The following is a 72,089-nucleotide window of genomic DNA, read 5'->3' on the forward strand; positions in this document are numbered from 1 at the left end:
CCATGGCTCTTTTATATGGATCTATTGGTTGATCTTGCTGATCTTCAACGGAGAATCCATCTGGATTTTTATAAGTGAATATATTACCAGGTACTATGAGCTAGGAACTATCGAAAAGGCCCTTGAGTGGACAGGTGGTGAGTGTTCTGGTTACCAATGATGCCATAGGTACACCGATGAAGGAATGATTGGAAATTAGAATTCAACCAAATATTTTGGAGGATTATGATCAGTGATACTATGGTTTCATTAAAAGATTGTTTTAAAGTCCGCTGAATCTGTGAAATAGGCAATTTCATATTGGGTGTGTAAGTGGTGTGACTATCTTGAAGTTTGCATGAAGCGCCGGCTGGGGGGCTTGGGAACTCTTTTTCCTGGTACCCGGGACAAAACCTAACCAAATTCCTAATTGGATCCCATCACTACAGTGGTGGGTAGTCGGCTAACCCATGGTACTGGATGGGGTTAGGCTCTGGACTCTGATGGATCCCTAAAATGAGACTCAATTCTGTTATGGTACGATACATGAAGTAAATCCCGGACAGTCCTTATTCTATGGAAAAGAATCAACGGCTATGCCTCTCGATGAGGAAAAAAGTGTTGGTCTCTATGATCCAAGTGCAAGTCTTTTCCTTGATCTGACCAAATGACTTACGGGTCGGATCAGTTTGGTTAGTGATGACCTTGACTACATTAGAATAAAAATATTCTAGAGGAATCGCCCGTGTTTTCTGGGCGAGGAAAGTTTTTTTTGTTTCGGTTTTGGAAGAACCGAGGGATTAGTCTCTTGTCCAGATTTCCGTGGGCAAGGCCCTGAGTGAGAGGCTCTGCCCTACGCAAGAAGTGCTACTTCCACCACTGCTAACAACCCCGAATTCATTGCGTGAAGGGGGCAGGGATCTTTCATGGGGTGCTTACAATTGCAAGGAAACTTGGTTCCTCCATGCTAGTGCAAGCTCATACACATGTTGGACGATAGCCACCAAACCTTCCTCCTTATTTTTCTTGAACCTAAGTAACTCACCCTTCTAAAATGATGATTGAAAACCCCTCGATCGAACATAATGTGGACAACCACCAAACCTTCTTCCTTCATTTTCTTGAACCCAAGTAACTTATCCTTTTAATGATGATTTAAAACCCCTCGATCAAACACAATGTGGACCATATGCGCTTGATTGCATGAAATCCTAGGCACCCTTACAAAAGCTTGTTCCTACTCATTCCCCATTTCATCCTTTGTGTTGTGTAATAGGAGCTCTTCAATCTCCTCCTTTGGTCTTCTTTAATAAAGCCATAATTTAATGATGAAGAGAGAGCGAGACAAAAAGAGTTTAGGAAGGAAGACAAGATAGAAGAGAGATTAGCTAGGAAAGATTTACAGATGAAATAATGTGTAGAGAAAGAAAGAGAGAGGGGGAGAGAGAGAGATTGGGGAGGAAGTGAGGAAGACGGCTTGGGGAGGAAGAAGATTAGTGGCTATGGAGGAAGAAGATTAGTTTCTATGGAAGTGGAAGATTAGTGGCTATAGAGTGGTAGAGAGAGTAAGAGAGGTTAGGGAGAAAAATGATAAGTGCCTTTGGAGAGGTAGAGAGAGAAAGGGAGGAAGAGAGTTAGAGAGCTTGGGAAGGGAGAATTTAGGGGTTATGAAAGGGGAGATTAGCAAGAGGGTAGTTAGTTAGAGGTTTTAGGAGCTTCAAAAAGAGAAGAAGAGCTTGAATTTGACCATAGAATATTTTTGGGGTGGTTTTGGAGAGAAATGGAACAAAGCCTAACCCCCCACTTTTCAAGTGGATAGAATGTGCACACTCCTCTTTTTTTGTTGGTACATTCCTAATGAGATGTTAATTAAAAGGACCCTTTTAGAGTTCAAATTTCTCCTGATGGGACCATTTTGGGAGTAGTTACATTTTTTATTTTTTAAGGCTTTTTGCACACATGAAAATTGAAAGCCTAACCCCCCCACTTTTCAAGTGGATAGAATGTGCACACTCCTCTTTTCCTATTGGTACATTCCTAATGACATGTTAATTAAAAGGACCCTTTTAGAGTTCAAATACCTCGTAATGTGCCCTAGTATGTGTCAAAAGTTGTTTTTCTCATGTTTAGGTGGTCAATTCACTACGTGATTGTAGTTGTTGAAGCCATCCATGAATTGAGATAGTTTTGGAAGACATTCATGGTCAGAAAGAGGACAAGGTGTTGTAGAGGTGGAATGGGATCATAACATATGTATAGGTACTCTACTACATGATAAAAGGTGTTTTGAGCCTATCTAGATGGTCAATCCCTATACCTTGGAGCCATTGAAGCCATCCATGGATAAGAAGAGCACGCGACTTACGCTACACCCTCCAAGGCTCTCTCTCTCTCGGGAAGCCATACTTGATCATGCATTGATTGAGTGCTGTGAAGTATACACAGATGTAGATGAAGGGAAGCCATCCTTGACCATGCACTTATCGAGTGGTTAGTAGACTACATAATTGCAGATCTTATTGGTCTTCTTCTTAGGGATGACCAATATCGGAGATAGCCATTGTGAATGCTCAATGGGCGCAATGACCCAACTTCTTACATCTTATCCATAATTATTTCTTTGACATAATGAACATCTTTGTTGACATAGTGTAGATCTTAAAAGTGAATATCTCATTGCCATAATGGGTTATATTTCCCTTCATGCAGCTCACTTGCCATTAGATGGGTTCATGAAAGCATCTCATACCCAATCCATTATCATGAGGAAGCCCTAATTAAGTGAATATGTTTTGGGGTACTGGATGCAACTTAATGTGGAGTTTAAGGTCATGGGTGTGAATCCCACCTCGAGCATTAGACATTTATTTCCCCCCACATTAAACTTAGAAAGAGTTCAAGGAGTCCCAATGAGAGAACATGTGCAGAGGTGCAAGAATTTGTGTGCACGAGTGTAAGAATGTGCACTGTGCACACCCAAGAAAGAATATGAACTTGGACAATCAAAACAATACGAGCTCAAGGTACAAACCTTCTATAAGGTTTTCATAGAGATGACACTCAGGAAGAGAGTGCAAGAATGTGTGTAGAAGCGTAAGAATGTGCATTGTGTGCACCCAAAAATAAATGATAAATGTGAGCTGAAGGTACGACCCCTCAAAGGTTGAGAGAGATATATTTTCTTAAAAGTAACACATCAACGTGAAGGCTTGCTTAAAGAAGTGAAGCCTTTTGTGGGAAGTGAAGGCTTGAAGGGCCACAAGCGCGTAGTCTAGTGGTAGAATGGTTAGGTCCCATTATGGGGCCGCCAGTGAGCTATGTGGTTGTTGTGAGCTGATGAAGTAATCCACTCTCCCACTAAATATCTCGTCTTTGTAAGCCAATGGAGTAATCCACTTTCCCATGAAATATCTCATATCGCAAAAGGGCTCTAGGTAGATTTTGGGGTTCTTGTGTACGTGGCACCCCCGTGGAACGTAGGCCCACCACAGTCGGTCAACCATAGCCCGTCACCAAAATTTGCTGTCGGTGCTATTTTTACTTGCATGCAAAGTAAACATTAGGTAGTTTCAGGGTTGACGACTACATGTGTCGGGTCAGATCGTGAGGGTCCTTTCACATACTTTTGCATGCTCACAGATTTCGAATCGTGCTGCTTGATTCGAAATCATCCCTCCCCTCCTCTGGTTCATTTGGCACCCGTCCCCTTCGCTCCCGTTTTTGCCCCTCCCCTTTGCTCCAAGCTTCCCCTTTTCTGCCCGTCCCCTTTGCTCCAAGAAGACGGGAAACTATGTGTGTTCCACCTCAGAGACGCCGGAGAAAAAGTAATGGCCGCATCTAAGCCCATGTCGGCTGTGAATATGCCCATCTCTACCAAGCATGGAAAAGCACCCGTTTCTGCTACACGTGGCAAAGGAAAACACATGCGGCAAACCCCCAAGGGGAAGGGTGCAAGGCCATCCAAAAATCCAAAGAGAGGTGAACGCATAAGGCCATTCCAAACTCCACCGACCGGCAAGTCAACAATTCTAGATGAAAGCGTGATTCCTGATGACATTGGTGGCTACGGGGTCAAAAAGGGATTGTCGGACGATGAAGCATATATCGTTTGGAGGTACTTTGATGAGGTTGGCTTTTAGACTATATGCTCTTGTGTCTTTCATTACTTGTTTCTTGTGTAATTTGGCGATGGGCGTGTTTGTATGGACACTTGTCGGTGTGGAGTCTATTGTTGTGTCAACATGGAGATGTAATTGTGTATGGTGTCCATGCATGTGTCTATGTGCATGGGTTTGTGCTTGTCTATGTGCATGGGTTTGTCCATTCATGTGTGTGGGTGTCCATACATGTGTTTATGTATGTGTACATGTGTGTGTGTCCAGCCATGTGTGCATGTGTGTGTTCCATGCATGGGTCCATGTGTGTGTCCACACATGTGTGTGTGCATGGCTGTCCATACATATGAGTGAATGTGTTTGCATGTGTGTCCATGGCTATCCATGCATGTGTTTGTGTCCTCAGTCGCCACCACCTGCGCTTCCTTTGTATTCCCGGCCTGCTGTTGACGTGTTCCTTCGCGACTTCACTGCCAGCGTTCTGCTAGCTCTCTGTCTTCCCACTGCAGTCGGCGCCACCACCTACGCACACACAGAGGCCGCTCCCTCTTTGCTTGCGTCAACGACTGCAGGCGACCCTCTCTCACTGACGACCCCCAGGGCGGCAACCTATTCTTCGCTGAATCACCAGGACTATCTTCTCTCTCAACGAGGCAGCCTGTCGATTCTTCACACCTCCTCGCCTATCTCTGCAGCCCTCTGCAAGGCGGTCTTCTTCCGCTAGTCAGCTGCGCACCCAGAGGCCCCAACTTCACGTAGGCGGCTCCCCCAGTAGCTCTGCACACTCTAGTCGTCGCCCTTCAGCACCTCTCTATGCTCACACCTGCAGAGCTGCTCCCTTCTGTGATACAGTCGACTTCTCCCCCCTCTATAGCCGGCCACACGGCGGCCCTTCACGTTTCTACCTTTCTTCGCCTGCAGCTACGTATCACCCCCCTTTCCACGCCTTCGCCAACCTTCTACCATGTGGTGGCCGCAGCACTGGCATCAAGGCAAAGTTCCACGTGGTCTCCTCTGTTGGCCACTTCAATAATATTATTTTTTTCTATTTTGCCTAAAAGATGGTCACCATCTATGCTTTCACACCAATGCTCAAAGCTACGTCCTCCAAAACCTTCCTTTCCACACCATCTACAAGGCTACCTTGGCCCTTTAATCATTAATTGCTCCCCACGCTTTCCACACACTTGAATACAGCTTCGAGTGCGCGTTCATTTAAAGGGACATATACACAACCAAGCTGCCGAACGCTGATATCATCTCCAGTGGACCTCAGGCCTGCAACAAACCCACAGCCAAACCGTCCACCCTATACACCTGCCAAGGCATTCCCGAGCAAAACTCTCACATAGGCCATGCATCCATATATAGACAAGCTCAAAATATCTCTCAGAAAAACGCCTAACAATCTTCATGGTGAGAAAGAGGCCAAGGTGTTGTAGAGGTGGAATGGGATCATAACATATGTATAGGTACTCTACTACATGATAAAAGGTGTTTTGAGCCTATCTAGATGGTCAATCGCTATACCTTGGAGCCATTGAAGCCATCCATGGATAAGAAGAGCACGCGACTCCCGCTACACCCTCCAAGGCTCTCTCTCTCGGGAAGCCATACTTGATCATGCATTGATTGAGTGGTGTGAAGTCTACACAGATGTAGATGAAGGGAAGCCATCCTTGATAATGTAATTATTGAGTGGTCAGAAGTAGGCTATACAATTGCAGATCTTATCGATCTTCTTCTTCTTAGGGAGATGACCAGTATCGGAGATAGCCATTGTGAATGCTCAATGGGCCCAACTTCTTACATCTTATCCATAATTATTTCTTTGGCATAATGAAGATCTTTGTTGACATATTGTAGATCTTAAAAGTGAATATCTCATTGCCATAATGGGTTATATTTCCCTTCATATGCAGCTCACTTGCCATCATGAGATGGGTTCACGAAAGCATCTCATACCCAATCCATTATCATGAGGAAGCCCTAATTAAATGAATATGTTTTGGGGTATTGGATGCAACTTAATGTGGAGTTTAAGATCATGGGTGTGAATCCCACCTCGAGCATTAGACATTTATTTCCCCCCACATTAACTTAGAAAGAGTTCAAGGAGTCCCAGTGAGAGAAGATGTGCATAGGTGCAAGAATTCGTGTGCACGAGCGTAAGAATGTGCACTGTGCACACCCAAGAAAAAATATGAACTTGGGCAATCAAAACAATACGAGCTCAAGGTACAAACCTTCTATAAGGTTTTCATAGAGATGAGACTTAGGGAGAGAGTGTGTGCACAAGCGTAAGAATGTGCATTGTGTGCACCCAAAAATAAGTGTGAGCGAGCTCAAGGAACCAGCGCTCAAAGGTTGAGAGAGAGATATGTTTTCTTAAAAGTAACACATCAACCCTTTTGGAAGTGAAGGCTTGCTTAAAGAAGTGAAGCCTTTTGTTGGAAGTGAAGGCTTGAAGGGCCAGGGGCGAGTAGTCTAGTGGTAGAACGGTTAGGTCCCATCACGGGAGCCGGGTGGGTTATGAGCTGATGGAGTAATCTACTCTCCCACTAAATATATGATATCTTTGTAAGCCGATGGAGTAATCCACTTTCCCACTAAATATCTCATGTCGCAAAAGCCACAAGCCTTTTCCATTTGACCGAGTCGCGCTAGCAAGCAAGGGTCGCTTTGCGTGGGAGATGCGTTAGTGTGATGAAGGGCCTGACGACAGAAGTAGAGTGCAAACGATGAAGAAAGACGTTCGAAACGATTAAGAAATTATAGATTCCCTTCTCTCGTGATGGAGTAGTAGAGACCGGAGACTGCCCTCGCTTATAAAATCACAGTTCCTCTCCTCGATCTGCAGCAATAACTCATCACTGTCTACTTTACCTTAGCCAGCCAGTTCCCTATCATTGTATTCCAGAATGGCCGCCGCCGCCGCCGCCGCTCACTCAACTAAGCCGCACGCAGTAGCCATCCCCTTGCCCGCCCAAGGCCATATCAACCCGCTCATGCGCTTTTGCAAGACGCTGGCCTCCCATGGTTTCCTCATCACCTTCGTGAACATCGACCCCATCCACCAGCGCATCGTCCAGCTGGAGGAGGAGCCGCACCCGCCTGCCAAGCACGTAGATGAAAAGCAAGCGCCGCCGCCCAGCAATATACGCCGAGCTAGCATACCTGTCGAGGGGGTGGACCTGGCCAATGATTTCCGGATGAGTATGGCGGACTTCCTCGAGGCGATGCAGGGGTTGAGTGGTCCCATCGCGCAGCTGGTGGAGCACATCAACAAGGAAGGCCCCCCTGTCACGTGTGTTATCTCCGACATCTTCATGTCCGGTCCGGCACAGAGGGTGGTTGACAAGTTCAACCTCCCGAGGATCGTTATGTTCCCGTCCAGCCAAAGCCTGAACCTCCTCCTGCTCCACATCCACAACGGCCTCATCCCCTTGGAAGACGGTAAGCTAAAATTTCCTTTCGTTGCTCCAGTCACAATTAGTTACATCGTCATTGTCTCTGATCACGACATTTGCCGGCTCTATATATTTGGCAGCAATGCACGCCAGCATCCATCGAGAGAGGCCAGCAGATCTCTTCCGCAAGGACCTTCCAGGCCTTCCCGCGCTCCGCAACGCTGACATGCCATCAATGAAGCATGTAGTGGACGACACGGAGCAATCCTACCCTGCCATTCTTCGAGCGTGCCGGATAGCCTACGAGAGCGCCCACACCATCGTCGTCAACTCCTTTGAGGAGCTCGAGGCCCCGGCCTTCCAAGCCCTGCCCCACCACCTGCGACGGCCCTGCGCCATCTACGGAGTGGGCCCGCTCATCGAGGAATTGGAGGGGGAAAGCAGCACCAGCCTGTGGAAGGAAGAGGACCAGTGCTTGCAGTGGCTCGATGAACAGCCGCCACAGTCCGTGCTCTACATCTCCTTCGGCAGCATCACGCTCCTCTCCAAGCAGCAATTTGAGGAGCTGCTTGCCGGCCTGGAAGCCAGTGGGCAGCGCTTCATTTGGGCCTTTCGCCCAGACCTCGTGGCGGACGCCTCCAGCATCCCACAAGAGTTCCGAGAAAATACCAAGGACCGCGGCTACATAGTGTCATGGGCGCCCCAACTCCGCGTGCTCTCCCATCCCTCCGTGGGCGGCTTCCTTACCCACTGTGGATGGAACTCCACCACCGAGGCCATCTCCGCAGGGGTCCCCATGCTCTGCTGGCCCTACTTCGCGGACCAGTGGCTCGACGCCAAGTTTGTGGTGGAGGAATGGAAGGTGGGGCTCAGGTTCCAAGCCGAAGATGGCCTTGTGCGACGAAGCGAAGCGAGGTGGAGAAGATGGTGAGGGCTGCAATGGAAGGCGAGGAGGGTAAGACGCTGCGGAAGAATGCTAGCAAGCTCAGAGAGGCCGCACACCGCAGCTTGCAGCCCGGAGGATCATCACACAGCAACATCCAGGCCGTCGTTAAGGCTTTCTCCTAGGTAGGCATGATTACATAAGATAATCTTGTCAGATAAGACAAACATCCATTCTTTGAAACTCGACGTAGTAGGAAAGATGATTGGTTTCTTTTGAGGGGATGCTCTCGATAGGCCTGTCTTCGAGAGACAAACATCCATACTCGAAGTACTGAGGCTCGACGTAGGAAAGATGATTGGTTTCTTTTGAGGGGATGTTCTCAATAGGCGAAAATGTTCTCTGCAATAATAGGCCTGCCTTCGATTGTTTTCTAGCAATGAACGATGAAACATCAAATATAAAAGTACTAGATAAAACGAGAGTGTGTGTCGTAAATTTGAACCTACAAAAAAGACAAGGAGGCATACAAGGATGAAACATCAAGTAGGGGCGGATAACTAACGAAGGAGAAATGTTTTTTCATTAATTTATGTAAGAGGCGTAATAGGAAAACCTTAAAAGTGCTAAGGTATTATTAGATTTCTTCAACCTTATTTAATGAAAGTTTTTATAACCGTCATCTCATCTCATAACCACATCAATTCCTCTCTTGTTGCGTCCCCAATAATCTCTCTCTCCCCAATAATCTCTCTCTTGCTGTCCTCTATTGTCGTCAACCTCTTGCTACTTCTCGTGATGCGGTCTTCAAAGGTACCAGTTATATGTACAATTTCCATTCAAGAGTTATATGTACAATTTCCATTCAAGTCCCCTCACTGCCCGCCTTGGCCTCGATGTCGCCCATGTCTATCTTCTACCTTGTTAGAAGACAATGACACGTAGCTACCCACACAAGGAAGGCTAAGGCTCGTGCGCATCCCCCCACGTCTCAGAGTTGATGTTCTCTTGCCACAAGCTTTTGGGGAGGGAAGTGCATCCTCTTGGTTGGGCATGTGCAACAATGTTCTCATCCTTTTGTGCCTCCTCAAAGATGATATATGGTCTCTCTTCTCAAATTTTAGGAATCTGAATCCATCGGATTTTTTCGTATTGAAAACAAAAAAATATCGATGGAGGTAAATCCCTAATTAGTGCAGTCATTTGGGAGCTCTGAATTTTCAGAGAGATAGAAGAGCCATTAGTTAGCCAATAAGATATATGTTGGAAATTATAATGAAATGAGAGAGAGAGAGAGAGAGAGAGAGAGAGAGAGAGAGAGAGAGCGTGAGTATATGTTGGAAAAGACAAGAGGCATACCTACAAATGGATATGCAATTATAAACAGTAGCCTATAAAAGATATTCCAAAATTCATTCTCTTTTCAAAATATAAGATATTCTAAAATTCATCAACTATAGCCTATTGCCTATAAAAGATATTCCAAAATTCATCTACTTATATATATATATATATATATTATTGTGCAAAGTTCAAAATAAGGGTATGGCGTCTCCTTTATAAACATAACCCAAAAAGTGGATTGGCCCATATCCACTTAATTTCTTTTAATCTCCAGGAGTTTCTTGGAATCTTTGAGACCAAAACTTATCATGATTGTTCTGAATTGCAAAGTCGCATTGATTACAAGTAGACATGCGTCCATAACCACATAACAAAGGAATTTTAGAGTTCTAAAATTTTCTTGCATGGCTATGCATGCGGTTGCATCTGTGCATATAGCTGCGAGAGCATAATTGCATGCATAACCATAGATGTAACCGCGGACATGTTGAGAAGCGTACTAGCTCTTGGGTGATGAAAGACAAATGGAAAAAATTTCCACATCCCAGGGTATATCCACTAGTATTGTCAATGTCCTCGATACAAAGAGCGCAGCAGGCATCATGTAGGAATGGTGGTGCAGCTCTAAGGCAGTCAATCTCTACTCTCGCCTCTACCAACTCCTGAGTGAGTCTCTCAGTGATAGGTGTGGGACCCTACATTACACAATCAACCATGCCGCTCGTAAAAATATAGAAAAGTACGTATAAACATGTAAATAAATGACTAAAAAAACTTAAGAAGTAATAAATATGTAAATACCTCGACATCTGTTGTCGGTATCGATCGTGAGAACAAGCGCACCGCGTGCTGGATGCTCTCCGTGGTACTCTGTACGTCGATGCCAACCTGGGTGCCAAGAGCCTCGATTGTCGACATAGGCACAAATGAAGGATCTGTAGGAGCTACACGAAGAGCTGGTGGAGGCCGCCTACCTTGGGGGTCCTGGAGACGGCCTCAGCTAGCACCACCACCCGGCCGATGGCTAGTGTAATCCACCTCCTCCCCTAAGACAAACTCCGCATATAATTGCTTTGTGAAGTATATGTGAATCAGCATCCTCCCATATGCGGCAACATATCGACTATAGATATGTGCCGCCATATGAGGATGCGAACACCGCAAAATATTAAGGGGCTTGCCTGCCCCAGGCCGCCTCATCCCACGACTATCGAGGAAAAGATCTAAGTAGGCTCCATCCCTAATCGGACCAAGATCACAGACCTGACGATATGTCAGGCCATGTGACACAGGAGCAGTGCGATGGTGGGCTATCCACTCATCTACATAAACAATATCGTGAAGGCTATGAAGGGACGAATAAAACCTAAGCCTAACACAAAGGTCCAATGTGAAAGTTCCAATGTGAAGGGTCCAATGCTTAGTGCTAAGTAGCACTAATGAAGCTATAAAACAATGCTAATGGGCCTATTAATGCTAATCCAAATCAAGAGAGTAAGGAGAGTGAAAATGACTTCTGACAATGAGGCAAAAAAAAAGTTTTCCGGTTTTATAACTTGAAACGAGGTTCGGTGGCATCATGCACTTTAGGGTTTACAAGATGTACGCTCTGGATTTTAGGGTTAGTGAAACAAACGACCAAGATACACACTTAATTTTAGGGTTGGTGAAGGATTGACGGCTGAGATTTAATATTAGTATCTCGTTCGCGGTACATGGACAGCTTATATTTTAAGTCATTACCATGATCAAGGTATGTCAACGGTCGAGATTCATTAAATACCTCGATCGAGATATTTAAACGGTTGGGATCGCATCTTCCAATGTGCATGAATGGACGGTGGAGATTGCATCTTTGTACCTCGAACGAGATATGTGGATGGTGGAGATTGCATCTCTTTACCTCGAACGAGGTATTTCAATGGTTGAGATTCGATCTCAATATTTTTGAGATGTGGACGATGGAGATTGTATCACTATACCTCGAACAATGAATGGTCGAGATTTTATTTCAATATCTCATTCGAGATGCATGGACAGTGGAGATGGGCTAGTCAAATATGCCTAGGGGGATACAGCGTGGCATTGATGTGCATCTGAGTGCCATGAATATCTCGATCGAGATAGTGTGGTGGCGGTGACCTGTATTGGTGACATGGATGATGATTGGAAACCTGGACCTGCTAGCATGGCATTAGTTGGTATCTCGTTCCAGATATGTCGCTTTAGGCTTGGGAGGCACGTGTCGTGTTTTAATTGATGGTGGCGATATCACGATCGAGGTACTCTACTTGAGATGCGTGGATGTCCCAATTTTAGAGAGAGTGAATGAAAGTGAGTACCCTCATCTTGCAACTGCCCCACATCACATTCATTCACATCTCATCACATCACATTCATTTAGATCACATCTCATCCATTCATATCTATCCCGATTCACATCACATCACATCACATCCATTTCACATCACATATCATCCATTCACATCTATCCCAAATTACATCATATCACATCACATCCATTCACATCACATCTCATCCATTCACATCTATCCCGATTCAGATCACATCACATCACATCTCATTCATTCACTCTCTCTAGCACTCCTACGGATAGCTTCTACATTAGGGCCAAAAACGGCTAGAAAAGGGCTGTTTGTTAATCCAAGGATTAAGAAATTATCCAATTGTGAATTGACACGTATACAAAAGTATGGCATTCTTGTCTCCTCCAAATGTCTTCTTAACGGTTCTATTTTAGTGGCGAACGGCTAAAACGGCTAAATTTAGCTGTTTACGATGGCCAACATTAAAGTTTGGGTCCAAAATAGTGACATCATGTTCCATTTTTTATTTCAAAAAATCAAGCATTAAGATACGAAATCCCCTTTTCAGGCCTTGAAAACAACGCTATTAATGACAAAACATCAGACGTCTACTTTCCGCCTTCCTTTCATTTTGGCATATGGTTTATTCTTTCTTCTTTGCACTTTCAAAAGATTCACTATTCAAAAGATTCACTATTCAAAAGATTTACTATTTTTCTCTTATCTGTGAGCTTCTATGGCGTCCTCACGTCGTCCTTCTCATAATATTACTTCTTGTGATTTTCATAACACGAGAGAAGATGGTGTTTGGAAACCCATGTCTTTTCGTGTGAATGATTGGGTAACAATGCTTCCCTCTTGCAAAGGTGCCCACAGGGTGAAAAGAACCAAGCGAAATGAAGTGAAATCCCATTGGAAAGGTCGTGTTCTTGCATTCAAAGTGACCGACAATGGCTGGCTTGCAAAAGTTCAACATGTCTACATGGCCAAAGACATGGTGTTGAACTTGGATGAACATCCAATTCTCCATTCTTACTGTAATTCAACAAACCTTTATCTATTTGACACAACACAATATTTCTCTTTCTGATATATTTGTTGTTTGTTTCATTTCAGTTATCTTTCCGTCAACAGCTGTGGAGTGGCAGCCTGTTGAGAGCTTAAGTGGCACATTCAAGGCAATTCACAAGGGGATTGCAGATGTCATGTACGCAGACAAACCACCTTCATTTTACAAATCAGTGGATTTATTTGTGTATTTTGCAGAATACAGGGTTCCATCAAGAGAAGGTGTTCATGGAGAATTGTATGACATACCTATTCCCACAATAATGTCACTAGAATGGGAAGTTCCTGATCCAAATACCATAACAAGCTTCAAATCGAAAATCAAAGATGATATTCTTAAAGCAATGTCTCCTGGAAGGATTTCAAGAAGGATTAAACTTCAATAGTTCTTGCCTATACATGTCTTTGTGGCATGTTTCAGAACAATGGAATTGGAGAGGACAAGAACGATGTGGCTTAATAGAAGACTATCTCTGACTGATCTGGACACTGTACTTGGAGAAGGATGGAGTACCAAGGAAACTTTTCATATGGGGGACAATATCAGTTGTAGAGTAAGCCCAAATTCTTTGTCCATCTCATACCAACTGTGTCGCCAATCCTTAGTTTTGGGCTATGACTATAGGAGATGGAAAAGCAAGCTTGGTAGTTGGGTCCCTTTGGACTCTGAAGAGAATTGTCCAGAGTTTGAATTTAACATCATAGTCCATCCATTCATAGATCCTAGGAAACTCATAGTAACATCAAACTGGCGACTACAACATGTTAGAGAGTCGCTTGAGTTTCTGGATGAAATATCACCTGAATATAGATTCAAAGTAGATGATATTGTTATCCGTACAAGGATGGAGAGTGTAACCTCATGCATCACATGTCTCCCCCCAAAAAAAGTTGTATTTAAGCCACTTGCAAGGGCAAGTTTGTATAGTTGAAAATGATAATGTAATCAATATATTCTGCTAGATTTCGTCTCGTCTTCTTCACAAAATTGGTAAACAAATTGTTGCGACACAAAACAAGGTTTAACAGATTGATATCAAATTATTGATACAGAATTTTACAGAAAATTAACCCAAAAAATGTGTGTTCATATGGATAAAATGAACAAAACAAATCCAATATGTGGAATCACTCTGCAAAATCAACTTTCCTTTTGGCATGAGATGACCCTGCATCTTTAGAGAATCTTTCTCTCTTATGTTTGCTTCGATCAAATTTTGCTGATTGAGGTTCTAGTTCTGGAGTTTTCAGCACTTGAGGTGTTGGAGAGGAAGACTTTAGAGTGGATTCCCCTAATGGTGGTAAGTTGGGCTCCTCTTTTAGACCTTCACGTGTTGGCGAGGGAGATTTGGCAGTGGGGTCTGGTTTTGGAGAAGATTCTTTGGAGGTTGGCCTTGGAGACTTGGCAGTCTTCTTGGGGAACTTGAACAAGAAATTAAATGGAGAGCCAACATTTGCCCTCTTACTACCTTTGTTGGACAAACGACGCTTCTGAATTTTAAATTTCACTGGTGAGTGAAAAGGAAGACCTTTAGCAGCACTCCTCTCTTTGACAGGGGTCTTCTCTTTGATAGGTGTCTTCTCTTGAGCTGGAGAAGAGCTCTTCTCTTTGGTAGGAGGACTAGGGATCTTCTCTTTGATAGGTGTCTTCCCTTGAGCTGGTGAAGAGCTCATCTCTTTGGCAGGAGGGCTGGGGGTCTTCTCTTTAGCAAGTGGGCTAGGGCTCTTCTCTTTAACAGGAGGGGTAGGGATCTTCTCTGTAGCCTGAGGGATCTTTAATTTAGAATGGCTCTTCTCTTTAGAATGGCTCTTTTTCCCCTTGGAAGACTTGCTCTTGGAAGGGCTCTTCTTTCTCTTCTTCTTCTCTTTGGCAGAGGTCTTTTCCTTTTCTTTGCTTTCCTTCTTCTCCCTTTTCCTTTTCTTTGAAGTTGTATCCTTGGATCCAGGTGGAAAGGGAGAATCAGGATCATATGGATTGATGGATCTGCTCAAAACCATGGACACTGCCTTCTCCCTTACCCAACTTACCCAAGAATCTGAATACTCATGCAACTAAGACAAAAGAAAATAAGAAAGTAAGAAAACAGGTCACTCAATGTATTCACTAAATCAATCAATGGTTTTTATTCATGAACTTACAGGAAGTGTTGTCATTCTGAACCTTGACTCAAGAAATCTCCAAGCATTAGCAAGAACCATCCATCCACAAGATGTTGAGTCTTTTTGCAAGGGAACTTCCTGATTGAAGTACTTAAAATCTTCAAGTTTGTAGTCTACATAGGTAGAGGCTAGAAAACTCAAGATAAGTTTGGCAGCACTGCAAACAAAAAATTTTGAAGGTCAACCAAATAATTGAAATCATGCAAGAAATTTGAGGGTCAACACATGGCAAAATTGATTCTTACATTTTACTTCTCCCATGGATGGATGCCAAAGAGTTCATAAAGATCACATCTCTATCCAATAGATTGATAATAATAAGACTCCAATGGCCTCTGTGATAATATGAATACTGAAATTAGTAATGAAAACTGTCATGTCTATAATAGGCAAAAGGTAATTGAGAATGAGTCTTACACTTCAACATAAGGGTACACAATGTAATTGCAGGTAAGCATATCAAAGTTTTTGAGAAAACTTGCTAGATCCCCCTGCCTATTGAAAAGGCACTGTGTAATAAGGGGATCAAGAATTGTCACTTGCACAGCCATTGATTCATGAAGATCCCTCATAAGACATCTGGATACACAAACAAAACATGTCAACAAAATATGGTTCCTGGGAAATTCAACAAAAAAACAAAAGCAAATCCCTACAAACCTTAGGCAGATGAAGAGGACTGTGTCAGATATCTCAATATTAGGATTCACAAGCATGCTTGTGTCCTCAGGGGCAATGTCACAATACACTTCATCCTCTCCAGGCATGGACACATCTACTATCATCTGACCTGTCACATTCTTATAAAGCTCTGAATTGGATGAATGGAGAATCTCAGCTTGCTGAGAAAGAAGTGCATCCTCTGAAATTTTCTCTTGCTCTCTCTCTTTTTCAACTTCTTCTTTGATATCCTGAGCTTTTCTTGTATCATAAGGATGAGAAATATCTTCAATAACAACAGACTGCTTGGGTTGCCTTGCTGGAGGGATATTGAGAATTTCAAAAGCTCTCATATCTTGACTTGGAATAGGCTCCAAAGCTTTGTCAAACTTATATCTAAGTCTGGACACCAGCACAAAATCTTTGCTCATAAGAGTGATCCTATGAGCGAATGCAGCAGCAATGTAGCCATCATTCATAAAGTCAATTAAAAAATCTTCAGCAGCCTCTTGAAGACACATGAGGGCCTGGGTTTCCCATTTAACTTTCTGAAGATATGTGTTTCTCATTTTACCAACCAACCTTTCTGATATATCCCTGACAACCCGTGTAAATGGGAGTCGAGGGATGAGGAGACTTGTAGATTTCTGTGCTGCTCTTATCTCTCTTAAGGACTTCACCTGATATTTCAATCTCTTTCTTGCTGTCACCCTCGCACGAGGCTTTGGAAGGGGCTTTTCCTGTTCGGAAGGACCTGGCTTGTCTTCAGCTTTTTCAGTCTCCAATGGTGGGTAAACTTTCCTTGCAGTCTGCTTCGTCCTTGCCATTGAAGCTAGAAAAGGAGACCAGATCACGCAATTTGTATTATAGGACAAAAAAAGGAAGTAGCCCGAACGAAGCGATGAAGGGATTCCAAAGATAATGGATGGTGATTATCGCTTGATTCGGGCAAGAAGTAAAAATTCTAAAAATCCCGAACGAAGCGATGATGAAAATCCGAGAGGTTTGGATTTGTCTTATCGCTTGATGCGGGATGGAGAAAAAAATGAAGACCCGAACGAAGCGAAGTGGGAAATCCAAGTGGATCGGATGTGAGCAATCGCTTGATTCGGGCAGGGAATTGAGAACGCTTGATATGGGAAAAGTGGGGTTGAGAAACAAAAGGTAGCCTGATTTCGCTTGATACAGTGACGGAGAAAAAAATGAATATTTTTAACAATATTAACTTTTTATACCTCGGATATGTCGTACAAAGTACCGTTGAGTGCACGTGGTATGTAATCATTATTGCCACGTGGCATAAACGGTCACTATTTAATGTCTTTTAGTCACGCGCTTTTAAAATTTTTCCCCAGTTTTGGACCACTCGTTTGCGTCAGATCAAGCTGTGCACCGTTTTCTCTTCCAAACCCTATTTTGCAAAAATCAGAATTAATTTGGAGACCTTGGAATTGTCAAATCCTGCACCAAGCGATAGAGTCATTCCAATTTTTTTGGACCTTTCATTTTCGCTTGGTTCTGGCACATCAGAATTTTTCAGGCATGAGTAAAGGTGTTGCGGGTCGACATGAGCTTGTTGAAGAAGGCCCAAGTGAGAAGCTCTTGAATGCTATTTTGCAAGATGGTCATGATATGAAGGTATACTTTGATGCAGTGGAGATTTTCAATCCAAGGTTTTCTCTTTCAGATGTTTTGTTGAAGCTCAAGGACATTCTTGAAGATGAGTACAACCAATTTGAAATGTCAATTCAAGCTCATTGTTTTCGTGTCGGAGACCATGATTTTTGTCACCTTACAGATTTTACACAGCTATCTGTGGAGAAAGCCAAAGTAACAAAGAGGTTCAGTAGGTTTTCAAATAGAACTTCTTTCACATGCCCTTCATCCATTTCTTGTCCTATCCATAAAAAACATTGCAACCTTGTCCCCAAGGATGTCTCCTTTCTTTTCTTCCTATTTTTGAAAGCAGAAATACAGGATAAAGAGCAACAACCAGAAATTGATGCAGAGAATGAGGAAGAAAACTTAATTGTCACCACAGTTTCAAAGTTAGAGAAATGTGAAATTTTAGAAGAGGAAGAAATTGATGTTCAAGCTGAGGAGAGAGAAAGTGCAAATCTTGATGTTGCAGAATTTAGGGCTTCCACTATTACTGAAGAGCCTTCAGAGGTAGCAAGTATATCTGAATCCTCTGTTACTCTTCCAAACCTTCCTTTCTTTTATATCAATGAGAAAGATTTTATTCCTCTTTCCTATCTTCAATGTCTCTTCAATATCAGAGAAGACTACTGTATTGCAGCAATTTCAGAAGCTTGTGAAGTGGCCAAAGACTTTATTGATACAGAAGTAGAGCCAAAGGAAGAGTTTTTGGCACTTGATTTGCAAACATCTGACAACTCATTTATCCCTGCTACTGATGCACTTGCCTTGTGCCTTAAAAAAATGGAAGAGGGGAAACCTTCCTTGAGTGATGAGGATTTTGAGGACAGGCTCATTGAGTTAGGTATTGAGTCTTTTGGCAGAGATTTCAAGCTTCAGGCAGATTCTGATAAAGTGGAAAGGGTTGGCTCTTGCAACTTGATGAAAGACAAAGTAGTAATTGAGGATGAGTTGCAGAAGGTAGCTTCCATTTAATCCTTTGTTTAATGTTATTGTGATTGTAATTTTTTTTAATTGAGGTTTTTGTCTTGCAGATTGAATTGCTTGATAAGGATGATTTTCTGGCAAGAGCTAGAGGCACCAGAGTGAAATCTACAGAAACAAGGTCAAGAAGGCCTTCATCTGCTCTCATGCACTACTTGCCTACATTGGATAAGGCTGTGTTCTGTGCATTCCACATGAACTTCTCTGAAGATGCTGAGTTGCCAATATTTGCCTTCAAGGTGTTGTCAAGGTTTATGGGATATACTCCCCTTCAAATAAATGCTAACAAGGTTTTGCTTCTAGAGAGAGCTGCTGCTCTTAGAATCTTTGGATATGCTGCAGGTTTCAATGCCTCAAGAGCAGGGTACTTTCTTTGCTACTCTAGCTATGCAGCTGCAGCTGAGGTGTCAGATATCAATCTCCTTGGAGGTTATAGAAGGAGAAAATTTTTGAGATACAGAGGTGACATGCCAAGAAGTCCCAAGAGAATCAAATACTAATGTACACAATATTTTGCAAGGACCAACTTTATTTCAGCAAAACTTTTTGTTAAAGGTACAAATGTGTTAGTAATCATTAGTCTCTTTCTTGAGTTGTTGGTGTAGTTTCAGATTGCTGGGTCTTTGATCTCATCCTTTGTAATTGCCTCCTGTAGAACCAATTGAATAATTCTTTTAGTGCATTGCTTCTTCTTTGTCCACCTCCTCCTCTTCGGGTACATCTAAAAAAGGAAGTTCTCGCTTGATAATGAGACTTTTCCAATCCTTGTGTATTCCATGTTGCAAGTGGTCCTTCTGTAGCAAAATATGGTCCATGCAAGTAAAGAATATGCTACAAAGAAAATTTTTGTTAGTACATTTAAGAAATTTCAAGTAATAAGTCTGGACACACCAATATATAACTGTTTTGATAAGTTTGAATACTCACCAAGTAATAAGTTATGTCTTTTTCTCCCCAGGCATCTGTGATAGCTTTGATCAAAAGCTTTATTGCGTTTTTGAAATCATCTGCATAAGTATTTGAACCAACTTGTTGTCTAAGGACTTTGAAAAAATTGTCGAGTTTTTTCCAAACTTCCATACGTTTGTTGGCTACATCTGGTCTACTTTTGACATTTGTGGTGATGACACACAGCTGTTTCCAACAGTTCCACATTGCGTTGACTTGTTTGGTGTCATGGTTGCTCAAAAATCTTCTCGCTTTTGCTCCTCCCATTGAAACATCTTGCAGAACATCACCTGTTCCTCCAGAAAGAACAGGATCTTTTTTAAGATGCACTTCCCCACCATGAAAACCCATTTGAGAGAGCAAGGCTTCGCACTTTTCTATGCACTCATCTGCAAGTTTAGTCGGCTTAATAGAATATGCATAGTCCAGATGAAGTCTGAGCAATTTGTCCAAGATTCTTATCTCTGCATGCAGTGTACATATATGCACATTTTTCAAATGTATTGGTAGAATTGGATCCCATATTTTAACAGAAGTTGGATAATCGACAATATTCACATTATTTCTGGATGGTGGTTTTCCAATCTCATTTTCTGCAAGCCATTCTTTTGTCCCTGTGCTTGCCATGCAATAAAGACATGGATATTTGGTATTTGCTCCTCCACATACACCAAACATACACTTCAATGCCTTGAGGTCGGCACTCAAATGCCATTCCACAATGAAATCACTTATGTCATCAACATGAAGGTGTTCACCTGTATTCTGGCTCTGAATAACTGAAGGAATGTCTGTTTTTGAGAAGATCCACTTTAATGTTTCATGACTCTCTACTGGTACCTGAGCTGATCCAATCCACCATAGCTCCATTTCTGATTGAGTTTTGTGGTATGGAGAATCAAGCTTACCCTGACTATAGTCCAATGCTTTATTCATTACGGATATAGATATTCTTTCCATTTTTTGACACTTTTGGATTTGAGCTTCATCTAATTTTAAAACAAATACAAGTTTTCCTTCACAATCTATTTCTCTTATGTTGTAATATCTCACCATAAAAGATTGGACTTTTCTAATGTTCATCCAAATATTATTATAAACGTTGTATTCAAAAGATGATTTTTTTTTTTGTCTCTCATATGGCATTGTTCCCTCAATATGGAAATACTCTCCGAAATGTTTAGAAATTTCCTCATTTAACATAGTTCTATATTTTCCAACATTGTGAGGTCTAGGCAACCCAAAAGCTTTGATTTTGTAATACTTAAGGACCCTGAACCAGGTTTTAGAGATGGCTCTGTATCCCTTTCTACTCACTCCCACTGTGTCACAAACTTCTTGCATTTGGGAAGGCTGGACTAATAAGTCCATATCTTTTAATAGATGTTAAAAGACCAGTTTTTTTTGAGTTTGATTTTCAGGAAGTTCTAAAAGTTTCAAGATATCCGACCTATTCATAAGCTCATTCAAAAATCTCACCCTTTCCTGAGCATTAGACATGTCAAATCCTAGAAGGTTAGTAACATGATCTCTTACAAGTTTTAACCTTTTTTTTCTTTGTCCAGATCTCTCTGTTAAGTTAACTACATCCCGCATTCGTTTTACTCGTGCTCTTAATCCTATTGGAGTTTCTTTTAAGGATTTCAATTGATCATTTTCTTGTTTCAAAGACACTATTTCGTTTTCAAGTTCTAAAATTTTTGTTGCATTCAAAGATGAAGTATTTTGAAGATATGTAGTATATTCTGCATAATTAATATGTGATTGAGATAGTCTTGAACTATAACCAAGTAAGCCATCCTCCCCATCACCAACAAATCTAATCAAATCATGTGGTGTGTGAAAAGAAGGATACCTTCCTGTTTTGGGATCCGGTGGATATAGACTTCCATCTGTCCATAGGTCAATATGCTTCTTTCCTTCGTTGCGAAGATGTTGAGCTTCATTTGCACATGATAGGGATCTTTGGTAGACACTCCGTGTAGTTGCATACTCTTGGTTGAGCTTGATGTTCAAATGAAACTTTCGATTAGATGTATCACTCATTACTAACCGAGCAAAAAGTATAAGCAGAGCTATTAGATCATGAGAGACACAGAAGAATGAGAATGAGATGTAGCTTGTGAAATTTTTAGAGAAGCAGAGGAGTGAAATTTTTTTTGGAGAATGGATAAGAGCGCGTTTGGAGAGAATGGTCATTTTGCCACGTAGTCACTATAAGAGGACAAATTTCGAGACGAGCCATTAAAGAGTAGCATGAAAACGATCTATTTTTTAAGATTTTAAAATATGCACTTAGTTACGTATTCAGTCAGATAGATACGCTTTAAATACCCAAAACGGCTAAATTTGGAGCCGTTTTGACCGTCAACATTCTACTAATTAGCAAGTTAGAGAAATTCCTTACACAGCCCATTTTGAGACGTTTTTGGCCCTAATGGCTCGCAGTCTATCTCTACGATGAGGTCCACACAATAGACGAGCGGCCCTCCTCGTGGCCCTCCTTGTGTGACTCCATGCTAAAACCTAAGCCTAACACAAAGGTCCAATGTGAAAGGTCCAATGCGAAGGGTCCAATGCTTAGTGCTAAGTAGCACTATTGAAGCTATAAAACAATGCTAATGGGCCCACTAATGCTAATCCAAATCAAGAGAGTAAGGAAAGTGAAAACGACTTCTGACAATGAGGCAAAAAAAAAAGTTTTCCGATTTTATAACCTCGAACGAGGTTCGGTGACATCATGCACTTTAGGGTTTGCAAGATGTACGCTCTGGATTTTAGGGTTAGTGAAACAAACGGCCAAGATACACACTTAATTTTAGGGTTGGTGAAGGATCTACGGTTGAGATTTGATATTAGTATCTCGTTCGAGGTACATGGACGGCTTAGATTTTAAGTCATTACCACGACCGAGGTATGTCGATGGTCGAGATTCATTAAATACCTCGATCGAGATATTTAAACGGCTGGGATCGCATCTTCCAATGTGCATGAATGGACGGTGGAGATTGCATCTCTATACCTCGAACGAGATATGTGGACGATGGCGAACAATGAATGGTCGAGATTTTATTTCAATATCTCGTTTGAGATACGTGGACGGTGGAGATGGGCTAGTGAAATATGCCTAGGGGGATACAACGTGGCATTGATGTGGATCCGAGTGCCATGAATATCTCGATTGAGATAGTGTGATGGCGGTGAACTGTATTGGTGACATGGATGATGACTGGAAACCCGGACCTGCTAGCATGGCATTAGTTGGTATCTCATTCGAGATATGTCGCTTTAACCTTGGGAGGCACGTGTCGTGTTTTAATTGATGGCGATATCACGATAGAGGTACTCCGCTCGAGATGCGTGGATGTCCCAATTTTAGAGAGAGTGAACGAAAGTGTGTACCCTCATCTTTTGCAACCGCCCCACATCACATTCATTCACATCTCATCACATCACATTCATTCACATCACATCTCATCCATTCACATCTATCCTGATTCACATCACATCACATCACATCCATTTCACATCATATATCATCCATTCACATCTATCCCGATTCACATCACATCCATTTCACATCATATCTCATCCATTCATATCTATCCCGATTCACATCACATCCATTTCACATCACATCTCATTCATTCACATCTATCCCAATTCACATCACATCCATTCACATCACATATCATCCATTCACATCTATCCCAATTTACATCATATCACATCACATCCATTTTACATCACATCTCACCCATTCACACTTATCCGGACTCACATCACATCACATCCATTAACATTCATCACATTCATTGTATCCCCGTTCCATCACATACATTCTATCCACATTACATCACATCCACATCATATCTCATTCATACACATCCCATCTCATTCATCCACATCCATCCAAGCATTCACATGCACGACTATCCACATCTATCCATACATTCACATCTATCACTTAACATCCACATATATTCACATCACATCACATTTTATCCATATCTCTTTACATCACATCACATCTCATCCACATCCACATCCACATCACATTCACATCCACATCTCTTTACATTACATCACATCTCATCCACATCTCTTTACATTACATCACATCTCATCCACATCCACATCACATTCACATCCACATCCCTTTACATCACATCACATCTCTTTTCATCACATCACATCTCATTCCCATCCACATCTCACATCTCTTTTCATCACATCATAGCTCATCCACATCCACATCTCTTTTCATCACATCACATCTCATCCACATCCACATCACATTCACATCCACATCTCATCCACATCCACATCCACATCCACATCCATTTACATCACATCACATCCTTTCACATCCACATCCACATCCGTTTACATCACATTCTTTCACATACACATCCACAAACATTCTTTCACATACACATTCACATCCATTCTTTCACATACACATCCACATCCATTTACATCACATTCTTTCACATACACATCCATTTACTTCCCATCTCATTCTTTCACATATCCTCTCATCTCATCATTCACATCCACATCCATTTACTTCACATCTCATCCACATTCTTTTTCATTACACCACATCCTATCACATCCCATTCACATCTTATCACATCCCATTCACATCTTATCACGTCCCATTTACATCTTATCACATCCATTCACATCCTCTCGCATCCCATTTACAGCTTATCACATCCTATCACATCCCATTCACATCTTATCGCATCCCATTTACATCTTATCACATCCATTTAGTAAAGGGAGACAAAGGCTATGATGACCCCTATTTTTTACCTTGCCACACCAACCCCCCTAGTTTCACTTTTTAAAGGGAATATTCTCATACTCTCTCTTACTTTTTGACTTTTCTCATACTTTTTGAATTTTTTATCTTCAGCTTTCTTGTCAGTTTGAAATCTCCTTCCTCATTAACTCCCACCATATCTCCCTTCCACATCAGCAAAACATTCTCATATTTAGGTGGGTCCCAAAAAGTGAAAATTTTTCATTTTTTATTTTTTTACATTTTGAGGTGAAAAAACACCACCCAACCAATATGTATGATGAAAATACTTTTTTCCCTCCAAAAATCTTGTAATTCAAGGGTCACATCAGAAGCCTATCTCACAGAAACCAGTACATCCATAACTAGCTGTCAGGTCCCCACAACCCCATAAGCATAACTAACTGTCAGGAACCACTACGTCCATGAGATCCCGAAATTATGGGCACCCCAAAAATTATTATTTTTTAATTTTTCTCATAAATGTAATTTATTGAACTCCATGTTATTATATTTATATATCAAAAATATCATTTTCTGCTTAGAAAAATGGATTTGTGTTAAACCTGCAACAGCAAAGTTTTAACACTCTCTCTCTCACTCTCTCTCTCTCTTTCTCTCTCTCTCTCTCACTCTCTCTCTCTCTCTCTCTCTCTCTCTCACTCCCTCTCTCTCTCTCTCTCTCTCCCCCCCTATGAATATCTCTTTGTTTTAGCTTCTTCCTCTGCTTAGCTATGGAGCCTTTGCAAAAGCTGTGTGTGTAGCTCCTTGTGAAGCTAGAAAACAGAAGGTTGATTTACACATTCGTATTCCTGAAGAGTATGGCAGCTCTAAAAAAACCCATCCTATTGATGCACAATATGTCCAAGCTGATAGGATAGCTAAGGAGAAAAATATAAATCTTTGGATTGATGGGCATCTCTATCTAATTGACCCTCCATTAAGAGCAAACCCTCCTTTCCATGATTTATCATCTTTTATGCAATTTATTTTGGTGAAGGAAAGCTTGGCTTGTTAGGATACTGCAGAAGATTGACTACAAGTGGAGCTTGGCAAACCCGTATTCTCCAATCTCAATTGCAAGCATCACAATTCACCCTTTTACAATGTCAAGGACTTAAAAAATCATCAGATAAAATGAAAGAGATCCTTGTAGAGAATGTGGAGAAGGATGCAAAGATTCAAAGGCTAGAGGAACTTATCAAACGACTCAAAGAAATGCCAAATGGTGCTCGTGAACATAAAAAGATATTGGCTGGTATAGAATCTCTTGTGTCTAAAGGTGAAGCACGGAAGAAGAGGATTCGTACAACAAAGTAAGTAACATAAACTTTCATTATGACCTCAGTAAACAAAATAGTCATGATTTGTGTTTTTCCACGAATTTTTTGCAAGACGTGTGTGGTTCTAGCGAAGAGGGATGGAAGGATTTGGTCAAAGCCATTATGAATACCAAGGATATTCTCTCAATTATTACTGACCCTCATCGTCCTAAAACATTCCAAGCTATTGTCAGCAATCTGGTGAGCAAGATTACCACCTCCATCAATTCTTCATTAATTCAACATGTTTGTGATGCGGCTGGAATCAGCATGAAAGTGTACTAAGCAATCCATCAAATTGTAAAAGATGCATTTCTAGGACAAGGGATCACTGGCACTTTATTTCCTACACTCAAGGTGGTTCACAATGTCAAGTGTACTAATAATGACGATGTGCAGCGAGCTATAGGATAGTTTTATCACATTGAGGGCACACTAACATTAGACACAGGGTCGATAAGAAAGAAAAACAAGACAATAAGTACATAATTTCACTATGATGTTTACAATAACATCTTTGTTCTTATTGAGAGACTAAAACAAGCTTACATAATTTTACTATGATGTTTACAATAACATCTTTGTTCATATTGAGAGACTACAACAAGCTATGGTGAAGTTCTATGGTCTTTCACCAGAAGGTTAGAACTTGCAATTGCTACTATTCATGTTTTTTAGTATAAAATGAAGACGGTTATTTTATTTTGAATACTGCAAATTATCATTTATTTGCAGTTTTAGGGAGCACACCTTCATTTGTGCTCAAGCTAGATGCATGCCAAATTGTGAAAGGTCGGAAGCTGGAACGTATGAGCATTACGCTCATGAATGAGGCCATGATATGTGCATGGGAAAAGACTACCAAACCAAGTTTTAGTGTGCAATCTGAGAAAGAGGACTGGTGGCTTGGTGCATTGGAGATACCGAAGGAGACACATGAGGTATTGACATGAATGTTTGAAAGGACTCCCTGGATAATATATGTAATCAAAAAGTAAATTGATGGTCAAATTTTAGATGTAGAAAACATAGGAAAGTTCAAGGTGGATTGGCATCTTGGGGGAGATTTGAAGACAATTAAATGCATGATGGGTTGTGCTCAAGGCATGACATCAAGATGACCTTGTCCATACTGCAATGCTCAGATTGATATTCCTAGGCAGAAAAAGACAAATGGAAAAGATATGCAAAAGGTTGGTCCCATTGGGAAGGATGCCTCCAAAGGTCCCAAGAAAAAGCAAGCCTCTGGTATGTCATACCAGAGCTTGCTCAAAAGGTCTTCATGACTAGAGATAAGGCAAGGAGATTTTTGGAGAAGCCAGCAAACATAGAGAACTCAAAGAAGACTTGGGGACTCTGAATGTTGCTTCAATGAATCAAATGAGAAACTGAGAATCACCATCTCATTCTGATGATAAAGTCTATGTTCCTCTGGATCCTTCTCTCTTTTTGTTAAAACCCTAAGATCTCTCTAGATAATTTTTATGCATAAACATGCATAAATTAGGTATAACCTCATCCACCCGACCACCCCCGAGCCCAAGGGATGCACACATGAATTATAATGAAGTACATCATACCTTTACCTTGATGTCCCATAGTACCATCAAGAGGAATAACTCCAATCCATCAGCATGTAGCTATAGTGTGAAATGGTAGGTGAGTAGTTATGTCCTCTACTACACAAGAGAACATAACATAACCTAGCCTCAAGATAACATCAAGAGACCATAGCCTAAGCCCCCCTTGAGTGTGCCCCATGTCCCTATTATATAGGAGGGCCCTCAAGTGACTCTTGACTCTCCATCTCCCATGTGTGATCCTTGGATGCCTGACCCTAACCTTAACCCTTAAGGTTAGTCCTAACCCATGCTCCACTAGAGCTTGTTCCCATGCTCCCATGCTCACAAGCCTAATGTGGGTTAGCCTCCTAGTATATGCACACATAATGTGCATATAACATACTTCCCATCTCTCAAAACATTGCACTCTAATAGAGAAAACAGACATGACACAAACATCATACCTAAGTAATTAGATTATTGTAGAACCATTTAAGACATCAAAGAGGTCGGGTTTATATATTTTACTATCTACATCTTTGATGTGAAGTGGTTCAAAGTGATATGTAGTGGTGCTCATGCAATTATGAAGAAGCATCCAAATGGTTTCTTTGCAATTGACTCCACAAAGATTTGGAGAGATGAGAAAGATACTTTTGTGCTCCTTGAACATTGTGAGGAAGTATGTACCAATATTTAAATAAAGCAACTTACTTATGGTATATTAAAATGGGCTACTTACTCATTTTTATGATTTTCTAGGTTATTTTTTAACCCAATCGTATTGATCCAATATGGTGGTATGTGATTCAAATCACCCCGCAATCCACCCACATATTTCAACATGAAGAATTCAAGGAGGAAGTGGATGACAATGTAATGGATGATGATGATGATCATGAAAACCATAACAATATGGAGGGTGTAGATCAGAGCGAGCAAGTTGAAGACCAAGACAACATGGAGGAAGGTATACATCAAACAAACAAACAAAGATTAAATAGGGCTCGACAATGGTGATGATGTAGATATAGACCGTGCGATTGATGATGGCTTGGATCAACTTTCCATTGATCTCTTACTTGAGCTAGACATTGAACCTGATACTCAAGTAGCTTTGCTACAAGACTGGATTGATGAAACATATTAGATACATTTGGGATTATTCAAAAATTATATTGGCCTCCTTATTTTTGGATTTTGCAAGCTATTTATACAAAATGAAGTTGGTTGTGTGTTTTTGTGTGTTGGTGTGTGTTGGTTAGAGAGAGGGGGGAGAGAGAGAGAGAGAGGTGTCGAAGGAAGAGGATGTGTGTGCCAATCTTGTATTTTTGCAATCTTGGGAATTCCTTGATGTATTGACCATGCATAGACTATATAAAAGACAAAATGAAGGTGTGAACCCAAATTGTTGGTACCAGCATCTTTACTAGCAAAATAATATCGCTAAATACGAATTATTTTTTAGTAATATCTAGCAATTTTACCAAGAAAAATATCACTGGTATCAATGATTATTTCATCACTGGTATTTAGCACTAGCGAGATCATCATTTAGCAAAAAACACCGGTGAAATGCTAGTACTTTTCACTGGTAGGCCTCTATTCCCTTGTAGTGCTTTATGCTGACCTATGTGTTGGACACTTCTTCACTTCCACAGAGCCCTCTCTCTCTTAGCCTTCACCCCACCACTCTCCAAACCCCTCTCACATCCACTATGTGATGACTCTTCTTCCCTCTACTCCTCCAACACCCTGACACACCCCTACCCTCTCTAATCCTTGTATTAATCAAACCCTTATCACATCAACAGTATCAACATTTTATTTAACTTAATGTGTCAATCACTCTCAATATATGTTTATATTTTTGAGTAAAAATCTTTAGTAAAATATTATATATGTGTTCTTTTAATGTAAATGTGTATTCTTCATGTTTTATGTAAGATTTCTCCCTCCAACTTTTGAGGTGTAAAGGTGTAAGAACCTCACCTTATGTTCTTGTTATTATTCCCCTCTTTGAAATAGAAGAAAGATCTTGTTTTACCCTGTTTTGACCTAGAGAGAGAAAATATCTAGAGAGCGATAGTACAAAATTGAGATATATTTGGATATAAAAATCCTCCTAGTTTCTAAATTGGATTCCCTTGAAACAAAAGTTCAAAATGAACTTTCCAATGTGCATTAATAATTAATTAAAAATGGTATAAGGGACCTTAGTATAAGCGTCTACATTTTCAGAAATTTTTGGATTATGGTCCCATTAAAGTACCAATGGGCCAATTGGATTAATCCAAGTGTTGGGATGAGATAAATCCAAAGAATAAAAGAAAATACCAAAAAATGAGTAAATGCTCACATAAGATGAAGAGTTGACTGAGTACAAGGTTTATTATTAAAAATTATGAGATATTACTAAAAAAATGAGATATTTTGGAATAATGATGCATTTTTGACACCTTGGTAAGAAAAGGGGGAATCTTGAGGTAGGATCCTCTTTCACATGTGTGGAAGGGTTTTTAATTCAAAAAATTTGTGATATTTTTATCTCTCCTCTCTCCTGGATCAAACCAAATAAAAAGGGAGCCAAACTGGTCCAAATCTTATCCAAATTGAGTCAAACTGAACCTAGAAAATTCTAGAACCCTAGTTGGACTTGGTTAGTGGCCTCCCTCACCTATAAATAGACCCTCAGTCATTTATAATAAAATATTAGAGCTATACTATGCCAGTATTATATTAAAATAATTATATTTTCTATTATCCTTTAAATTTTTCTCTCTCTTGGGAGCTTGGAGCTCTCTCTCTCTACAACAACTCTTGGAGTTGCTCTTCTCCTCTTGGTGGACCAATTGATTGGTTAGGGCTTCACTGCAATTAGAGAATCAAGCCAAACTTGGAGATAAATTTAATTTTTATGATTTTTTCTAATTTCTCTTAATGACTTTCTTCTTCTCAACCCCTCTCAAGCTTGATAAGCTTTCTATATAATTGTTTTAATTAAAATCAAGCTTTTCCTTAAAGTCTTAATACTTAATTAAGAGAAAGTTAATCTTTATGCTTATTTGTAATGCTTTCTTTAAGTAAATCTCTCTCTCTAAAAGAATAGCCATCTTTATGGCTAAATCCCTTGAAAAAGGATGCTTCTTAATGATAGTCTCTTAATTCAAAGCTAAACTCTAGGATTGATAAGCGAAAGATTAAGAAAATGGTATTTTTATGATTTTATGTAATAAAATAATGGTTATTTCTTGTAGATTATTTATAAGTAGTTAAAAACTACTTTGAGTGATTCTAAATGAGAAATAGATTATCCTATCAATTTGAGAAAAGAGAAATAATGAAATTAGCTTAATCTAGTGGGATAATCATAATTAAATTCATAGTTTGATTTTAAGCATAAAAGAGGAACTACTATCATATTTTCATTACAAGCTTTTACTCTTTTAAGAAAATTTGAGAATTATCAGTAATAGCAGCAAAGCTATGGTAAAATTTTTAGAAAATAATACATATCTTATTTTTATGCATAATGCTAAAAGAGGACTTCCTACCATATTCTAGGATTTGACATCCTATGCAAAAAGAATAATTTTCATCATATTCATGAGAATTTCTTTTGGTAATTATGCATAATTAATTGATTATGAGAAAAGAGTAAATTTTGGTAAAAATATTTTTATACAAAAAGAGGAATTCCCATGATATTTGAGATCCAAGTAATTAAATGGTAAAAGATGAATTTTTGGTAAATTTATTTTTATGCAAAAAGAGGAATTTCCATGATATTTGAGATCCAAGTAATTAAATGGTAAAAGAGGAATTTTTGGCATAATTCAAATTATGAGTATTTATCAAAAGTGGAATTTTGAGTATTAATATTTTTATTGGGAAATATGGGTAGAATTGATTTTTGTAAATTCCATGAATCTTTTATTCAAAAAGAAGAATATTGGATATATTTTACTTGAGAAATTTGAGAAATAATATGAAAATATCCATCGAGAAAACTTGGATATTTCTTATTTAGAAAAGAGAAACTGGAATCCCTGCTGGCAGGATTGAGAATCCAATGAGTAAATGGAAGTTTAGAATTAATTCTCATTATTGAAGCTTAAGGAATGAAAATACAATACTTAAATGCTCTTTCTGAGTTTTTACTATTCAATTCTAATAAGGTTTATTTTCCCTTTTTAAACCTTCAACAACACTCTGATATGTAGATTCAATGGGATCGAGAAAAAGTACCTTTAACTAGGCCAAGCAATTGGCAAAATCTCAGAAAGGTCCTATCAGTATCGTAAGTAGAAAATACAATACTTAAATGCTCTTTCTGAGTTTTTACTATTCAATTCTGATAAGGTTTATTTTCCCTTTTTAAACCTTCAACAACACTCTGATACGTAGATTCAATGGGATCGAGAAAAAGTACCTTTAACTAGGCCAAGCAATTGGCAAAAACTTAGAAAGGTCCTATTAGTATCGTAAGTAGAAAACGGTACTAAAAGTGGATGTGATAAGATGTGAATGTGATGTGATAAGATGTAAATGTGATGAGATGTGATGTGATGTAAATGGACGTGGATGTGAATGTGATGAGATATGGATGAGATGTGATGTGATGTAAATGGATGTGGATGTGAATGTGATGAGATGTGATGGTATGTAAAAGGATGTGATGCGATGTAAATGGATATGAATGAGATGTGATGGTATGTGAAAGGATGTGAATGAGATGTGATGGTATGTGAAAGGATGTGATGCGATGTAAATGGATGTGAATGAGATGTGATGGTATGTGAAAGGATGTGATGCGATGTAAATGGATGAGAATGAGATGTGATGTGATAGATGTGCATGTGAATGAATGGATGGATACGGATGAATGTGATGAGCTGTGAATGGATGTGGTGTGATATGGATAGATGTGGATGGAATGAATGTGATGTGATGTGAACGAGATGTGATAAGATAAGGATGGATGTGACGAGATGTAGATGAATGTGGGATGTGAATGGGTGTGATGCATGTGAATGGATGTGATGAGATGTGAGTGGATGTGGTGAGGTGTGGTGAAATGTGAATGTGATGTAATGAGATGTGAATGGATGTGATGTGGATCTGGTTATATATGAATGGTTGAGATATGATATGGACAGATGAGATGTGATATGATGTGATGTGAACTTTGGGTAGATGTGAATGGATGTGAAGTGATGTAAATAGATGTGAACGTGATGTGATGATATGTGGATGTGATGTGGATTTGAATAAATGTAGATGGATGTGATGTGATATGAATGGATGAGATGTGATGTGGATATGTTGTGATGTGATGTGATGAGGATAGATGTGGATAGATGTGATGAGATGTAATATGATGTGATTGGATGGGAATTATAAGCCATGTGAATTGATGAAGAATGTGGTTTAACGAGAAATGATGTGGAACAATGTGGAAAGATGAGAGTTCATTAGAAACTGTATTTATGACCTGTTTTTAAATTACTGTTTTATGTCAAGAATGCTGGGGAAGCACTTTGACCATCTTGTGAATGAGGTCTTGGAGACCTAAGTGATAAAGTTGCAACAGCAGTAGAGCTGACAGAGAGTCAATAGAGGATGTCTTGCATAGCAAGGTCATCCTCTGAGGTCTTGACCAGCCTCGATTCAATTTAAATGGTGAGCTTCCGGTACGGTGGATGAGGGACCAAGGAAGCAGTCTATGAGTGAAGCGTGAGGTGACCTACGAAAGGAGCCTATAGGGTGTTGACCATATAGTGCTCGGACTCTGGGTTGCTAAAGATACCCACACGTGCGTCGAGGAAGAAAATGAAAAAATGAGTTGTTGTTTTCTGAACTCAGGCCTGGATCTGGTTGATTGGCCTTGCTGGTCCTCAGCAGATGAGTCCATGGCTCTTTTATATGGATCTGTTGGTTGATCTTGCTGATCTTCAACAGAGAGTCCATCTGGATTTTTCTTATGTGATTATATTTCTAAGTACTGTGCACTAGGAACTATTGAAAAGGTCCCTGACCGAACAGGTGTGGTGAGCATTCTGGTTGCCAATGATGCCATAGGTACACTAATGAAGGAATGATTGGAAATTAGAATTCAAGCTAAATATTTTGGAGGATTATGATTAGTGATACTATGGTCTCATTAAAAGATTATTTTAAAGACAACTGAATCTGTGAAACAGGCAATTTCATACTGGGTGTATAAGTGGTATGACTATCTTGAAGTTTGCTTGAAGCGCTGACTAGGGGACGTGGGAACTCTTTTCCCTGGTACCCGGGGCAAAACATAACCAAACTCCTAAATGGATCCTATTACTATAGTGGTTGGGCAGTTGGCTAACCCATGGGATTCAATGGGGTTAGGCTGGACTTAAAATGAGACTCAATTCTGTTAAGTTACGATAGTTGAAGTAAATCCCGGATAACCCTTGTTCTATGGAGAAGAATCAACGGTTGTGCCTCTTTATGAGGAAAAAAGTGTCGGGCTCTATGATCCAAGTGCAAGTCTCTTCCTTGATCTAACCATGAAACTTACGGGTTTGGTCGGATCAGTTTGGTTAGTTAAGGCTTTTGACTACGTTAGAATAAAATTATCCCAGAGGAATCGCCCATGCTTTCTAGGCGAGGGAAGTTTTTCTGGGTTCAGGTTTGGAAGAACCGAGGGATTAGTCTCTTGTCCGGATATCCATGGGCGAGGCCCTGAGTGAGAGGCTCTGCCCTGCACAAGAAGTGCTACTTTCGTTGCTAGCATCCTAGAATTCGTTGTGCAGAGGAGGCATGGATCTTTCATTTTAGTTTTAGTTTTTTTTTAATGGGGAGGGCGAGGAGGTGCCAGGGGGAGGCTCGTGGGATGCACCTAAATATATGAAATTAGTTTAGTATGTGAGTTCATTAGAAGGGATTTTTAATTTAAAATTTTAAAGGAAATTTATACAAATACGTTTACAGAAGAGGTTTTTTTAATCGATTATGAAAAAACCCGTAAGTTTATAAAGGAAAAGGGGTCATTTTATTCATGAAAAATTCATAGCAGATAAGGGGTTTTTTAAATACCCTTGAATGCACGTGGTAATAGGGTTTCTTAGTAGTGCACCCTCTAATGGGGAAGGACAGAATAAGAGAGAGAGAGAAGTAGATCTGATCTATTTTTCTCTCTTATGTTCTCCTGCAAAGCATTGAGCAGTAATGGCAAAGGAGCTTTCCAAATGCACTATTGCACTTCTCTCCATCACTGGTCGATGCTTTTAGCATGCTACCACTAAAATGTGATGTGTTTGAGATCTTAGATGGTTCTTTAGTCATGGGCAAAGCTCATTTACACACTTCAAATTACTTAGGCAATGGATTTTTTGACACAATCCAAGGGGAAGGCAATAATTAAAAAATAGTGGCTTTGGTGGGGATCATACTTATTCTCCATGGAGTCCATCCCTGCACGTGATCCCATGGTTGGTGGGAACTCAAATGCAATATCCCCATTATATTGCCTACGAATCTCTTGGACATTGATAACCTCTTTAACATTTAACAAAATCTTTGTTAATGTGTTTCCGTTCTTCGTGCTCCAAAGGTATCCAAGATGCTCTTACCCGGGTTATAAAAATCTATCATGTTTGATTGAGTTGGAAGTCTTCTAGAATGGCTATGGGCTTGAGATTAGCGAAGCATCAACTATTGCGATGTAATTGCTTGAAAGAGAGCCTTCAAGTATATAAAAATTATCCCCCTGATCATTAGAGGTAAGCTCTAGTGGGACATGGAACTTTTGGGTCCCAATATTTACTATTGCTTGCAATCCAGAGAATGACATAGGGGCTACTTATTCTTGTAAGAACTTTGCGCTCACGAGAACTCAACCATTGGTGAAACGTCAAATTTAGGTCTCCACCTCCACGTGTTCCTCTCTGTAGGATGATCCAGACGGAGGCAATCCGAAAGGTTTCTCCCTCAACAGATAAATCTCTTACTCGAAGCTTCAAAAAACTAGGTGGGTACATTGAGAGCATGGGAGCTTTCACAGTATCAATTATGGACTTGGAAGGGGAGGAGACACCATTGACACAAGAGAGGGAGGAATCTTGGGATGAGCATTGGAGGACTGTGAATCAACAATTTGAGGAAACTCTTGCACTTGACCCCGAGTGGGGTCCGTACTTGAGCCGAAAAATGGTGCATATTCTTGATGGTAATAATCGACACAATGCTTGGATGGACTGCATTTCTACAGGTGAGTTCTCATTGGGATGTTATAGTTTCTTATGCTTCTTTGTCCTTCCTAATTTTGTGTTTTATTACAGGGTTTCAAGGGGATTTGTCCATGCATTGTTGTGTTCTCTGTAAATTTTATGTGTTCGAGCGGAGGGATGTGGGTGAGCTTTTGTTTTCATTGTCCAGGTTGAACAAGTAAGTTAATTTGTCATCAGAGTCTCCTTCTATGTCAAGTAAGTTGTTTGTACTCAAGAATATTAACATATTTCTTCTTTGTTTTGTAGGACGCATGATTATGCATTTGTGCCAACCACATTTGGTGATCGTCTATTTCAACTAAGAAGATTGGGAGAGTCCGACCTAACAACTCTCATGGCACATTTGGACAATGAGGACAAGCTATGGGTTGAGAGAGAGATGCAGAGTGCATCTGCCAGAGGAAGGCCTAGTTGGCTTCATTTGCCAATCCAGATTATGACTTGGCTCTTGTTCAAGGATGAGATGGAGCAAAAAATTGATGAGGCATCAAATGGACCACTTGCCGAGTCTGCTAGGGAGAATGTGACTCGAAAGGTAGAAGTTCTCTACAGAGGAAAAACATCAAAATATGCAAGGATTGCTGATCCCTCCAACGGTGAGGCCTTTTGGTGTGCAGTGCTCTCCCTCCCATGGCACGCGTCAAGCAATCATGTGGCCACAGAGGAAAAGCTCAATATGATAGGTTCTGCTTGCATCAGAGACACAGATAAGGCTCACATTGTCAAGCTATTGGACAACTCTCAGGCTGCAGTGCGATCACTTGAGGGTATGCCAAATGATAAGACAAAGGTTAGGGAATGGCTGCACATGTACTCCTACTGGCTTCAGATCACGGAGCTGGGTTTGAGAATCCAAAATGATATTAAAAATGCCGATCGAGTCAGGTTGCCAGGTGAGAGCCGATTCACCTCTTTTGTTGTTCTATGCAGAAGAAAGTACTTCAAAAGGGCTTTCAAAGTGCACGAAGGAGGCATAAAATTTAGCCATGATATTGACCATCAACCAGGCCTACAAAGTGCTACACGGCGAGTCGTTTATAGGTTTTCCTCCAACATAACCCAGATATTCCTTGTTAAAAAACATGCATGCTTCTTTCTGTGTGTTGTTTTATCATTTGTGCTTTGGCTTGCAGATGGTTGCTTTCTGAAATTGAGGAGCACCAATTGGATATTTTACCCCCTCTCGCTAGTGTGTGGCTTTGTGTTGACAATCAATCTTATATGTATGCCGATTTGAAGCTTGGAAGAGTAAGTGATTGAATTTGTCATTTTGAATCCATGATTGAGAAACATGTTCATATTGAGGGTGAGTTGTGTTTACCCATGTTTGTCATTGAACAGGCCATGTCAAGCATAGAGTCTCGTTTCTGCCCGTGGTGGTTGGACCTTGAAAGAAACCATGTGCCTGAGGAGGAGCTTGATCTGTATCGCCAACATAAGTCTATATTGGAGCTTCGTAGCCAGCAAATTGATCATAATGAGGCCACATCCACATCACATGCAACATCGATTGCATCGGCTTCTTTTCGTAAGTCATTGCCAGTGAATTTAGGGAGGGAAATAGTGAATCGTGCATTGGAGGTGAATCGAGCAATGGAAGCAAATAGGGAGCAGAGTCAACAACAGACATCCAATAGTAGTGCAGGCGGGATACAACCAACTGACATCATAACCAAGACATTACAAGCTCCAGGTATGTGAGCTTCCTACCTCATCTCTATCGTGATCCGATTGTTTTGACTTGAGACTATGTGTGTTAAATGTCAAAAACCTGTCTATAGGAACCATTTATGCCTTCAATGTCAGTATTGAGGACCTTGCAGCTACTTTTGTGAACATGGAGGATGCATCCTCATTGGGAAAGCAAGTGCTTGATGCCATGAATGTTATTTGCACAGTAGGGAATGTCAAGAGTAGAGGGTCCGATTACTGTGTGGAGTTGATATTTGCAGACTTCCCCTCAAATATCATCATTGGAGGTTGTGTTGCAAACAAGGTTCCATATTGGAATAAGATTGGGGATGGCATGTATGACTCTACTTTTAAAGTTGTTGATTCTTGTCTCTCGGATCGAGGCTTCTTTACATGCCTTTACACTATGGAAGAAGGAGTGACCATTGAGCAGGTTGCACAGAGCGTTGGGTTTGGCATTTATCATAGACAGGTTGTGAGGTGTACTCCACCTATTGGGAAGAAGATGGGGCAAATGATTACTACCCAGGTATTGGTGTTGTTCTCTTTGGGGCTGTCATTTGTGCAAATCTTCTTTGTCCCATTTAAGGTGAAAATGCATGAACAACCAATGTGTCTTTGCTTGTAGGTCACTTGTCTAATATTGGCTGTTTTTGTTCGCTCAACATCTCCTGCTACAAGCTTTGTGATGCATGGGGATCAACTAAGGGATTTGGCACTAGGTGATGATCTTGATGTAGGGCAAGATCTTATCTTTGACATGTATGTATGCATTCAAATCAAGATAGAATTTAAAATGATTTTCGGTGATCTTTATGGCATATGGTTAATGGTTTGTGTGCGTTTTCAAGAGTGCCATCGGAGGATCTGGTGAAGAGAAAGGGTAGACCATGGCGGGGCGGTTGTCAGAGAGGTCAGCGGCTTAGCAAATACATCGTCTCCGTCTTCAGTCGTCCTGGGGACACGATTTTGGATTTGTTTGCTGGCACTGGAACTCTTGGGCTAGTGGCAGCATTTATGGATCGCAATGTCATAATGTTAGACAAGGATGAGCAGATCTATGATCACCTGTTAGAACCATACTCAGCAAAGGTATGCATGTTGAAAAGATAAATATGTTAGTAGAGAATAATTTTGTATTGATAAAGCTTATTTTCTTTTCTTTGTGTCTCTTGCAGTTATGAGGATCACATGTCTACATCAGAATGCCATTAGAGATAGTCTTTTTTTTAATTGAGACAATCATTTTTTTGGGACTATTGGAAGTAATGTTTTGATGGATGTTATGCTTCTGAATGTTTTTTACAATAGCATGTAGCTGATTGTTGGACAATTTTTATTTGGATTATAAAATTTTTAAATCCTATGGTTATGGTTTCTAAAGAGTATTATATTGTTGTGTCAGTGGTATGGCTATTAAAATTGGTGTGCATCTTAATGGCTTGATTTCTATGCTCTCTGGTCGCTGTGGTTTCCATGTGGTTGCAAACAATAGTTTGTTTCTATTAGTAGCTCAATGACCAATTCAACGTCTTTTTAGCGAGCCAAGTAGTATGAGTTTTGTAGTGATTTTTTATATCCGCACCATTCATTTGAAAATGCTTTATTTGCAATAGTCATTTTTAAACTTTTTTAGTCTTCTTTGTTCTGTTCATTATAGAGTTGCACTATGGTTTCACTCTTCTCTTTAACATTACATGCTCGCTTAACATCATACCATGCCCCTACTTGCTCACTTTCACAAGGACTTTATTTCTACTCACTGCTCTGTGCTCACTGCTCTTGGCTCGCTAAATAGACGCACCCTTGAAAACGCCGTACTACAATTTCCAAAAGGTTTCCCCAGTTTGTTTTCGAGGACGAAAACTCTTCTTAAGGGGGAGTAATGTCACGTAGGCTGTAATGCTTGTGATGACCGATGTGGCAGACCAGATGGCCATGTTCGGGGTTTAGTGGGAGAGGACGCCCATGCGGAGTCATGGGCAGCCAGGCTAGTGTGGACGGCAGGCCACACACTATATAGCCTGGGGGATGAGGGGCAATCCTCATTCTTCCTCTATGGCTGGGTGGTGAGCCATAGGCCGTCCCCTCTCTTGGTAACGCCCGTAGTGGCGTTACGGATATCTAACATGCTGCGATGGGGACCCAACTTTGCAAGCATGTGGGAGGGGCCCACCCCCACATGCTTGCAAAGTTTGGTCACAATCGGAGCATGTTTGGATTGGTAATTAGCGGCCAATGTGGATTTTTCAAGTCTCTTGGTGCTTAAGAGGCCATGGAAAATCCGGGCCTTCCCCATATCATCATACCCAAACATAGTTCGATGGGAACCAAACTTTGGAAGCATGTTGGGGGTACCCACTCCCACATGCTTGCAAAGTTTGGTCACAATCGGAGCATGTTTGGAGTGGTAATTAGCGCCCAGTGCAGATTTTTTAAGTCTCTTGGTGCTTAAGAGGCCATGGAATATCCGGGCCTTCCCCATACCATCATGCCCAAACATGCTCCGATGTTTTAACAAACGATATGATAGCCAAAGTGTTAAAAAAATCAGAAAACCTTGAACATAAACTAAAATGCAATGATCCTCAATAATGAGAAAACTCATAATGATATAAACATCAATTAAGTACATCAGAATGTGAGCTAGCACAGCTACTCTGGGTTTAGCCACTAACTCAAAACATCAAGGTATTTTGAAAATGAGCTACCCCAACTATTGTGAGATTAGTCACTCCCAAAAAATCTAAGTACAATGTTAGTGAACTAACCCAACTAGTCTGAGTTCAGTTCACTATCAAGATAGAGATCTAGTCAAGATAGAGGTCAATCATGCCACTATCCACATGCCAAAAAAATCTCCTGACAATCCGAGCATCACATTTGGGATACGATGATGCTACACTCCCACACAAATGTTGGGAGCACCACTGGACTACGTGGCCCACATCTTTGAACAAATCAAAAAGGGAGCCAAACTGGTCCAAATCTTGTCCAAATTGAGTCAAACTGAACCTAGAAAATTCTAGAACCCAGTTGGACTTGGTTAGTGGCCTCCCTCACCTATAAATAGACCCTCAGTCATTTATAATAAAATTTAGAGCTATACTATGCCAGTATTATATTAAAATAATTATATTTTCTATTATCCCTTAAATTTTCCTCTCTCTTGGCAGAGGTAGCTCTACTACAGAGGCACGGCATGTGAGAGAGTTTGACATCCAGCAGGTAGGTTTCTCTTGCACGTAAAAGAGTTATAATTAAGATCCTAAGTTATAAATTTCTTTAAGTAATACCTAATGAGAGAGACTAATCAATTATTTTTATGCTTTACTTTTTTGTATAGGCTGCTCGGACTGAGGTAGAGAGTTCTAGAGCTGAGGTGCAGCATCACATGATTATGGAGCAGATTGCACAGCATAGGGTAGAGCAGTTGTTGCTGCATGTTCGAGAGTTCCGCAGATCCTTAGACGTGACAGTGCCCTACTTTCCTTTATATCCATGGCCTGTTACACAGGTTTTTCGAGGACCTCTCCCTCAGGATGCACCACCATTCCTACATGATGCCTGCTGCGCTCTTTGTATCGAGGACATTGAAAATACTAGTGGATATACCCTGGGATGTGGACATTTTCTCCATTTGTCTTTCATCACCCAGGAGCTAGTACGCTTCTCAACATGTCCCTCTTGCCGTGCACGCGTCGACCTAGCGACATACAGAGTTTTGGGCATTGATGATTTCACCCAGGCCTCATTCGAGTAGATGCTAGGACTGGCAGGCCTTTTGATTTTACCTCAGCTACTACTGACTTGGGACTCGACGCCGTCGATGACAGAGATCAGGAGCCTGAGGTGCCTCCAGAGATTGAGTGGAGTGCACATGAGTTTGATGCATACTAGAGAGGCCTTCACGAGAGCCAGATCACAGCATATGAGCATGTGGGTGGTGCTAGTCCTAGTGGCACCTTGGGTGATGGTGCTAGCAGGAGTGCTGCTTCTCATGAGCAGCGTGTCCTTACAGTAGAGGAGCTTACACGAGCAGAGTGGCAGACACGTACCATTGCTGATTATAGATTTTAGGTTTACAAATAGAGACGTCTTGCAGTAGCATGATGTAGAGAGAGGGAGAGGGCTATAGTAGCTTATGGGACTCGTAAGCTCCCGAGTACACCGACACCAGCTCATGATCTTGCCTTTGAGGCAGACCTCCCCGTAGATATTCGACGACCCCCGTAGCATAGCCTCCTCGATGTGCACAACAGCCTCGATGCGCACGTCGACTAGAGATGACGATTTTGATTGGGTTACCGTTGATAGTGACTAAACTCTGACTAGCTAGGTTAGCTCACTTACATTGTACTTAGATTTATGGGCAGTGACTAACCTCAGACTAGCTAGGTTAGCTCACTTACATTGTACTTAGATTTATGGGCAATGACTAACCTCAAACTAGCTAGGGTAGCTCATTTTCATTCTGATGTACTTATTTGATGTTTATATCATTATGAGTTTTTTCATTATTGAGTATCATTACATTTTAGTTGATGTTCTTGATTTTTTTAAAAATTTTAACACTTTGGCTATCATATTGTTTGTTGAAAATCTCCATGCTATCGTACCCAAACATGCTCCGATGGGGGGAACCACACTTTGTAAGCATGTGGGGGGGAGCCCACCCCCATATGCTTGCAAAGTTTGGTCATGATCGGAGCATGTTTGGGTTAGTAAGTAGTGCCCACTGGGGATTTCTCAAGTCTCTTGGTGCTTAAGAGGCCATGGAAAATCCGGGCCTTCCCCATACCATCGTACCCAAACATGCCCCAATGGGAACCAAACTTTGCAAGCATGTGAGAAGAGCCCACCCCCACATGCATGCAAAGTTTGGTCATAATCGGAGCATGTTTGGATTGGTAATTAGTGCCCAGTGTGGATTTTTCCAAGTCTCTTGGTGCTTCAGAGGCCATGGAAAATCCGGGCCTTCCCCATACCATCGTACCCAAACAAGCTCCGATGGGAACCAAACTTTGCAAGCATGTGGGAGGGACCCACTCCCACATGCTTGCAGAGTCTGGACACAATCAGAGCATGTTTGGATTGGAAATTAGTGGCCAGTGTGGATTTTTCAAGTCTCTTGGTGCTTAAGAGGCCATGGAAAATCCGGGCCTTCCCCATACCATCATACACAAACATGCTCCATTGGGGACCAAACTTTGCAAGCATGTGGGGGGGACCCACCTCCACATGCTTGAAAAGTTTGGTCATAATCAGAGCATGTTTGGATTGGTAATTAGCGGCCAGTGCAGACTTTTCAAGTCTCTTGGTGCTTAAGAGGCCATGGAAAATCCGGGCCTTTCCCACACCATCGAACCCAAACATGCTCCGATGGAGACCAAACTTTGCAAACATGTGGGTGGGACCCACCCCCACATGCTTGCAGAATTTGGTCACAATCGGAGCATGTTTGGATTGGTAATTAGCGCCTAGTATGGATTTTTCAAGTCTCTTGGTGCTTGAGAGGCCATGGAGAATCCAGGCCTTCCCCCATACCATCGTACCCAAACATGCTCCGATGGGAGCCAAACTTTGCAAGCATGTGAGAGGGCCCACCCCCACATTTTTGTAGAGTTTGGTCTCAATCAGAGCATGTTTGGATTGGTAATTAGCGGCCAGTGTGGATTTTTCAAGTCTCTTGTTGCTTAAGAGGCCATGGAAAATCCGGGCCTTCCCCATACCATCGTACCCAAACGTGCTCTGATGGGGACCCAACTTTGCAAGCATGTGGGGGGGACCACCCCCACATGCTTGCAAGGTTTGGTCATAATCGGAGCATGTTTGGATAGGTAATTAGCATCGAGTGCGGATTTTTCAAGTCTCTTGGTGCTTAAGAGGCCATGGAAAATCCGAGCCTTCCCCATACCATCGTACCCAAACATGCTCCGATTGGGGATCAAACTTTGCAAGCATGTGGGGGGGACCCACCCCCACATGCTTGCAATGTTTGGTCACAATCGGAGCATGTTTGGATTGGTAATTAGCACCCAGTGCGGATTTTTCAAGTCTTTTGGTGCTTAAGAGGCCATCAAAAATCTGGGCCTTCCCCATACCATCATACCCAAACATGCTCTGATGGGAACCAAACTTTGCAAGCATGTGGGAAGGGCCCACCCCCACATGTTTGCAAAGTTGGTCACAATCGGAGCATGTCTGGATTGGTAATTAGGGTCGAGTGTGGATTTTTCAAGTCTCTTGCTGCTCAAGAGGCCATGGAAAATACGGGCCTTCCCCATACCATCGGACGCAAACATGCTCCAATGGGGACCCAACTTTGCAAGCATGGGGGAGGGGCCCACCCCCACATGATTGCAAAGTTTGGTCATAATCGGAGCATGTTTCAATTGGTAATTAGCGGCCAGTGTGGATTTTTCAAGTCTCTTGGTGCTTAAGAGGCCATGGAAAATCCGAGCCTTCCCCATATCATCGTACCCAAACATGCTCCGATGGGGACCAAACTTTGCAAGCATGTGGGAGGGGACCACCCCCACATGTTTGCAAAGTTTGGTCACAATCGGGGCATGTTTGGATTGGTAAATAGCGCCCAGTGTAGATTTTTCAAGTCTCTTGGTGCTTAAGAGGCCATGGAGAATCCGGGCCTTCCCCATACCATGGAGAATCCGGGCCTTCCCCATACCATCGTACCCAAACATGCTCCTATGGGGACCCAACTTTGCAAGCATGTGGGAGGGGCCTACATGCTTGCAAAGTTTGGTCACAATCCGAGCATGTTTAGATTGGTAATTAGCGGCCAATGTGGATTTTTCAAGTCTCTTGGTGCTTAAGAGGCCATGGAAAATCCAGGCTTTCCCCATTCCATCGTACCCAAACATGCCCTGATGGGGACCAGAGTTTGCAAGCATGTAGGGGGGACCCACATGCTTGCAAAGCATGTAGGGGGGACCCACCCCCACATGCTTGCAAAGCTTGGTTACAATCGGAGCATGTTAGCATTGGTAATTAGTAGCTAGTGTGGATTTTTCAAGTCTCTTGGTGCTTAAGAGGCCATGGAAAATCCGGGCCTTTCCCATACCATTGTACCCAAAAATGCTCCGATAGGGACCAAACTTTGCAAGAATGTGTGGGGGACCCACCCCCACATGCTTGCAGAGTTTGGCCACAATCGGAGCATGTTTGGATTGGTAATTAACGCCGAGTGCAGATTTTTCAAGTCTCTTGGTGCTTAAGTGGCCATGGAAAATCCAGGCTTTTCTCATACCATCATACCCAAACATGCTTCGATGGGAAGCAAACTTTGCAAGCATGAGGGAGGGGCCCACCCCCACATGTTTGCAGTGTTTGGTCACAATCGAAACATGTTTGGATTGGTAATTAGTAGCCAGTGTGAATTTTTCAAGTCTCTTGGTGCTTAAGAGGCCATGGAAAGTCCGGGCCTTTCCCATACAATCGTACCCAAACATGCTCTGATGGGGACCAAACTTTGCAAACATGTGGGGGAGATCCACCGCCACATGCTTACAAAAATCTCGCGTGTATATACGCGGATAATCTGTAAAAAACCCGTGTATAGATGCGTCAAATCTACCAAATACGCATGTATAAGTGCAGCTAAACTCACTAAACGCGTGTATAGACGCTTTTATCAGCGCGTCTAAGCGCAGCTGTACTGACAAAACGCGTGTATACGCTCGTGTATTAGCACATCTGAAAAGTACTATACACGCGCTTTTACACGCATGTCTCTGGCCGCGATTATACACGCGCTGATACACGGACCCGCTACTTTTTTTCACAAGTCATTTTTAGCGGCTAGGAGCGCGGGTATGAGCCCGTGGCTAGGAGCGCGGGTATGAGCCCGATCCCTTGTAGTGAATACGAGCTCAAGGTACAAACCTTCTATAAGGTTTTCATAGAGATGAGACTTAGGGAGAGAGTGTGTGCACAAGCGTAAGAATGTGCATTGTGTGCACCCAAAAATAAGTGTGAGCGAGCTCAAGGAACCAGCGCTCAAAGGTTGAGAGAGAGATATGTTTTCTTAAAAGTAACACATCAACCCTTTTGGAAGTGAAGGCTTGCTTAAAGAAGTGAAGCCTTTTGTTGGAAGTGAAGGCTTGAAGGGCCAGGGGCGAGTAGTCTAGTGGTAGAACGGTTAGGTCCCATCACGGGAGCCGGGTGGGTTATGAGCTGATGGAGTAATCTACTCTCCCACTAAATATATGATATCTTTGTAAGCCGATGGAGTAATCCACTTTCCCACTAAATATCTCATGTCGCAAAAGCCACAAGCCTTTTCCATTTGACCGAGTCGCGCTAGCAAGCAAGGGTCGCTTTGCGTGGGAGATGCGTTAGTGTGATGAAGGGCCTGACGACAGAAGTAGAGTGCAAACGATGAAGAAAGACGTTCGAAACGATTAAGAAATTATAGATTCCCTTCTCTCGTGATGGAGTAGTAGAGACCGGAGACTGCCCTCGCTTATAAAATCACAGTTCCTCTCCTCGATCTGCAGCAATAACTCATCACTGTCTACTTTACCTTAGCCAGCCAGTTCCCTATCATTGTATTCCAGAATGGCCGCCGCCGCCGCCGCCGCTCACTCAACTAAGCCGCACGCAGTAGCCATCCCCTTGCCCGCCCAAGGCCATATCAACCCGCTCATGCGCTTTTGCAAGACGCTGGCCTCCCATGGTTTCCTCATCACCTTCGTGAACATCGACCCCATCCACCAGCGCATCGTCCAGCTGGAGGAGGAGCCGCACCCGCCTGCCAAGCACGTAGATGAAAAGCAAGCGCCGCCGCCCAGCAATATACGCCGAGCTAGCATACCTGTCGAGGGGGTGGACCTGGCCAATGATTTCCGGATGAGTATGGCGGACTTCCTCGAGGCGATGCAGGGGTTGAGTGGTCCCATCGCGCAGCTGGTGGAGCACATCAACAAGGAAGGCCCCCCTGTCACGTGTGTTATCTCCGACATCTTCATGTCCGGTCCGGCACAGAGGGTGGTTGACAAGTTCAACCTCCCGAGGATCGTTATGTTCCCGTCCAGCCAAAGCCTGAACCTCCTCCTGCTCCACATCCACAACGGCCTCATCCCCTTGGAAGACGGTAAGCTAAAATTTCCTTTCGTTGCTCCAGTCACAATTAGTTACATCGTCATTGTCTCTGATCACGACATTTGCCGGCTCTATATATTTGGCAGCAATGCACGCCAGCATCCATCGAGAGAGGCCAGCAGATCTCTTCCGCAAGGACCTTCCAGGCCTTCCCGCGCTCCGCAACGCTGACATGCCATCAATGAAGCATGTAGTGGACGACACGGAGCAATCCTACCCTGCCATTCTTCGAGCGTGCCGGATAGCCTACGAGAGCGCCCACACCATCGTCGTCAACTCCTTTGAGGAGCTCGAGGCCCCGGCCTTCCAAGCCCTGCCCCACCACCTGCGACGGCCCTGCGCCATCTACGGAGTGGGCCCGCTCATCGAGGAATTGGAGGGGGAAAGCAGCACCAGCCTGTGGAAGGAAGAGGACCAGTGCTTGCAGTGGCTCGATGAACAGCCGCCACAGTCCGTGCTCTACATCTCCTTCGGCAGCATCACGCTCCTCTCCAAGCAGCAATTTGAGGAGCTGCTTGCCGGCCTGGAAGCCAGTGGGCAGCGCTTCATTTGGGCCTTTCGCCCAGACCTCGTGGCGGACGCCTCCAGCATCCCACAAGAGTTCCGAGAAAATACCAAGGACCGCGGCTACATAGTGTCATGGGCGCCCCAACTCCGCGTGCTCTCCCATCCCTCCGTGGGCGGCTTCCTTACCCACTGTGGATGGAACTCCACCACCGAGGCCATCTCCGCAGGGGTCCCCATGCTCTGCTGGCCCTACTTCGCGGACCAGTGGCTCGACGCCAAGTTTGTGGTGGAGGAATGGAAGGTGGGGCTCAGGTTCCAAGCCGAAGATGGCCTTGTGCGACGAAGCGAGGTGGAGAAGATGGTGAGGGCTGCAATGGAAGGCGAGGAGGGTAAGACGCTGCGGAAGAATGCTAGCAAGCTCAGAGAGGCCGCACACCGCAGCTTGCAGCCCGGAGGATCATCACACAGCAACATCCAGGCCGTCGTTAAGGCTTTCTCCTAGGTAGGCATGAATACATAAGATAATCTTGTCAGATAAGACAAACATCCATTCTTTGAAACTCGACGTAGTAGGAAAGATGATTGGTTTCTTTTGAGGGGATGCTCTCGATAGGCCTGTCTTCGAGAGACAAACATCCATACTCGAAGTACTGAGGCTCGACGTAGGAAAGATGATTGGTTTCTTTTGAAGGGATGTTCTCAATAGGCGAAAATGTTCTCTGCAATAATAGGCCTGCCTTCGATTGTTTTATAGCAATGAACGATGAAACATCAAATATAAAAGTACTAGTACATTTTATAAAACGAGAGTGTGTGTCGTAAATTTGAACCTACAAAAAAGACAAGGAGGCATACAAGGATGAAACATCAAGTAGGGGCGGATAACTAACGAAGGAGAAATGTTTTTTCGTAATTTATGTAAGAGGCGTAATAGGAAAACCTTAAAAGTGCTAAGGTATTATTAGATTTCTTCAACCTTATTTAATGAAAGTTTTTATAACCGTCATCTCATCTCATAACCACATCAATTCCTCTCTTGTTGCATCCCCAATAATCTCTCTCTCTCCAATAATCTCTCTCTTGCTGTCCTCTATTGTCGTCAACCTCTTGCTACTTCTCGTGATGCGGTCTTCAAAGGTACCAGTTATATGTACAATTTCCATTCAAGAGTTATATGTACAATTTCCATTCAAGTCCCCTCACTGCCCGCCTTGGCCTCGATGTCGCCCATGTCTATCTTCTACCCTGTTAGAAGACAATGACACGTAGCTACCCACACAAGGAAGGCTAAGGCTCGTGCGCATCCCCCCACGTCTCAGAGTTGATGTTCTCTTGCCACAAGCTTTTGGGGAGGGAAGTGCATCCTCTTGGTTGGGCATGTGCAACAATGTTCTCATCCTTTTGTGCCTCCTCAAAGATGATATATGGTCTCTCTTCTCAAATTTTAGGAATCTGAATCCATCGGATTTTTTCGTATTGAAAACAAAAAAATATCGATGGAGGTAAATCCCTAATTAGTGCAGTCATTTGGGAGCTCTGAATTTTCAGAGAGATAGAAGAGCCATTAGTTAGCCAATAAGATATATGTTGGAAATTATAATGAAATGAGAGAGAGAGAGAGAGAGAGAGAGAGAGAGAGAGAGAGCGTGAGTATATGTTGGAAAAGACAAGAGGCATACCTACAAATGGATATGCAATTATAAACAGTAGCCTATAAAAGATATTCCAAAATTCATTCTCTTTTCAAAATATAAGATATTCTAAAATTCATCAACTATAGCCTATTGCCTATAAAAGATATTCCAAAATTCATCTACTTATATATATATATATATATATATATTATTGTGCAAAGTTCAAAATAAGGGTATGGCATCTCCTTTATAAACATAACCCAAAAAGTGGATTGGCCCATATCCACTTAATTTCTTTTAATCTCCAGGAGTTTCTTGGAATCTTTGAGACCAAAACTTATCATGATTGTTCTGAATTGCAAAGTCGCATTGATTACAAGTAGACATGCGTCCATAACCACATAACAAAGGAATTTTAGAGTTCTAAAATTTTCTTGCATGGCTATGCATGCGGTTGCATCTGTGCATATAGCTGCGAGAGCATAATTGCATGCATAACCATAGATGTAACCGCGTTTATAGCCATGCTGTAGCCAGCACAAATTTGTGGAGGGGACACATGGGAGAGAGAGAAACAGATCAGATCTCTGCCTCTTTCTCTTTTGTTCCGTAGTGTACGCAAAAAATTGGGCTCTTTCTCACTCACACAATCATTTCTCACCCTCTCATCACACTATCATCGATCATGTGCAAGATCTGATGCATATGTATATATTCATTGTGTAGTCAAACGTTCTATACTTAGATCTCATCCATGATTCCTCTCCATGGGAGTGGCTTATCCATTCGTCTTAATTTCATGTATTTAAATTTTTTTTTTGTTGAAGTACATGTAAATATACATGTTTCGTTGTAAGAGTTTGTTAATACAAATGATGGAATAACTTACACAATAAAATTTCAAGGTGTTAATCACTATTCATTTGGTGTGTACTTTGTTCTTCCTGTTGTGACATTCTTTTTACTTCTCTTCACAATGAGCTTCAGAATCTCCTTCCCATCTTCTAAGAAGAATTTATGTTTCACCAATGGTTAAGTTCTCGTGAGCGCAAAGTTCTTACAAGAATAAGTAGCCCACATGTCATTCTCTGGATTGCAAGCAATAGTAAATATTGGGACCCAAAAGTTCCATGTCCCACTAGAGCTTACCTCTAATGATCAGGGGGATAATTTTTATATACTTGAAGTCTCTCTTTCAAGCAATTACCTCGCAATAGTTGATGCTTCGTTAATCTCAAGCCCACAACCAATAGCCATTCTAAAAGACTTCAAACTCAATCAAACATGATAGATTTTTATAACCCCCTACAAGATTAGAACAAAACTCAGCCTCATCCACATTTGCAAGAGGAGAGGGTAAGAGCATTTTGGATACCTTTGGAGCACGAAGAACGGAAACACATTAACAAAGATTTTGTTAAATGTTAAAGAGGTTATCAATGTCCAAGAGATTCGCAGGCAATATAATGGTGATATTGCATTTGAGTTCCCACCAACCATGGGATCACATGCAGGGATGGACTCCATGGAGAATAAGTATGATCCCCACTAGTGGTCAAAGCCACTAATTTTTAATTATTGCCTTCCCCTTGGAGTGAGTCAAAAAATCCATTGCCTAAGTAATTTGAAGTGTGTAAATGAGCTTTGCCCATGACTAAAGAACCATCTAAGATCTCAAACACATCAAATTTTAGTGGTAGCATGCTAAAAGCATCGACCAGTGGAGAGGAGTGCAATAGTGCATTTGGAAAGCTCCTTTGCCATTACTGCTCAATGCTTGCACGAGAATATAAGAGAGAAAAATAGATCAGATCTACTTCTCTCTCTCTCTTATTCTGTCCTCCCCCATTGGAGGGTGTACTACTAAGAAACCCTATTACCACGTTGTCGTGAAGTGTGCGGTGCAGCCAGGAAAGTACGAGACTTCTAGCTGTGAGAGTGAATGTCAAATCTAACAAGAAAACTCACACACAAAATTTCCCAAGGAGTATTGATCGTCACTATTTCCAATGACAAATTCATGTGTCGATTCACCTCAATACATCCTTGAATTCATCCTGATGATTGCACAAAATTGCATACCAAGTGTTTGTTCCTTTACTCACTGACTTCTCTCTCGAAATCCTTTGAACCATTCACATGTAGGCATAACAAGGCCTTCCAATTTTTCCAATATACATGTGACCAGTTACATCCTTTAGATCCAGTGTCATCAAAACCATTATATCAAGATGCTCTTTTTCACCTGAAAACCTGCCTTAATATTCTAACATCTCACAAGCAAAAGATAGCATTTGGCATAGCTTTAACATACTCGTAATTTCCAAAATTCATTTGAGTAGAAAGTAAGGCGAATTACCCTCGACTTCAATACATTTTTCACAAATCTCCGAGCTCCAAATTCTTTAGCTTTTTCCCAAAGTCCTTCTATTCATTTCCAAATTCTTTTCGATGTATGGGATATACGATTCTCTCAAATCGTATAGAGTGAGAGTAGTTTTAAAGAAAATAATAAAAAAAAACACTTAACTGAAGATTTACATGCGTGTATCTCTTCATTTGTTTCACCAATCACAAACTGCTCGCCGTCGGCTGTTCGATGAAGGTCATCAAATAAAAAAAACAAAGAGTATCCCCCTTAATAATACTCAAGATTCCCTCCAATTCTAACACCTACAAGACACAAACAGTGTGTGTATTCAAGAAATTAAAAACACTGGTAGATTTCGACGCTGTTCCTCCACTCTACAGAATTTATATCCCACTATATATCACCGCCGTCTGCCTCCGGTCCTTTTCTCCTTTTTCCCGCGGAGAACTCGGCGCCCCCTTACCACCTTTTGCAGCTATTCATGTGGGAGTTTCCAATGAAAAAGGCTGCGCTCGCATTTCGCTTCCATGCTATCTAGAAAACTCCCAAATAAAAGAAATGCATTTCCTTTTCCACGTATGCTGCCAGCCTTAGTGCATTGTTTCTAACCTTAGCATTAAGGTTAAAATTCCCAATGCAAGTTAAGGTTAAAGTTCTCAATGCAAGGCATTTCATCTATTTTTTTTTTAATTCCCCCACATTCAATGAACTCTTCGGCACTGTGATGTTCATTAAATCTCCATTTCTCTTGACACCTTCATAGTTTATAAATCATCATATCGGCCCATGTGATTTATAGAATCCCCAATTGTTCATTCAAGTATTTCTCCATGCCTTCATAAATGCATTCCTTTGTGCATTGGTATGCCCTCATGCCATCATATATAACTGGATGCTTCTAACTTGCCCATGAGCTCTGAGTAACAGCAAAAACATCATCCTCCATACTCATATACAAAAACTCCTAGATCTGGCTCAGCCTCAGCTCGTCTTATTGAACCTCATTTACAATATGAACATATGTACATGGCATCATATAATGACTCGTCATGGCACTTAACCCCATGCATCTGGATGTGTATTTGATGGCCTCACATGCACGGTTTCACATCATAGACGTGCCATGGCATGACATCCACCCCCTCTAAACCTGCACATCCTCTGGTATGTGCCAAATCGTCATCAAGGTCCACATATAACTGGATGTCGTCTTCATCTTCTGCAGTTCCAGGAAGATTATCCTCTTCCTCTTCAATCATATCCATACTACCACTGTCAAGCTTCTCATCCTGAATCTCTTGTGAATCAAAAGGATCACCATCATGCCTTCTTTTAAATATCTTGATTCTTTTGCCAGCCACAAGATTCTTTACTTCTGTTCCATCAAGCTCACACAGAGTATACGTGGCATTTCCATGCACATGCTTGACATTGTAAGGGCCAAACCATCTTTTTGCAAATTTTCTTTGAACAGTGAATTGGTTGTCAAGGCTACTATCATACATTAGAACCCAATCACCTTCTTCAATAGGTTTTGGCCGGATTCTGTGTCTACTATCAAATCTTTCTTTATTTTTCAGCCTTGCATCTTTCAAGCGAGCTTTAGCAAGCTCTACATCTTCAGGCCTCCTCTCCAACTGTCTTATTCGCAATGCAAGGAGGTCATCTCTGCTCAATCCTTCCACCCAGGGCAATACATTCCAAGTTAGAATTACTTCTTCAACTGGCATCACTGGCTTCTGACCATACATTAATTCTGCAGGCATGTATCCTGTCACTGAGCTATGAGTTGTACGGTCAGCCCACAAGGCATATGGTAGCAGCTTTGGCCACTCTCTCATCCTTTCTCTGCATGCCTTAGCCAAAGCTTTAATGATTGGAGGATGTCCTCGCTCACTTTTCCCATTGCCCTCAGGATTGTAAGCACATGTTAGGGACAGTTTGATACCAATTCTAGAGAAGAATTCCCTTGCTTCTTCAACATCTAGCTCACCCCTATCAGCTGTTATTTTCCCAACACAACCATATCGGCAAATCACATCTTCCAAGAGAAATTTGCATACTGTTTCCGTACTCTTTGTTCTAAGAGCACACCCTTCTACCTGATTTGTCAAATCTTCTCTTGCAAGTACAATGTACCGCATCTGCCAAATTCCCAAAGGCATTGTAACTAGATCCACTACCCATTTGTAGTGCATGGCAGGTGGGTAGGTTGGTTGCAAGCCATCATGATGCCGCACATTTGAGTACATTTGACATACCATGCATGTTTCCACATATTGGGAAATATCCTTGTACATTCCTTTCCACCAATATTTTTCCTTTATTTTGGTAAAGGTGGCCCACACACTTCTATGTCCAGCCCAGAGACTCTCATGGAATTCTTTCACAAGCTTTCCTTGAGTCTCTTTATCACATATGACTCTCTGTGGCATAGCATTCCTCTGTTTAGGATGCTTCCAGAGATACCCATCCTTTAGAAAGTAACCATATGCTTTTCTGCGGATCCTCTTAAATTCTGAGTCAGATCAATTTTCTTGCCTTGTCAGAGTACTCAAATATTGACCAATAAGCAACCAATCTCCTTCATATATTTCCTCAATAAAAGACTCAAGTGCATTTGATAGGCAAATATGATCCCCTTTTGCATATGCTGTAGTATAGAACTTTGTACCCACATCATCAATGTCACTAATCATCTCTTTCTCATCTTCATACCTGGCTCTTGATAGCATATCTGCAAAACTGGATTATCTTTTCCCGCAATATGCTCAAACTCAGGGTTTAGTGACTTGATATAAGCAATCCACCTAAGCATAGCAATATCTGGAGTGGTACAACTTGCTATCATCCCAAGAAGTGGCAAGCAATCAGTTTCCACAAGTACAGATGCCCCAATAAGATATTCTTTTTCACATTTTAGAGCAGTGACTATCCCCCATAATTCTCTCTTGATCTGTGGATACTTTCGTTGCCGAAAGCTTAATACCTTTGCTCCAAATCTAGTTACATACCTATGATCATCCTCATCATCTTGCCCTACTGCCCATCCTATCCCAGTAGGACTAGTATCAACTGTAACAATCATAGGCCTGCCACACTCATAATCTGCCTTTCTTTATGTGGGTGATGATTGGAGCAAATATTTTAGCTTCTGCATAGCTCACGGATAAATACACGCTACTATACACGGATTAATACACGCATGGCAGAGAAAAACTAAAAAAAACTACAAAATTAAAAACTATTTTCCTTAAACCATCTCATAGTACATTACAGTATACATCATTACACAATCCCACTACATGCATTTACAACAATGAAATATATTCAAAAATAAATCATGCATATGAGATGATAGAAATGTCATCAATTTAGAACATACAGTGACGGATTGGTTAGGGTTCGATCTCATCTTCAATAAGATCCATCCTTGCCAAACGATCAACATCAATATCCATTTGATCAATTGGTAAGGCTACGATTAAATTTATTCCACTATCGATATTCTGTACTCCATTGATAATGGTATCGATGTCCTGATCATCCTCATCAACATCACCATCATCCTCAATGATAGGGTCATTCTCATGATCATGAGAAATGGCATGCTCATCCTCATTATCATGATCATCTCTTATTTCTTGATCATCGATCACAACATCTTCAATGGCATGTTCGACGTCATCTTCATTGCGGCTTGTTACATCCTCCATATGCTCCATATCAGTGAATGTATTATACATCACTTTGGAACGTGGTGCAATAGGGATGACGTACCACCATTTGATGTCATGCACCATTGGTAGATAGATAACCTACTCAAATACACACAGTACAGTAATTAATTAGCATATCAAAAGTCAAGGGGTACGCGAGCTTAGATATATATGTACATGAAACACATTAGTAAAAAAATGCATACCTGCTCACATTGTTGTGGCAATACGAGCCTATCTTTCTTTGTTTGCTAGAACTTTGTAGAGTCAATAGTTACATATCCACTTGCATGGCGTTTTATCGTTGCATCAGGCCCTTTTTCCACCACGTTCATTTGCCATTTGACATCCAAAACATACACAAAGAAGCGACGAAAGTCAAGCCTAAATATGTCTTGGATTATGCCACAATAATCATCCATTTTTCCATTAGCTCCCTCAAAGCTACTAATGACACCGCAATCTTGTGTATTTCTCTTTTCATCAATTCTTTGTGTTCAAAAATGCTTGCCTTCACACCATATAGCATTGAACATAGTGCACTGGACCAAAATAGAAGCAATATTTGTGTAAGCAATGTGAATAAATATTAAAAGCAAATCACTTACAACTAATGCAAAACATTAGTTCTATGTACCTTTGACATGCATCCTCGTGCATACTCCCATTCTTCCGCCGTGATATGCAGCCCCTCGTCGCTCTCTGCTCTCTCCATTTCCTCATGCAACCAATCAACATGGATATCATTCGGAAGTGTTGCTAGATGCTTGGGGTACGCCTTCCGAGAGCCATGTTGCCTCCGAAAGAGAGCTCTTTCTGCTTGCCTTTTTGTCTTTGCATCCTCATATCTTGTAACCCATCTGCTCATCACATCACTATTAAGGATACAAGTGAAATTGAGATCATCAATCAATGTTCTGTCAATTACTTTACTCTGTCCTTTTCCTTGAGGCACAATAGAGGTCATCCTCAAGTCCTCTTCATTGCTCCATAGTCGTGGCAAAGAGCTGTCCACCTGACCAAGAAATTCTGAAATATATACAAGAGACTCTTGTATCAACCAACCCTCGGCCATGATTCCTTCAGGCCTTGCACTTTGCCTCACAAAGTCTTTTAAGGTCTTCACGAAGCGCTCTAGGAAGAACATCCAACGTGCATGCACAGTACCACATAAAGCAATTTCGTCCACTAAATGCACAATGAGATGTAGTTGACTTGTGAGAATGGTTCGCGGAAAAGTCTCCTCTACCAAACAAACCGTTTCCACTGCCATAACACGCGCATCATCCAACGTGGCTGGATCAATTGCTTTGGAACTAACATATCTGAAAAATAAATAAATAGTACGTTATACCTCATGCACGTTCATTTTGCAAGGTATAATGAAGGGTGATCTGAGCATGGGTTTTACATACCTCACAAGCTCGCCCATCTTATAAATACATTTTTTCAAACTCTTATTCGCACAATGGTCGATGCTAGTAGGTAGTATGAACTGCGCACATAAAAGCACATTTATGGTTTATGGCATTACAAAATTTAATTTCAACGTACGTAAAAGACTTGGAAAACACTTACTTGAAGCATCTTGTGCCAATCGTGGGACTTCAACCCATATAGTTGCTCAACGCCTCTTTTCTTAGTGGTTGTAAAGGCTCCCTTCAATGATCTCATGCATCCAGTGGGAGTACGCAAAGTGATGATGGCCTGCTTTACCTGCTTCTCCTCTTTCTTTGATATAATCCATGGTGCAGGCGGAAGACGAACGTGCCCACTCACCTCTCCTGGCCAAGCTTGACGCATACGTCCTGCGACCCGCAAGTCCTCACGTACGCTAACATTGTCTCGTTTACCAGTAATATGTTCCCAAATACCAGATCCCACATTCTTGAAGATGTGCATGGGATCAAGAAGATGGTTGATCTTAAGATGGGTCCAATATGGCAGCCGGAAAAAAATGGAGTACCTGCACAAGGGATTGCTCTATGTGACCTTTAATCCAATTAGAGACTACACAAAACAAGATTGAAAAAACATCACTATACCTGTTCATGCCATCTGGAGGAAGAACAGTTGTAGACTCCCAAATACGCTTCCAATCTTTTGCACGAAGTGTTTGTGGAGGAATGTTACTCTTACTAGCAACATATTTAGGATGATCTGAGGGGAGAAATCGATGATGATTATCGAATATAGTCTTACACAAACCATCAGCATACTCATGTACTAACGAAGGGCCACAAACAGGACATGCATGTTTACCCGATGTTTTCAAACCTGTTAAAATATAAATAAAAGTTAGAATAATAAAGTCAAACCGTCTAATTAATATATGTAGCCAATAGTAATAGAGTAGGGAGGTAATTAGAATTCTTACCAGAATAATCGCTGTATCCTGGAAAGTCATGCATTGTCCACATCAACACTGCTTTTAAGTCGAAGTGTCGAGAGGAGGGAGGCCTACTAATGTCCACCACCGCAACACCTCTCCATAGTTCCTCCAACTCATCAATCAATGGTTCAAGATAAACATCCATATGCTTGACTTTATGTTTCCCTGGAATTAGAAGGGATAACATAAGATGTCCCTTCTTGATCGCCATTGATGGTGGAAGGTTGTAATTCACCAACACAACTGGCCACACGCTGTATGCGGTGCTTTTGAAACCAAATGGATTCACTCCATCCATACCCAGGCCAAGTCTCAAGTTTCTGGGCTCTGTTTTAAAGCTGGGCCACTCATCTTCAATATGCTTCCAAGCAGGAGTGTCTGCGGGAATTCTCCACATGCCATCATCCGATCGATGTGAGGAATGCCATGACATGAGCTCTGCTATGGATTTGCACTTGAACATGTGTTTGATGCGAGGAATTATAGGAAAGTGTCGCAAGACTTTACGAGGTACATCAAAACTCTTCATATCTGTTCTGTACCTTGCTTCACCACAAGTGGGACAATGTAGAGCCTCCTTATGCGTCCCACGAAAGAGAATGCAATCATTGACGCATGCATGTATTTTATCATAATCCAGTCCTCCAGGAGATGTCACATAGCGCCTCGCTATGTCTCTTGAGGTGGGTAGTCTATTTTCCTTTGGAAGCATGTTTGATAATAGCCTGCATCCAATATCATCAATTATAATTAGTCTTAAATCCTAAACCTTATTAAACCACTAATTCAAATTTGTAAGTTAGAATGCTTACTTCAACAATGCGTCAAGACTTGCATTGCTCCATCCATAAACTCTTTGTATATTAAGTAGTTCAAGTGAAGCACGTAAAACTGAGAATGTGCACCCTTCAAACACCGGTGTCGATGAAGCCTTATAAAGATGCTCTTGTTCCATATCATCGTCGTCCATACCTTTGGGATCATCCTTAAAAAGATTTCGCACCATATCATCAAGCACCTCCTCTTCCACAACTTCGTGGGGTGCAGGGCTATTGTCGTCCCTTTCCCACTCATCTCTGACAATAGATCCCGAAGCTCCAGCATCATCTCGTCGATGCTTTACGTGCTCTCGTCGCGCGTAGGGTACCATGTTAGGGTGTGGTACTGCATCCTGCTTCAATTTATCAAATTATATGTTACAACTCTATTAATTTAATTTGGATACCATGAGTCATTTGAATACCATCAATTTACATCTACTCACCTCTAAACCTGTTTGATTCCATTCTCCATACATGGAGATGTGATTCAATGTAATTCGACGTGCTCGTACAATGCATCCTTGACATCGATTACACATACATTTGATCCGTTGTCCCAACCACACATCGCGATTACGATGACGCATTGTCTCATCTTCCCCAGAACTGCTTGAAGAGGTTGATGACATCCTGTGTACAAATCAGAAAACACAAAATCATTATATGTTTTTAATGAAAGCACCAAATCGCGTGTATTGACGCGGCTATCTCCTAAAAATTCCGTGTATTAACGCGGGTACTTCTTAAAAATCGTGTGTATTCACGCTGCTAATTTCTGCAAAACGCGTGTATAAACGCAGCTAAAATGACATACACGCGAATATACCCGCATTTATAAACGCGCATATAAACGCGGCGGTATGTTTAAACTAAAAAAGCAGAGAAGGAGCAGAGAGGACTCACTTTTGCAGAGGTGAGTCACTTTGTCCTGTGCCTTGTCTCTTTTGTCAGATTTGTTTACTTTGCTCTTTGCTCTTTGGGTTTGTCTTTTTGCACACGATTGGGTTACTGCATCCTGACAGGGGCGACAATGGCTGGTCCTTTTATAAGGACATTCTGTCTTTGTCGGGGGGTCGGTCTTTTCGAGAAACTTTTTTCGCAGGTCGCGTGTAAGAACGCGTGTAGAAGCGCGTGTAACCTGTCTGTAGAGTTTGTTCACGCGCATATACACGCGTTTCTGGACGGGTGTATACACGCGTTTTTTGACGGGTGTATACACGCGTTTCTGCAGACAGAAAACTGCGGCGTTTCAGATGTCATGATTTGCAGGCAACTGACTTGAATGATGATGTTTGTGTGAGTCAAGAGACAGCCCATGATGTACATGAAGATGTTTGTTGCAGGTTCTTTATGGATATTCCAGGTTCTTCATCCGATCCATTTGCGTACAGCAATTGGTTGATGGAGATGATGAATCACTTTGGGCGCCAACCTGGCCCGGTGGAGCTTACAGAGTATATGTATGCCCATCCCCCTCCTTCCCTGCCTGGTGTCTATACCCCTACCGCGAGTATCCAGGGCACTCCAGTGCCGTCTATTCCTCCGAGTCCGACGAGACGGCATGCAGCTTCTCCTCTTCCACGTCCACCGAGGAGACATACCTCGTCCCAAACACACTCACGTACACCCTCACAGCCACCATCACGTGCTCCCTCAGAGCCACCGTCACGTAGATAATCCCCCAGTCGTGACTCCACCCGCAGCAGTAGGAAGAGTGGGAGTGGAGGATGCGGCGGGTGCTTTGGTGGGGGAGGTGGGGGAGGTGGGGGAGGTAGTAGGGCACGCGGTGAGAGAGGAGATAGAGGGAGAAGAGTTAGAGGAGACAGTTCGGAAGAGGAGGAGATGAGAGAGATGGAGAGAGTAGTTTGCTATGATGTGACGGATAGGGGCGGGATAGTGATGGATGCGAGGGGGAGGGAGGTAATGGAGTACATGCGTGGGGTAGTATCAAACTCATATAGAAATTGTTTTATTAAATTTAAAGATCAAAATAGCCGATTAGTTGGGGAAGTGATAGAGGCTGTACATAGTCGGTACCCCAATCCCCCACATGCTACATTCTCCGATGTATGGGGAAGGACGCGAATAAGGGAGATCTTAAGTAATAAAAGATCTCACCTTAAAAAACTCGCGTACAATGACCAGCTAAATGTAGCTGCGGGTGGCTATCCTGCCGAGAAACCTGCCACTGCGCACAAACGCGAGTGGAAGGAGGCAAAGAAACGAGCAGAGGGTGGCGTGAAGAGCAGGCAGCATGTGGAGGCACGACGGATCCAGATGGAGACCATTGGATCTTCGCATTTCGGATCTGGCGGCGTCGAGTCATGGGAGGCAGAGTTCGTAAGTATCCTGCCACTTTATTTGATTGTTTACTTAATTCATTGATTCTATGATTGTTTTAATCTTACAAATTGTGTTGATTATGATACAGCGACGGGTTACGGGGAGGAAGCCCACAACCCACGATACTACGTATGCTCGTCGGCATAGCAGACGTGACACGTGGGCCATCTTCAGAGCCGAGGGACGTATTACGGACGCGCAGTTTGAGTTGGCCATGAGACCATACGGTCGACAGGTACTTGAAAATTCGTAACGAATGGTTTTGGTTTTTTGAATTGCATATATATATACTTATATACTATATATTACTTGAACAGGCACAAGCTGCTGATGATCCACCGGCCCCGCCGCTCTGCAGAGGGTGGACGTGAGCACTACTCCTCCGACATTCCGACCGATGTGAGCTCATCTGAGCATGGGGGGAGCACCGAGTCATCATCTGGGTCTGAGTAGTACTCAGACTTGTAGTATCACATTCCATATTGAGGATGTGATTGTATATATTTTTTTGTAAACTCAAGCCATGGGCTACTTCGAGATATGGACTCCCTTGTATACATGTATGAAATTTTGATAGTAATATTGAATTGATTGATCGATAGTATTACATTCATGTTTGTCTTGAATCGTGTAATGACAATGTATGCATTCATGTTGTTCTTGTCTTAATCTCCCTCGTGCATATGTTCTTCGTGGATGGTCTAATGGGATGGTCTAATGCACCAAAAACCCTAAACTAGAGAGTGCTATTGGGTGCTGGAATGCTGGAACAGTATTCAAGCACCAAATAGCACTCTCTGGATTTTTTTTTTGCTCTCTGTTCGCGTGTATAAACGCGTCAGAACTGCTAAAATTCGCGTGTATCTGCGCGGATAACCTGGAAAATACGTGTGTATCAACGCGTATAAATTGGCAATTACGCGTGTATAAGCGCATCTAAATTAAAGAAACGCGTGTATAGATGCAGGTATGAACGCGTCTGAGACATTTGAACTGAATAGGACGCGGCTATAGACCCGTGTATAAGCGCGTCTAAAATAAAAAAAAGGGTGTATAGCCGCATGTATCAACGCGTCTGTAAAAAAAAACGCGGCTATACACCCGTGTATACGCGCGTTTGAGAGGTGCTATACACGCGCTTTTACACGCATGTCTCTGGCTGCGATGATACACGCGCTGATACACGGGCCCGCTACTTTTTTTCACAAGTCATTTTTAGCGGCTAGGAGCGCGGGTATGAGCCCAATCCCTTGTAGTGACGCTCTTCCTCTTCTAGCTGGTCTCGAAACTTGCCCCCCTTTCTTTTGCCACACGTCTTCACTAGACGTCTGGATGTTGTGGCTACTTGCGGTTGTGCTTGGCTTGCCCTTCTTGCATCCTCTTTGGGCTGCTATCTCTTTTGCATTTCTTTCTCCCAAGCGGCCCTCACAAGAGCAAACTCTTTGTCAATGATATCTTTTGTGATGCCATAGGACAAGAGCTCGACCTCCCTGTTCTGTAGGATAACCTCTAGCTGCTCTAGGGTGTTGGCCTCAATAACAATCTCGGGTGGTTGCCCTTGACCTTCCTTGGCTTCTTTTCGACGCCGCTCTTCTTCCGCTTCTCTACTACGCTCTGCTTCTTCAGCTTCCTTCCTGCACTGCGCTTCTTTGACCTCCTTCCTGTGTTTCTCTTCTTCTCTCATCTTCTTTGCCTCTTGCTCTATTACTATAGGTAGATTTGTCCTTTTTTCTATAGAGGTAGTGGGCCGAGTTGATCGAAAAACCGCTCGTCTTGCTCCTATTCTTCTGGTATGGCCTAGGTATGTACGTGTGCGAGAGATAGTGGGAGAGCAAGAGAGAGTAGAGCACAAAGAAGAAAATGAAATGTGGTGGTTATAAATGAAAAATGACTTAAATATGTCTATAAATATATTTTTTAAAACTTTTAGAAAATTTAAAAACACAAAAAGATTATAATCAGAGAGTTTAAGCCCATGAGGAATCGCACCGACGCTTGCTTGCAACCCACTGCCGTAGTCTCTCCCTAGCATTTGATTGGTTGTATCCTTCAGTTCTTCTTGCGTTAACAGTTTTCATTATTTGACGCCTAAGAGACAAATTACTGCGAGATTTTTGCCTTTTTTTGCCAACCAGAACGCGATAGAACGAGTTGAACATTTCATGGAGCGCATTACTCTTGACTTTGCCACCACCATGGTGGCGAGTGCCCTTAAAATACACGACCTTTGCTTGGTAATGTGATTTCTCCATGCCTTGATTGCTCCAAAGTGCTAAAGATCCATATCTATCAAGAAAGTATGGCCCATGTGCATACAATATATGCTACATAGAAAATTACAAAAAGTCAACAAACAGTATGAAGAACATACTACAAGGACACAAGAAATATAACATTACCATGTAGTGAGTAATGTGTGTTTCTCCCCATGCCTCGACCATTTCTTCTGTAAATCTACAAGTGGCTTGTTTAAGTGCCTCAATACCATGGTCATCCAGGTGAGGTCGCTCTAGAAGATCGACCATTTTATCACATGCCTCCCATACACATGCACGTTTTAGGCCAAGCCTGGCATCATTTCCTCGATATGTTGTAACATCACATATCTTCTTCCAAATTTCAAAGTTAGTGTGGCTATGAGAACCCAAGTGGTTTGATAGCAAGTGTCTTGCCTTTGATCCACCCATGCAAATTTTATTAGGGTTGTCTTGTGTAGGGTTTGATTTTCTGTCCTTTGTCAAGACCACTGCTCCAGCATATAGTCCAAGAGAGGAAAGTACACCCTCTAGTGCACGTATTGACTCTTCTCGTCGATCTTCGGGCTCCATGCTCCAGACATGGTTTATGTGGAGCATCAATAGCTTATCCAAAATCCTGAGTCTTGCATGTAATGTGCACACATGCACTTGACATAGTGGAATGTCCAAGATTGGGTTCCAAGCACTGTCCTCCTGGTCACGACTAGGTGGCTTGCTCTGGTCACAACTTAATATGCCATTATGCCATACCTTTGATCCTTTCCTCTGTTCAGCATAAAAAACGATTGCTTTTTTTGCACCCACCTGTTTTTGACTTTTGCCTTTGCTAGGTTGTTTCCCTTTTACTCTTGAATCTACTGCTATCTTGGAATGAAAACAGTAAACACATGAGAATATAGTATTCGCACCTGTTTACAACCCAACATACACTTTAAGGTTTTTAGATCGCCATCCAAGTGCCATTCAACGTTAAAGCAGCCTATCCCGGGAACATCAAGCTTTTGACCATTGACCTGACAAGAGACGACATGTTGAATGCCAGACCGTTCAAAATACCACCTCAAGGTATCATGGTTCTCTTTTGGGAGGACCCATGCTGCTTGTTGCCACCAAATGTTCTTCTCTGATTGAATGCCGTAGTATTCTTGCTTATGCCCTTGACCCCTATTATTGCTGTCTTGACTTGCATCCAACTCTTGGGTCTCTAAAGGCTTTCCTCTAAGTGCTCGGCTCATCAAGGTTAAACTAACATGCTCTAGTCTTTGACCTTTAACCACTTGACATTCATCTAGCTTCAAGACAAACACGGCATTTCCACCTATCTCTTCAAGTGTGAGGCCATAGTACTGAATCATTGCTTTTTGTAACACTTTCATGTCAATGTAGACATTGTTATATGCATTGTATTCAAAGGGTTTGTTTGTTGGCATTGGCATAATATCCTCCACCCACTTGTACCCATTAAACATGGATGCAATATCACCATTAGCACACTTCTTTGCCATCTGTAAGCTATAAAGTGTTGGAAGCAAGGATTTTGTACCTCCCTTTGCTCGCAACCCTAAAGTGATTGACCTGTAAATTGCTCTGTAACCTTTCTGGCTAATACTTGCTGAGTCACATATATCAAGCATCTCTTTGGGTGTGACAATTTCTTTGAATTCCTTCAAGAAATGTCGACGAAGGGTCTCCCGCAGCTTATCATTACTAGAACCTGTTATCATTTCCATGATATCCTTCTCCTGAAGGACATGTTGAAGAAGGGAGACATTAACATTGTCCTCAGCGTTGTTACGTCCTAGTACAGCTGCTGCACATGCCCTACAATCGCAAGAGTCACCCATGAGAGATGCTTTATTCATTAATTGCTTCTCAAAGTTGCTATAATTCCTACAAATTTTTTTACCAGGTTGTTTGAATACGCCTCTTGCATGTGCCTCCTCTCTTAGAAAGTAACCCAACAGCTTTACGTTTTCTTTGCCTTGCGTGATATCCAATGGGAAGGTGAGTGAAATGGTGAACACGACGCCGAAGATTACGAGTGGAGTATTGAAGACGAACATAATTATCGGTAAATTGATCCATTGTGCGCACACGATCCGCTAAATTATTCTTCTGTACCTCAAGCTCCTCTAAGAGCTCTTTAATCCTCTGCATCAAACTATTGATCTGCTTAGTCGATGCCGCTTGAAGCTGGTCGAAGGCAAATTGTGTTTGCCTCTTTCCAGCTGCCTCATCTAGCCACACAACATATGTAATCTCCTACAATAGCCAAGACAGCCATTGAAACTATCACCAACAAACTTCAAAAATATTGTAATGCTTCTGGATGGTGGAGGGGCACCAGATATTGGATCTGGTGGATAAAGATTTCTATCAATCCAAAGATCAATGGCCTTTGCTCCTTGCATTCGAAGCTCATTGTATGAAATATTAGGTGCAACATGCCTACTGCGTAGGGTTGCATATTCTATCTCCAAATCAACCTGAAGGCGGAACTTAGAAGGCTTATTGGTGATGCCTTGTAGTGCCATCTACAAGAAAGTAGGCTTGTAAGCTTGGGTTGAATAGGAGTGGAAGGAGCAGGATATGGAATCAAAAAATAATGGAAAGAATGGAGATGAGGGTTACTTCTCTAGAGCTGCATTGTGGATAGAGAAAGAAGCCGCAAAGGGAGCCAAAGAAACATAGAGAGGATTGGCAATGGTGAGAAGGAAATGCAAAGGAGACAATGCATCATGGGCAGCTTCTTTAGTGCAAGCTATGGCTGCTAAGCACTATAGAGAGAGAATACATCATGGAAAGGTTCTTCTGTGCAAGTCATGGCTACTATGGAGAGAGGACCAAGTATTGTAGAAAGAATGCTCATGGTAAGCTTCTTCCTTGCAAGCCATGGCTACTACTGTGGGTTTAGAGAGAGAAGGCTCATTTAGGAGTACAGATCTGCTAGCTATGGCCTTTGGAGTAGAGAAAGAACCTTTTTTTCATGGAGAAGGAGTGCAGGGCATTTTAGAGAGAGGATGTAGAGAGAGAAAGAGATCTGGTGCACACACAAAAAAGGGGAGAAGAAAGAGCCTTAGCCTTCCTTGTGTGGCTAGCTACGTGTCATTGTCTTCTAACAGGGTAGAAGATAGACATGGATGACATCAAGGCCAAGGCGGGCAGTGAGGGGACTTGAATGGAAATTGTACATATAACTCTTGAATGGAAATTGTACATATAACTGGTACCTTTGAAGATCGCATCACGAGAAGTAGCAAGAGGTTGACGACAATAGAGGACAACAAGAGAGATTATTGGAGAGAGAGAGATTATTGGGGACGCAACAAGAGAGGAATTGATGTGGTTATGAGATGAGATGACGGTTATAAAAACTTTCATTAAATAAGGTTGAAGAAATCTAATAATACCTTAGCACTTTTAAGGTTTTCCTATTACGCCTCTTACATAAATTAATGAAAAAACATTTCTCCTTCGTTAGTTATCCGCCCCTACTTGATGTTTCATCCTTGTATGCCTCCTTGTCTTTTTTGTAGGTTCAAAACAAATCTCTCCTCTCTCCGGGATCAAAACAAATCAAAAAGGGAGCCAAACTGGTCTAAATCTTATCCAAATTGAGTCAAACTGAACCTAGAAAATTCTAGAACCCAGTTGGACTTGGTTAGTGGCCTCCCTCACCTATAAATAGATCCTCAGTTATTTATAATAAAATATTAGAGCTACACTATGCCAGTATTATATTAAAATAATATTAGAGCTATACTATGCCAGTATTAAAATAATTATATTTTCTATTATCCCTTAAATTTTCCTCTCTCTTGGGAGCTTGGAGCTCTCTCTCTCTACAACAACTCTTGGAGTTGCCCTTATCCTCTTGGTGGACCAACTGATTGGTTAGGGGCTTCACTGCAATTAGAGAATCAAGCCAAACTTGGAGATAAAATCAATTTTTATGATTTTTTTCAATTTCTCTTAATGACTTTCTTCTTCTCAACCCCTCTCAAGCTTGATAAGCTTTCTATATAATTGTTTTAATTAAAATCAAGCTTTCCCTTAAAATCTTAATACTTAATTAAGAGAAAGTTAATCTTTATGCTTATTTGTAATGCTTTCTTTAAGTAAATCTCTCTCTCTAAAAGAATAGCCATCTTTATGGCTAAATCCCTTGAAAAAGGATGCTTCTCAATGATAGTCTCTTAATTCAAAGCTAAACTCTAGGCTTGATAAGCTAAAGATTAAGAAAATGGTATTTTTATGATTTTATGTAACAAAATAATGGTTATTTCTTTTAGATTATTTATAAGTAGTTAAAAACTACTTTGAGTGATTCTAAATGAGAAATAGATTATCCTATCAATTTGGGAAAAGAGAAATAATGAAATTAGCTTAATCTAGTGGGATAATCATAATTAAATTCATAGTGTAATTTTAAGCATAAAAGAGGAACTACTATCATATTTTCATTACAAGCTTTTACTCTTTTAAGAAAATTTAAGAATTATCAGTAATAGCAGCAAAGCTATTGTAAAATTTTTAGAAAATAATACATATCTTATTTTTATGCATAATGCTAAAAGAGGACTTCCTACCATATTCTAGGATTTGACATCCTATGCAAAAGAATGATTTTCATCATATTCATGAGAAATATTTTTTTTGTAATTATGCATAATTAATTGATTATGAGAAAAGAGTAAATTTTGGTAAAAATATTTTTATACAAAGAGGAATTCCCATGATATTTGAGATCCACGTAATTAAATGGTAAAAGATGAATTTTTGGTAAATTTATTTTTATGCAAAAAGAGAAATTTCCATGATATTTGAGATCCAAGTAATTAAATGGTAAAAGAGGAATTTTTGGCATAATTCAAATTATGGGTATTTATCAAAAGTGGAATTTTGAGTAATAATATTTTTATTGGAAAATATGGGTAGAATTGATTTTTATAAATCCCATGAATCTTTTACTCAAAAAGAAGAATATTGGATATATTTTACTTGAGAAATTTGAGAAATATGAAAATATCCATTGAGAAAACTTGGATATTTCTTATTTAGAAAAGAGAATCTGGAATCCCTGGCAGGATCGAGAATCCAATGAGTAAATGGAAGTTTAGAATTAATTCTCATTAATGAAGCTTAAGGAATGAAAATACAATACTTAATTCTCATTAATGAAGTTTAGAATTAATTCTCGGTAATGAAGTTAAGAATTATTTCTCATTAATGAAGCTTAAGGAATGAAAATACAATACTTAAATGCTCTTTCTGAGTTTTTACTATTCAATTCTGATAAGGTTTATTTTTCCTTTTTAAACCTTCAACAACACTCTGATACATAGATTCAATGGGATCGAGAAAAAGTACCTTTAACTAGGCCAAGCAATTGGCAAAAACTTAGAAAGGTCCTATCAGTATCGTAAGTAGAAAACGGTACTAAAAGTGGATGTGATAAGATGTGAATGTGATGTGAGAAGATGTAAATGTGATGAGATGTGGATGAGATGTGATGTGATGTAAATGGACGTGGATGTGAATGTGATGAGATATGGACGAGATGTGATGTGATGTGAATGGATGTGGATGTGAATGTGATGCTCAAGATGTGATGGTATGTAAAAGGATGTGGTGCGATGTAAATGGATGTGAATGAGATGTGGTGGTATGTGAAAGGATGTGAATGAGATGTGATGGTATGTGAAAGGATGTGATGCGATGTAGATGGATGAGAATGAGATGTGATGTGATAGATGTGCATGTGAATGAATGAATGGATGCGGATGAATGTGATGAGCTGTGAATGGATGTGGTGTGATATGAATAGATGTGGATGGAATGAATGTGATGTGATGTGAACGAGATGTGATAAGATAAGGATGGATGTGACGAGATGTAGATGAATGTGGGATGTGAATGGGTGTGATGCATGTGAATGGATGTGATGAGATGTGAGTGGATGTGGTGAGATGAAGTGAAATATGAATGTGATGTAATGAGATGTGAATGGATGTGATGTGATGTGGATCTAGTTATATATGAATGGTTGAGATATAATATGGATAGATGAGATGTGATATGATGTGATGTGAACTTTGGGTAGATGTGAATGGATGTGAAGTGATGTAAATAGATGTGAACGTGATGTGATGATATGTGGATGTGATGTGGATTTGAATAAATGTAGATGGATGTGATGTGATATGAATGGATAAGATGTGATGTGGATATGTTGTGATGTAATGTGATGAGAATAGATGTGGATAGATGTGATGAGATGTAATATGATGTGATTGGATGGAAATTATAAGCCATGTGAATTGATGTAGAAGAATGTGGTTTAACTAGAAATGATGTAGAACAATGTGGAAAGATGAGAGTTCGTTTTAGAAACTGTATTTATGACCTGTTTTTAAATGATTGTTTTATGTCAAGAATGCTGGGGAAGCATTTTGACCATCTTGTGAATGAGGTCTTGGAGACCTAAGTGATAAAGTTGCTACAGCAGCAGCAGCTGACGGAGAGTCAATGGAGGACGTCTTGCGTAGCAAGGTCATCCTCCGAGGTCTTGACCAGCCTCGGTTCAATTTAAATGGTGAGCTTCCGGTACGGTGGATGAGGGACCAAGGAAGCGGTCTATGAGTGAAGCGCTAGGTGACCTGCGAAAGGAGCCTATAGGGTGCTGACCATACGGTGCTCGGGCTCTGGGTTGCCAAAGATACCCACACGTGCGTCGAGGAAGAAAATGAAAAAATGAGTTGGAATTGTTTTCTGAACTCAGGCATGGATCTGGTTGATTGGCCTTGTTGGTCCTCAACAGATGAGTCCATGGCTCTTTTATATGGATCTGTTGGTTGATCTTGCTGATCTTCAACAGAGAGTCCATCTGGATTTTTCTTATGCGATTATATTTCTAAGTACTATGCACTAGGAACTATTGAAAAGGCCCCTGAGCGAACAGGTGTGGTGAGCGTTCTGGTTGCCAATGATGCCATAGGTACACCAATGAAGGAATGATTGGAAATTAGAATTCAAGCTAAATATTTTGGAGGATTATGATTAGTGATACTATGGTCTCATTAAAAGATTATTTTAAAGACAACTGAACCTGTGAAACAGGCAATTTCATATTGGGTGTATAAGTGGTGTGACTATCTTGAAGTTTTCTTGAAGCGCCGACTAGGGGGCCTGGGAACTCTTTTCCCTGGTACCCGGGGCAAAACATAACCAAACTCCTAAATGGATCCTATTACTATAGTGGCTGGGCAGTTGGCTAACCCATGGGATTCAATGGGGTTAGGCTCGACTTAAAATGAGACTCAATTCTGTTAAGTTACGATAGTTGAAGTAAATCCCACATAACCCTTGTTCTATGGAAAAGAATCAACGGTTGTGCCTCTTTATGAGGAAAAAAGTGTCGGACTCTATGATCCAAGTGCAAGTCTCTTCCTTGATCTAACCATGAAACTTATGGGTTTGGTCGGATCAATTTGGTTAGTTAAGGCTTTTGACTACGTTAGAATAAAATTATCCCAGAGGAATTGCCCGTGCTTTCTAGGCGAGGGAAGTTTTTTTGGGTTCAAGTTTGGAAGAACTGAGGGATTAGTCTCTTGTCCGGATATCCATGGGCGAGACCCCGAGTGAGAGGCTCTGCCCTACGCAAGAAGTACTACTTTCGCTGCTAGCATCCTAGAATTCGTTGTGCGGACACGGGGCATGGATCTTTCATTTTAGTTTTAGTTTTATTTTAATGGGGAGGGCGAGGAGGTGCCGAGGGGGAGGTTCGTGGGATGCACCTAAATATATGAAATTAGTTTAGCATGTGAGTTTATTAGAAGGGATTTTTAATTCAAAATTTTAAAGAAAATTTATACAAATATGTTTACAGAAGAGGTTTCTTTAATCGATTATGAAAAAACCCGTAAGTTTATAAAGGAAAAGGGGTCATTTTATTCATGAAAAATTCACAGATAAGGGGTTTTTTAAATACCCTTGAATGCACGTGGTAATAGGGTTTCTTAGTAGTACACCCTCCAATGGGGGAGGACAGAATAAGAGAGAGAGAGAAGTAGATCTGATCTATTTTTCTCTCTTATATTCTCGTGCAAGCATTGAGCAGTAATGGCAAAGGAGCTTTCCAAATGCACTATTGCACTCCTCTCCACTGGTCGATGCTTTTAGCATGCTACCACTAAAATTTGATGTGTTTGAGATCTTAGATGGTTCTTTAGTCATGGGCAAAGCTCATTTACACACTTCAAATTACTTAGGCAATGGATTTTTTGACACACTCCAAGGGGAAGGGAATAATTAAAAATTAGTGGCTTTGACCACTAGTGGGGATCATACTTATTCTCCATGGAGTCCATCTCTGCACGTGATCCCATGGTTGGTGGGAACTCAAATGCAATATCACCATTATATTGCCTGCGAATCTCTTGGACATTGATAACCTCTTTAACATTTAACAAAATCTTTGTTAATGTGTTTCCGTTCTTCGTGCTCCAAAGGTATCCAAAATGCTCTTACCCTCTCCTCTTGCAAATGTGGATGAGGCTGAGTTTTGTTCTAATCTTGTAGGGGGTTATAAAAATCTATCATGTTTGATTGAGTTGGAAGTCTTTTAGAATGGCTATTGGTTGTGGGCTTGAGATTAACGAAGCATCAACTATTGCGAGGTAATTGCTTGAAAGAGAGACTTCAAGTATATAAAAATTATCCCCCTGATCATTAGAGGTAAGCTCTAGTGGGACATGGAACTTTTGGGTCCCAATATTTACTATTGCTTGCAATCCAGAGAATGACATGTGGGCTACTTATTCTTGTAAGAACTTTGCGCTCACGAGAACTCAACCATTGGTGAAACATAAATTCTTCTTAGAAGATGGGAAGGAGATTCTGAAGCTCATTGTGAAGAGAAGTAAAAAGAATGTCACAACAGGAAGAACAAAGTACACACCAAATGAATAGTGATTAACACCTTGAAATTTTATTGTGTAAGTTATTCCATCATTTGTATTAACAAACTCTTACAATGAAACATGTATATTTACATGTACTTCAACAAAAAAAAAAATTTAAATACATGAAATTAAGACGAATGGATAAGCCACTCCCATGGAGAGGAATCATGGATAAGATCTAAGTATAGAACGTTTGACTACACAATGAATATATACATATGCATCAGAACTTGCACATGATCGATGATAGTGTGATGAGAGGGTGAGAAATGATTGTGTGAGTGAGAAAGAGCCCAATTTTTTGCGTACACTACGGAACAAAAGAGAAAGAGGCAGAGATCTGATCTGTTTCTCTCTCTCCCATGTGTCCCCTCCACAAATTTGTGCTGGCTACATCATGGCTATAAACGCGGTTACATCTATGGTTATGCATGCAATTATGCTCTCGCAGCTATATGCACAGATGCAACCGCATGCATAGCCATGCAAGAAAATTTTAGAACTCTAAAATTCCTTTGTTATGTGGTTATGGACGCATGTCTACTTGTAATCAATGCGACTTTGCAATTCAGAACAATCATGATAAGTTTTGGTCTCAAAGATTCCAAGAAACTCCTGGAGATTAAAAGAAATTAAGTGGATATGGGCCAATCCACTTTTTGGGTTATGTTTATAAAGGAGACGCCATACCCTTATTTTGAACTTTGCACAATAATATATATATATATATATATAAGTAGATGAATTTTGGAATATCTTTTATAGGCA

At 41.3% G+C, this 72,089-nt stretch overlaps 3 protein-coding genes and 1 pseudogene across 3 annotated transcripts; all 4 read left to right on the top strand.

The window, feature by feature from the left end:
• The first annotated feature begins 6,964 nt into the window (after positions 1–6,964).
• On the top strand, positions 6,965–8,823 carry LOC147641223 (UDP-glycosyltransferase 85A1-like; annotated as a pseudogene).
• A 26,307-nt stretch (positions 8,824–35,130) lies between these two features.
• Positions 35,131–36,758, top strand: LOC147641224 (uncharacterized). Its single transcript, XM_086811922.1, has 4 exons — positions 35,131–35,479; positions 35,550–35,655; positions 35,745–36,539; positions 36,632–36,758. Exons 1-4 carry the CDS (start codon positions 35,164–35,166, stop codon positions 36,756–36,758), a joined length of 1,344 nt encoding a protein of 447 aa, XP_086668048.1. The 5' UTR covers positions 35,131–35,163.
• Positions 36,759–37,915: 1,157 nt separating this feature from the next.
• Positions 37,916–38,505, top strand: LOC147641225 (uncharacterized). The gene is made up of 2 exons (XM_086810014.1): positions 37,916–38,282; positions 38,369–38,505. The coding sequence occupies exons 1-2, from the start codon at positions 38,013–38,015 to the stop codon at positions 38,372–38,374; spliced, it is 276 nt and encodes a 91-aa protein (XP_086666140.1). The 5' UTR covers positions 37,916–38,012; the 3' UTR covers positions 38,375–38,505.
• A 7,220-nt stretch (positions 38,506–45,725) lies between these two features.
• LOC147641226 (UDP-glycosyltransferase 85A1-like) lies at positions 45,726–47,510 on the top strand. The gene is made up of 2 exons (XM_086819318.1): positions 45,726–46,305; positions 46,400–47,510. The coding sequence occupies exons 1-2, from the start codon at positions 45,771–45,773 to the stop codon at positions 47,320–47,322; spliced, it is 1,458 nt and encodes a 485-aa protein (XP_086675444.1). The 5' UTR covers positions 45,726–45,770; the 3' UTR covers positions 47,323–47,510.
• Positions 47,511–72,089: the final 24,579 nt, after the last annotated feature.

The sequence above is a fragment of the Cibotium barometz genome, chromosome 2 (genome assembly GCF_041138505.1).
Source record: "Cibotium barometz isolate CiBa-2024 chromosome 2, ASM4113850v1, whole genome shotgun sequence".
In the NCBI taxonomy this organism is placed as follows: Eukaryota; Viridiplantae; Streptophyta; class Polypodiopsida; order Cyatheales; family Cibotiaceae; genus Cibotium; species Cibotium barometz.

Excerpts from the sequence above, each read along its gene's own strand:
- LOC147641224 (XM_086811922.1), top strand. The coding sequence starts at position 35,164 with ATGATCCAGACGGAGGCAATCCGAAAGGTTTCTCCCTCAACAGATAAA. Across the intron at positions 35,656-35,744 it reads TCATTGTCCAGGTTGAACAA|GACGCATGATTATGCATTTG; the intron begins GTAAGTTAATTT and ends TTTGTTTTGTAG. Across the intron at positions 36,540-36,631 it reads ACACGGCGAGTCGTTTATAG|ATGGTTGCTTTCTGAAATTG; the intron begins GTTTTCCTCCAA and ends TTTGGCTTGCAG.
- LOC147641225 (XM_086810014.1), top strand. The coding sequence starts at position 38,013 with ATGGTTAATGGTTTGTGTGCGTTTTCAAGAGTGCCATCGGAGGATCTG.
- LOC147641226 (XM_086819318.1), top strand. The coding sequence starts at position 45,771 with ATGGCCGCCGCCGCCGCCGCCGCTCACTCAACTAAGCCGCACGCAGTA. Across the intron at positions 46,306-46,399 it reads CCTCATCCCCTTGGAAGACG|CAATGCACGCCAGCATCCAT; the intron begins GTAAGCTAAAAT and ends TATATTTGGCAG.